The sequence below is a fragment of the Dermacentor silvarum genome, chromosome 10 (genome assembly GCF_013339745.2).
Source record: "Dermacentor silvarum isolate Dsil-2018 chromosome 10, BIME_Dsil_1.4, whole genome shotgun sequence".
In the NCBI taxonomy this organism is placed as follows: domain Eukaryota; kingdom Metazoa; phylum Arthropoda; class Arachnida; order Ixodida; family Ixodidae; genus Dermacentor; species Dermacentor silvarum.
In genome coordinates this window covers 71,328,320-71,400,408 of record NC_051163.1, presented here as the reverse complement: position 1 = coordinate 71,400,408, position 72,089 = coordinate 71,328,320, and the positions used below count along the sequence as shown (strand labels likewise).

The 72,089-nt window shown below is 46.5% G+C and overlaps 1 long non-coding RNA gene across 5 annotated transcripts; it reads left to right on the top strand.

The window, feature by feature from the left end:
• The first annotated feature begins 33,421 nt into the window (after positions 1-33,421).
• Positions 33,422-56,714, top strand: LOC125940650 (uncharacterized). 5 transcript variants are annotated; one of them, XR_007463845.1, is made up of 6 exons: positions 33,422-33,530; positions 33,606-33,738; positions 37,700-37,774; positions 37,833-38,053; positions 42,662-42,805; positions 56,506-56,714. It is a non-coding gene; the product is annotated as an uncharacterized LOC125940650 (long non-coding RNA). The 5 variants fall into 5 exon arrangements; XR_007463848.1 differs by having other exon boundaries at positions 37,697-37,774; XR_007463844.1 differs by having other exon boundaries at positions 37,700-38,053.
• Positions 56,715-72,089: the final 15,375 nt, after the last annotated feature.

The window sequence follows — 72,089 nt, the reverse complement described above, 5'->3', positions numbered from 1 at the left end:
GTAAAGCTTAGCGTGATAAACATGAAGCAGGTCGAAAGCTGTGCCCAGAGCGATAGTTCATCAAGAAGCCATGGCCGTGAACACATTGGAGCGTGTCATCTACCCGTGCTTCTTTCATGTCGGCGCCACGATCGTCCGACCCTATTTTTTTGCTTTCTGAGCATAGCGATGTTAATACAGTGTACTGTGAAAAACCCTATACTCCCAGGCTCATCCCTATGCCAGGGGATCGGGCGTCTCACGGTGTAGAGCGATGTAAGTTTAAGTACATCAAAGGTCAAAGCCACCGGCTCAGAGAACGGCGCAGAGAATGGAGGGGGAGAGGGGGCGGAGGGAATTTCGCGCACGCACACACAGGCACAGGCGCGCCCCTGCCGGCTCAGTCAGATAAAATATAGCCTTGGAGATTTGTTTCTACTCGATCAGAGCCCCTCTGGAGCGTCGATTAGGGCGCCACTTATAGCCCAAGCAAAGTCAAGTCGCAGATATTCAGTAGCCCAAATATAGCCACATAGCCAACTGGTCGAAGTCGACGCCAAAATTTTTTTTCTGTAGCCCAATTTGGCTATATATAGCCAAACCTGGCAACACTGACTACGACATTGACAGCTGCAACACTGAAATAAGGGCGTCGTTTACTTACTTCAATGCATTTGATTTAACCGCTCGCAGCATTAAAAATAAAATGAAGAGCCAATGCTCGTTTTTCGGCAGCCTATCGGTAAACTTTAAGGCTATATTCACCGAATCCTGGCTCTCTGTAATCGATAACCCACCGAAAATACCAGGAGATAATTATCACGGAATTGTGCGGTCCGCTAACCGTGATGGAGGTATTGCTATGCACATCCAAAATTGCATAGCTTGTGATGTTGTTAATGAACTGACTTGTATTACAGCCAATGTAGAGCGTCTAGTAGTAAGACTTACGAAAGTTGTTATTGCAGTAGCTTATAGGCCACCAATTGGACTTAAGTCCGAATTCTTTGAGTTCGTGGACACTTTACTGCCTAGTCTACACTCAATGCGCACAGCCATTTTAGTAATGGGCGATGTGAACATCAATATGCTCAGAGGTGACGCATCCAGTGAACATGTGGGCAAAGAGCGCCAAGGCGATGATAATGGCTTGTCAGTGGTACATGTATAGTGAATACGAGGTGTGGAAAAAACGTTAGATGTGGCATGGCTGTAAAGGGGCCTAAAATGCTCGCTGTAAAATGCGTAAAATATATGGGTAATAAGGTTATAGCAATGCCTAATGAGGTGTGCTATAGACATTGAAAAATGCATCGAGAAAGAATGATACGATATACAAAATATGTCAGACGCAAGGATAGGCAAGCAGCACTATAATAGTCTATTGCCTAAACAGAGCCCTTGAAACAGAAGGGCCCGGAGGCATGTGCTATACAAAACTACGATCACAGCGGCATCCTCTGGAGAGAGGATGCGCTGCGAATTTATTGGGCTAATAACGTGCAGGACCACATCGTTCAAGAAATCGATGACTGATTTGGCATTAAACAGCGGCACTTCAAGAAACATAGCGGTATGTAGAGGGACATGATAGCGGTATGCTAGAGGAAAATATTTCTTCCTCTCTGTTTCGGCTTCCCGACACTCCAGGAGGATGTGGAGGACGGTGAGCCTCTCGCCATATCTACCACAGGTTGGGGGATCGTTCCTATTCAATAGAAAATTGTGAGTACCATATGTGTGTCCTATTCAGAGACGACGGAATAGAACATCAGTTCTTCGTGTTTTCGTAGTGGAGCGCCACAAACACAATTTTGACTTAATCACGTGAAGCTTATTGTTCATTTCATCATCCCACAAGCGTTGCCAGTGGCTTCGCAGTTTTTTTTTTCTTAAGAAAGGCTTCAGTTCTGTGGCAGGGGCCGCAGCGGGAAAATTAAAACCTTGCGATGCTATTGATTTGGCGATTTCGTCGGCAAGCACATTACCCTCGATTCCTCTATGGACGGGAACCCAGCATATTATTGCATGTGTATGAGATAAATAAACGTTGAACAAGAGTGAGTAAAGCTCAATAAAACCAGTATTTTTATGCTTTTGTAAAAATGTTTACGCTTTTACAAGGCTTAACGAGTCTGTGAATATTATTGCTTGGTCTAGTTTTAATTTCTTTATATGTTTCACCGCGGAAAGTACTGCATAGGTGTCTGCAGTGAAGATACTTGTTAGGGGGTTGAATACGTCCTATTTATTAAAAAGTCGCAGGCCTGCGCGGCACACGCAGCACAGTCACATCCTAAGCTGGCTGAGCGGTGCAAGAGTTGCTCCAATTTCGACACCACGTGCAACAGGGTCTTTGCGGCAAAGTGTCTTTGCCTCATTTTCAAGAGAACGATCTGAAGTGTCCGCCCGGCGTCGACGGCGAGCTGCGGCTTGTAATGCTTTCTGCACAGCAGTTTGCTGAGCCCGATGATGCCTGGTTGTAGCCGCGCACGTAGCTCTACGATTCGCTTCTTCAGCAGCGGTTCATACCTTGCGAGGAGACGCCATAATGTGTACCGAAGAGGTATGCAGAATACGCGGCGCACATCTCACATCGGAATCGTGCTGATTGCGTGCCTCGTCTGAATCGCATCTCGTTGTCTGCGCCTGCGCAAGCTGCGTTTGCAGGCACCTTAACTAGATGGCGCCACCATACTGGCGGAGGCTGGGGGCGTCTGTGCCTGCGTGCCGTTCCTTTAAAGGGAATATTAATGCTGCGTGATTGCAAGCGGTTGTGTAGCTCAGTGGTAACGTATCCGACTCACACGCAGCGGGCCTGGGTTCGATCGTGACAGAGAGCGGGTACTTTTTATGCATTTCCGGCGATAGCGGTTACGGCCAAACACCGGCGGCGCCATCATCGCGAACCGTAACGGCTCTTGAAATGAGTCCATAACAGCTTATGCTGTAAAATAGCGGCCAACAGCCGCGTAAGGTACGCCAGCATGTAACTCCGGCGCGTCGGTGTAAAATTCCGAGCACGAGTACTTCGATTGAAGTTCGCGGAAATGCATTGCGATTTCATGCTCAAGAGCGTGCTTTGTGACCTCTACAAAGGATAAATCACATTCTATCACCTGCCACTCCCAGGGCGGTGACAGTTTAGCTGGAGACATAAGGCGATGTTCGAGAAGTGGGACATCCATCTCTTCGTTAAGTTCTCTCACACGCAGCGAGAAAGGCCGCCTCTTAGAGGGTGGATTATGAAAAAGCGTTGCACAGGTCAAATCCTTAACGGTGACAGAACAAGGATATTACCGATTAGAGTGCACTTTGAGAAAATAGGTGAAGCTGATGTATGGTCTCTGCAGATAGAGTGACCACTCATTTGATTCTACGTATAAACTTTCGACAGGGCTTGTTCTGAATGCGCCAGCGGCCAGGCGGATAGCTAAATGGTGGACGAGATCTAGCATATTTTGCGCGATCGGGGCGGGAGAGTGATGTACCAAGGCACCATAATCTAATCGTTACCTCTTGTGAAGATTCATTAAACGCTTCATGTCGCTGCCACAGGATGTGTAAGATAAAATGTGCAGTAAGTTGATTGCTTTTAGGCATTTCACCTTGAAATATTTTATGTGTGGAATGAAAGTAAGTTAAGAGGCAAGTATGATTCCTAGGAACTTGTGTTCTTTGTTCACAGGTATTTGTTGCCCACACATTTCGACAGTGGGATCTGCAACAAGCCCTTTCTTTCTGGTGCAACGACAACAAGAACTTTTTTTTTTGGGGGGGGGGGGGGTGGGGGTTCACTTTGAACTCGTTTTGTAGACCGTCCTTCTCTGAAGCCGCACTGATAAGGATCAAGAGTTTTGTTTGACTCAAGGAAGCGTAAAAGGCGACGGTTTATCATTTTTTCAAAAAGTTTGCAAATACAGCTTGTGAGGGCTATTGGGCGGTAATTCGTTTACCTTGTTTCAGAATCGGAACGAAAAGGGATTCTTTTCATGCAGTAGGAAGGTACCCGGTAGCCCATGTAGCACTGAAAAGTGCGAGTAGCGTTATTTGAGTATCGCTGTGGGTGTGTTTAATCATGTCCTACATGATCATGTCAGGTCCAGGTGCACAGCTCTGACATGCAGTCAAGGAGGCTCTCAACTCAGCGATGTTAAAAGGCTTGTAATACGATTCGTTGTCTCTGCACTTGCAGTCGATAGCGTTGCGTTCTGCTATTTGTTTGTGCTTCAGGAATGCCTCGGAATAATTATTAGAACTACATACGCACTCCAAGTGTTCGCCAAGAACGTCAGCTTGGTCTTCCAAGCTGTTTGCTTCGTCGTTCACTATGGGCAATGGATGGATTTCTTTTCTCTTCAGCCTTCTTAGCCCGTCCCATACTTTCGCCTCTTGAGTATACGAATTTATACCTTAGAGAAACCTCTCCCAGCTTGCCCTCTTAGCCTGTCGTCGCGGCTTTCTTCCCTGGGATTTAAGATGTTTGAATTCTATTCGATTTTCAGCCGTAGGACATTCACGTAGTTCTGCCTAAGCCTTTTTTTGTCTCCTTTCTTGCCTGTCTGCAATCGTCATTCCACCAGGGGACCCGTCTTTTGAATTAAGTGCCACTTGTTTGAGGAATGAATTTATCAGCGGCGTCAATGATAACAGTAAAGTATCATATGGCATGATCTATACTAAAATTATTTATAAAATCTGGTGATCAGTAGGTGGATTCCCTTAAGCATTCCCAGTGAGCTCAGGCCAATTTCCAGCGAGGGACATACGGATGGGAGTCATGTTGGGTTACTAAGTTTAGGGTTACTGGAAAGTAATTTTTAATCACTTTCCATATATTTAATTACACGCCATTCATATCAGGGAAAAGAGAGGCAGACCCAACGAACAGGTCTATTAATGAATATGAAACATGATGGGTATTGTAATATGTTGCTTCCTTGTTATTGAACAGGCACGAACCTGAGTTAGCAAAAAAGTTTTCAGTGAGTCGACCTTTCGCGTCGCATCGCGAGTCTCCCCAAAGAGTGTGACGAGCATTATTATTACCTGTGGTCATGTATGGTTCTGGGAGCTGGTCGATCAGGCTGTAAAATTCCGTTTTACTGAGGGGATAGTTAGGCGGTATTTGAATGGAGCAAATGGTTATGAGCTTGTTAAATAGAATTGTTCGCACAGACACAGCATCGAGGGGCGTCTGAAGGGCAAACTGTTGGCAAGGAACAGACTTGTTTACAGCTATAGCTACACCTCCGGACGAGGCAGAAGCATTGCCACAATCATTGCGGAAAATGGCATGTTGCTTCAGAAACTTCGACTGTGTAGGCTTTAAGTGTGTTTCTTGGACACACAGCAGCTTATGTAGGAGATTATGTAGGAGTTCCGTGAGGTCGAGGTTACGAAGCGGTCCTCTGACGTTCCACTGTAGTATCACACATGTGTGTCCATATTGCAGACGATGTTTGTGCTGTATCGTGTAAAAAGATTAACTTAACCTAGAGAGCCCTTGTCGGGCCCTGTGATCCGAGCCATTTCTTTTTTGGAGCGATCGCGAACTTCTCGCCGCTCCTTAGACGCTCGCGGCGCCGTCTGCCTGATTATGTCCATTGGTTCTTGCGAGGCGCTGGACGCGCACTCTTGCGGGCGGTTTGTTTGACGTGAAGGCCACGTCTCGATGGACGATACCCTTGAGGCCACCGGCCCGGAGGTGACTGGCTCCTTCTGATGTGGCGGCGGAGCAGCGCTATATCTGCAGCAGCCGGGGAGGGGGGGGGGGGGCGGTGGCATCACTGCCAGCTCACTGTGTGTGGACCGGACGGCCGCGGGAAGTCGTTGCGGCGCTGCCCCCTGACGCGCCACTTCGGCAAAGCTGTTCTTTGGCAGGTATGATACCTGCCTGCGTGCCTTTTTGTACGAAATCTTAGATGCGAAGCAGCTTATGGCGGGGGCTTTGTCCGTCCCTCCCACGGTGTCCCACAGCCCCACAGCGCATGCGCGTCCCCTCCCCCTCTCTCTCCTCTCCAACGCTCCCCCCTTTCTCTCTTCTAGGAATCCGGAGCGGCGTACACGACAGGTGGTGCGACAGCTGCATACTCCGCTGGGTGCGCCACGATAGTTCCGCGGTATTAAAATGACGGAGCGCGCGCGCCTCATTCTCTCTCCTGTGCAGCGCCGCGATGAGCGCTCGGGCCGCTGCCGCGAAACCATCTCCCGCTCAAGCTAACCATCTCCCCACTGCTTCGCATCCACACATCGTTCCCTTTAGCGGGAGATGGAGTAATTTTTTTTATTTTACTTAGATTGTGACATATTTTTCATTTTTCCAGGATGGGCAGGACCACGTGTATGCGGCGTGCTCCCCATCACAGTTCTCGCAGTGGAGAGTGTTTTGACATGTTTCAGAGAGGTGTTCAATAGTACTGCATTTCGCACAATTCTGACGGGCTCGGCAGTTCTGTGAACTGTGCCCGAATTGCTGGCACTTAAAACATCCAAGCGGGTCAGTCACGTATGGCCTGACACGGATCTTGACATACCCGGCCACAATGGTCTCGTGTAGCACATTAGACCCAAAGGTAAGAATCACATGTTTAGTTTTAATTTCTTTGGATCGCGCCCATCTTAATTCGTTTTACGTTAACCACGTCCTGTTCTTTGAGTACTTCCAAAAGTGAGCTCCATCATATCATCTTCTGAGGTTACACCACGGATGGTGTTCATGGTACGGTGAGGGGTGACTGTAACTGGGATTCGTCTGAGAGAGAGTTTAGGCAACTTTTCATACTGTTTTTTTATCGCGGAGCTCCAAGAGGAGGTCGCCGCTGGCCAACTTAGTTGCTTTGTAGCCTGGGCCTATAGCTTCTGTCATACATTTAGAAAGGAGAAACGGTGAGATCATCCTCACGGTCTTCTCTGGTCTTTCACTGTTTACTACATGGTAGCGCAGAAAATTCTCTCTTTGGTGGCCAAGAAACTTGAAAACGAATTCGGTGCATCCCCGTTTTTGGGGGCGATCGGGGAGTGGGGGGAGTGAACTTGCCATGCATGTGTTCTTATTTCGGCAGTAACGCCAGCCACCCACCATGGAGCCCAACAAGGGGACGCCACAGAACGTGTAGAACAAGCCCTGCAGACGCCGGCTGTACGTTACGGCTATAACCTAATATGATATAACCTAGACTGGTTACGTCACACACGGCTAACCCATGCTGCTTAGAAATCGGAACTAAAAGGAAGTGAAGAGAAGACAAGAAAATCCAAAGTGAGAAAGAAAGACGAAAATTAGAGAGGGGGATAGGCAAAGGAACTACCTATTTCCCTCGGGTGGGTCAGGCCGGGGGTGCCGTCTACGTGAAGTGGAGGCCAAAGAGGTGTGTTGTCTGCGCCGAGGGGCCGTAAAGGTCTGAGCACCCGGCAGCCTTGGACACGCCTACGCCCTAAGGCCTTTTCACTTGGACACGGCTAAGCCATGCACGGCTACACGCGGGGGGGTTCAACCTTCGTATGCTCGGGTACGTGGTGTCGCAACACACCAAACCCCTGCTGGCGCAGACGCCCCTGCGGGGAGTGAACATTTTCAAACCATCCTTCATACGTTTTCGTGTACAAATCTGGGGCTCTATAACGTAAAATCATTCCAAACTGTTTTGATTCCAATTTCTACAATAAGTCTTCACGATTGGTCAAAACATTTTCAGGCTGCTCCCAACTTCGCCAGTCTTTTACGTGACGTCACGAAAACCGCGATAGCTCCCCATCTGATATAACGTGTACACACTGATTATGCATGATTAAACCCCACAAAAGAAAAATAATCATTCCTGATTCGACGCCTTTTCACCATTAGCCCTCTGCTATCGGCCGACTGTTTTCTGGCTACGCCCACTTCACCTGTCTCACGCGACCTCACAAAACCGCGAGAACTCACCAAGTCAGAGTGACGTGTACGCGAAAAAAAATGAAAATTTTTCTGAATAGCCACAGACTGCCCGGTTGCGAAAGGAATAGGAGATGGCTGCTCGACGATCGCTGAGGCTCTCGCTACTTGCACCTGCCGGTGAGCATGTATTTATTTGCGCATGATAAACCTTTTTGCGTGGCAGTAAAACGTTATCGAGCCCTTTCGGCACGCATACGACGTCGGTCTGCCAACTCTTCCTGGCTGAGGATCCGTTTTAGCGGCATTCTTATCCTCCCGTTGCACGCCGCCGCGATTTTCGACCAGCCACCGCAAGCTAAGTAAAGGCTGTTTCACATGGTGTGATTTTTCAGGGCGATTTTCGCACCGGAAGTGCGATTTCCGTCGCATGCGACGAAAAACGTAGACATCATCACGGACATCATCGCGGACATCAGCCTACGTGCAGGTCTCCTGATACTCAACACCGGAGAGGTCACCTACGGCCGACGAGGTGTGCGCACGGCAATAGTCCTCAGTCTTGCGACTGAACGCTGTGCGTACACCTGGAGAGTTTGTCCAGACACCTGGGGGTCCGATCATTTCCCTGTCATCGTCTCTCATGACGCTGGTCGGGCCCCCCGGAGCAGGGTCTTTTCTATGGTGAACTGGACCCTCTTCAGGAGACACTGCATGGGTTATCCAGCAGATGGCGACTTCCTCCAGCACATAAAGAACAGTGCTTCGGCAGCCACCATAGTGACGCGAGTGCAGCCAGGACGCCCTGTTCCTGACCTCCGGCAGTTGATTCTCCGGGCTTCAAGGAGGAGGGCAGAACGTCGGGCCATCCGCACGGCTGACCAGGAGGACTGAACCATCTAGCGGAGGCTGGACGCAATATGCAGGCGACACGCAAACCAGCGCCGTATGCCGAGCTGGGAGGGGGTCTGCAGCTCTATCTCCTCTGCCACAACCAGCTCAACAGTGTGGCGCATGCTGCGATCACTCCAGCAGGGCCCAAGTCACCGACAGCCAATTATGGCTGTTGCTGTCTCCATTGGGCTGACAGAAACGGCCCTGGCAAACCTCCTGGCCAGTCACTTTACCTCCCGGCCACCTGTCCCGCTCCTCGATCCTGCCAGCATGGTGAGAGGAGCAGCCCCGCACATCGTCCACCACCAGGACTGGATACTGGAGCAAGTGGTGGCACTGTGCAACAAGCCATTCCAACCCCACGAGCTGACCAAGGCCTTCGACCGTTCCAGGCGGCGCAGCGTCCCGGGAGCAGACGGGATAACCTTCCAGATGCTCCACAACCTGGCAAACGCAGAGAGGACTCGGCTCCTGGACTACCTCAACGCCGTCTGGCTGAGTGCAAAGCTCCCGGACTCATGGCTCACTGCCATTGTCGTCCCTATACTAAAGGCACGAAAGCCTTTAGTCACCCCGACGCACGCGTGGCGAGGCGGAATCCCCCGACACGGCTGCCGGACCGGGGACTGACAAGGAGGGAGAGATCCCTCCTGCTACGCTTACGGATTGGCTGCTGCTGGACAGCCGCCCGGAGCTTCCGCCTGGGTATAACTGACTCGCCAGCCTGCACACAGTGCGGGGAAGACGAAACACTGGAGCACCTCCTATGTTTCTGCCCCGCACTCAACCAACACCGAGCCACCATGGTGGCTCAACTACGCCGCATGGGCCTGCCGTCAGCCTCCAGCACGGACCTGCTCTTCCCAGCCTGCAGTTCCAGCAGGGTATTCAAGGTCGTGCTCTGTTACCTTGCCGATTCGATGCTGGCTGACCGACTGTGAGGGCACCCTGCCCGAGACGATGACGACTACCCTCTCCCTCCCCTTATTCCACTTTTCCTACTTTCTATCCCCCCTTCCCCGCCCCTCAGATGCTGAGCCGTGCTCCCTATAAGGGCTGCAGAAACATGCATCTTTTCTCTTTTCCTCAACCTCTACTACTACTACTACTACTACTACTACTACTCCATATAATTGCAATCGCAATAATAAGACGCGAGGGATAGCGAAACGAGAAGTCTACGGGACAGCACCGCTCGGTTACTTCCGGAGGTGTTGACGATTATCGACGCTGGTGTAGCCTCAAGCTGGGCACGGAGAAACAATCGGTCGGCGTTCCCCAGCCGGAGCTGGCCACGGTGCTTGAGATGCTGGGTCGGCCCATCTTCATGCCCTTCCGAAGTGCGCCAACCACTGGATAAAGGAAGGGCCACGATGTGGTTTCTGTGTCGAGGTGGGTCCCTGGAGCACGGTGTAAGAAGAACAGGTGATCCGACGACATGGCGACCGCTGCTGCGCAACGCGTCTCACTAATGGTGGAGTTTCACGTCTGCACCGCTGCACGGCAGCACACGTTAGGAAGCTGAAAAAGCGGGAAATTCGAACGTGTAAATAATGGTAACTGTACGTAAAGCGCGTTTAAAATAATTAAAACAAATTTTTTACTGTTTCTGTGTGCCACTATACTAATTGAAATGCCTCAGGCGCCGAAACAGACGATAATGTCTCCGGCATTGCGGTCGCGTCGCTGGATCTAGCAGACGGCGTTTGACAATGTCTGGAAGCAGTCGCAGAAAAGTAGTGCGGGCAGACGATAAGTTATCTTTTCTTGATATTTTGCAACGTTTGCTTTACCGTTGAGCAATCAGTCACCCTTGTTCGCGGTAAGCGCTTAATAAAGTGTTCCCGTGGTATACTTAATGGAAAAGGACGAATCCGTTTAATCGCAAGAAAGGGAATTAGAGAGATTTGCCGTTTGAGCCGCGACGTTGCCTGGCGAAGGCGAATCTAGCCTGATTATGGGCAAGAAGTGTTTTGTTCCAAACTGCAAGAGTGGATATGAGTCGTGCAAAGACAAAGTATGTATGTTCAGCGTCCCTAAAGAGACGAGTCGACTGCAAGCATGCCGGGATGCCATACAACGTGCAAACCGAGTCCTGCGACCAGGGGACTACGTGTGCGAAAAGCACTTCGACCCAATGTACGTGTCAAAAACATGGACGGAAATGCACAACGGAGTTGTTTTAGCCGGCACGACCCGAAGAGCTTATCTAGCTAGAGATGCGGTGCCGACTCATTTTCCGGCTACTTCATACTACACTTTCAAAAAACTGTGTTCCGTGACAACTGACGCCTACGAAGCGCTCCCGAATGAAAGAGCAATAGGCAGAAAGCACAAGCGGAAAAGAAGAAACAGAAAGCCAAATGTAGTGAATCGCGAGTTACTGGAGCTAGCAACTGACGTGCCAATAGAAGACTACCAGAATAGCGAAGCCAACACAGAACAGACTCCAGCTGACGGCGAGCGCAAATCAAAACCTGAAGGCAGTGAACTACAAGAACCGCAGGCAAAAGTACATGTGACGCAAGAGACAAGAGCTCAAGACACTTCTCGTGTGGAATAGGAAACGTTAGCCATAGCAGCTCAGCAGTCTACAAGACCTTACAAAATTCAGGACTTCAGTGCATCACATGTCGGTAACACCGACAGCATCAACTTCAACACGCTCTTTGAAAATCCGTCTCGCCAGGAATATTTTCACAGCTGAGTATGTATATTCTACATCAATGGACTTCCTTTCTGTTGGTTTGCAAGTTGCTTTCATTTGTTTTTCTGCTGCCTCGTAATTTTGAATAAAAAAAGCTAGAAAAACGATCGGCGTCTCTATCATGAGTATTTTATTAAGGAGCATGCGTATAAGGATATACGCATGCAAGGTGCCGCATCCTTATAAGAAACAAACAGCCTTTAAATTGGTGCTTTATGGACCCAATACTATGCACCGAGCCTCTATGGGAAACGCGCAAACTAAATTTTCGTTTGAGTCTACAGAACAATGGTAGCACAGTTCACCGCATTACGCGAAAGCGCTTATATATACACTCAGGAGGACATTGTACGCGGTACTCCCCAACGCACTGTTTTCGCATGACAAATGAAAACAGGGACGCAGCGTTTAGTGACGACAGATAGCAACTCGTCATCGAAACGTAACTTGCAAAATGAATTGTCAGCTGTTCCAACAACAATGCGGACTGTTAGCGCCGCTTTGAGCGAAATATATGCTTTTGATTTAAAAATGCAGCAAGCCTAGCGACACTCTCAAATAACTCTTTAAGCTTTCGGGAAATTAAGATGATAACCTCAATATGAGAGCGTTAACACTAGCAGGCGCTCTGAAAAACGCAGGCTGAAACAGCTGAAACGCGCGCGCTCAGGGTATGTTTGCCCCCGGCCCCCGACGCCCAGCCTCCTAGTCGCGTGCGCCACCTAGCGGCATCCCAACATTAGTGAGACACGCCGCGCGCTTCCGTCGGATCACCTGTTCTTCTTACACCGTGGCCTGGAGCGATCATGAGCTGGGAACCTGGAATGATGATTATGATGATGATGATGAACCTCTATGAGGGCTCGTACCCAATGAGTGGGATTCCACCCCGCCCTCTTCTGCCTCGCTTCCACGCTGGCCACGTTCTTCCGCATATGCTGTCACCCGCACTTTCCTCGCTCAGATCGGCGCGCGCAACGCCACTTCAACGCCGTCTTCTTCTTTGTGCTCATAAACATGGCTCGGTGGCTGTGCAATTTCGTTTTGTTGCGATAGCACTTTATATGGACACTCCAAAGCGGATTTCTGCCGTGGGCGTCGTCGTTGCTGTCGCCATGAGGATCCGTATGACGTCAACCGTGATGAAATCTTCGCCGCGCTCCGGACGCTGTATGTGGGAGTGAAAGGGCGCGAGGGACGCGCGTTCACGGGGAGCGAACGCACGTCGGAGAGCAAACGCGCGTTCTCCCCCGTGCTCCCTGAAGGGCTGCAGAAGTAAGCGTCTCATTCCTCCTTTACAATCACCGCATATGTAGAGCAAACGCGACTTCTTCCGTCGCCCGAAAGGCCGTAGGGGGACGGGAGTGAGGGAGGGAGGGGAGGCGATGCTTAGCTGCGGCATTAATGCATATTTATATAAAAACGTTGCGAGGCGAGAAGGTGGGTAAGATTTCCGACGCTGCTCGACGAGTGTCCCATTCTCTTATCGTCGAAAACCTCCGAGCCACCCCCAGAGGCACCGGCAACAGTCGCGTTTGGTGCGAACGCCGGCAAAACTTCGATGGCGTCGACAACAGTTCTGTGCGTTGCTGGTGCTGCTGCATGACCAAGTTTATACAGCTGATAAAACTACCATCCTTACTCCGTATAGCTCTCTACTAATTTGCTATCGCAATTGAACGATTGGCAATGGGACGATTGGATCAAATCTGTTCAGTTTCAGAGAGAAAGGTAATTTATAGCGACACTAGGAAGCAGGATTTCAATTTAGGGTTGGAAAATTCATCCTAATATTTGCGAAATTTATACGGTTAAAAAGCGGGAGGTGCACTCTTAGAAATCCTTAACCTCGCTCCACAAAAATATATAGTCTAATTTTCAAAACTACATTGATAGGGCATTCCTAGCGGAACAATTTTTAAACTTCAGTTAACAAACTTCAGGACATATTTAGAACGTTTACAAGTTTGTTTTTTTTAAGTTATACTCTCCATTGAGCGTTATTGTTGGAGGGCAATGTATTACACACAAATGTTTTATCTTGAAATTCCTGAATAGGTGCACTTTATTTTTTAATTCTGCAAGTGCGTTAAAAGAATACAGGGAAGGAGAGCGCTAACATCCAACGACAATTTTGGAAATTAGCGCCGTGACTTTCCCCACATTTTTTCACGCACTTGCGCTATCCAAACGCTTTACTATGGCATACCAACTTGCTCAAGTTGCCACGAGTATGGGCACTTTACAGAATCCCGATGCCGCTTATGATTGCGGAGTTACGGGCTTCAAAATCTGCTTCTCGTTCGCAGCAAGACAGCATAAATATCAGCATAAATTGAGAGTCCGCGTGCTGCGGCAAGTTTTGTTTTAGACTGATGCAATTGTAACCGTGATGCAATTATGCCTTTTTAAAATTAGATTTTTTCTTGTGTTGCTCCATAACACTGCCCTACAGTGTTACAGATAGGTTCGTTTCTCGGTTTGTCCTTGTGTATGGCTGCTCACCCAGTTAAGTACGTTCCTGTGACAGCGCTACAAAACGCGCAAAAAGTCGACCGAACCAAGTGCTATTGACTTAAATTTTGTTGAGGGTAACATAATACAAACACCCTTTAATTGCAGGTTAGTGCCACCAGTCCGACATAAAGACATAAACCAACAAACCGCTTCACCTTGAAAATCGTGACACATCTGGAGATACCCTGTTCTTCACAGAGCATGTCTCTCGTGAGCATTAGCTCGTGCAAGAGTGAGTGAGTGAGTGGAATAACTTTATTGAGGTCCAGAGAAGACGCAGGGGACACCCCGCGCCACCCGGCTAGTCCCACGTAGGGACCTGCAAGCCGAGCTTGACGGCCCGATCGCGGGCACTCTGGACGGCCAGGGTTTGGTCGTTGAGTTCGGGGCTGCCCAAAAGCGCAGCCCACCTATCCTCGCTGAAGGCGGAGCCGATGGCTTCACACTCCCACATGTCATGGTTAAATGTTGCCGTTAGTCCACAGGCAGGGCAGTCCGCACTGGGATACCTTTCAGGGTATATAGCGTGAATAGCCGCAAGGTTAGGATACGCACGAGCTTGTAAAAGTCGAAGGGTCACCGCCCGCGCCCTGCATAAGGCAGGATGTGGGAGGGGTAATACCCGTCTTGACAGATAATAACGCTTAGTGATCTCATTATACGTCATCAATGGTTCCCCGCGGGGTAGGGGAACTGCGGAGGCGGCGCGGTCAGTGAGTTCTCGCGCGGCCTCGTGCGCGCTCTCGTTAGGGTTAGAGGGAGAGCCCTCAATCGACCCCAAGTGAGCGGGAAACCAAATGAGAGAATGCGGAGAAATACTTTTCAAGCTTTGGATAATGCGAAGGGCCTGAGGGGAGACCATCCCGGTTTGGTAGGCCTTAATGGCCGCCTTAGAATCGCTATATATTACCTCTCTGCGACCATCGAGCACAGCCAGCGCGATTGCAACCTGTTTGGCTACAAATGGCTTCGAAGTGCGTACTGTAGCGCAGCAAGTGATCTTGGAATTCGAGTCGACGATGGAGACTGCGAACGCCTCTTGTTGGACATATGCCGCGGCATCCACGAAGCTTGCCTCAATGTGGTTGTTACGTACATGTTCGAGTAGAGCTCTACCCCTGGCCCGACGTCTGCCGACGTTGTGTGCGGGGTGCATATTGCGGGGAATGGGCGCGATGTGTAGTTGAGATCTGATGTTGCTGGGAATGCGCACGGCGTCGGGGAAATGGTCGACAGGGTAGAGGTCCATCTCATCGAGTATCTTGCGGCCCGCCGGGGTGCCGGATAGCCTGAGCAGCTGTGAACGCTATTGCGCCTCTATTATTTCTTCGAGCGTGTTGTGCACTCCGAGCTTTAATTCGGTGTGAGTGCTCACAGGTAAGCCGAGGGAAAGCTTGAAGACCTTTCTGAAGAGGGAATTTAACTTGTTACTCTCTGCAACATGCCAATTATGCATGGCTGCCGAGTATGAAAGGTGGCAGAGCACAAAAGCATGTATAATGCGGATGAGATGGTCCGCCTTAATTCCCCGGTGCCTGTTGGCGATCCTCCGGATGAGGCCGAGAGCACTCTCCGTTTTGGCGATGATCCTTCTGAGTGCGGCACCATTGGCACCGTTAGACTCGATATACATCCCCAATATTCAGAGCGAGTCCACTCTGGGCACCGGGGACCCGTCACCAGTGAAAAGCCGTATTTCGCTTTCGGACGCTGGTTTCCAATCACGATGGCCACCACCTCTGGGTCTTTTCTTGTAGAGAAGTAGCTCAGACTTGGATGGAGAACATCTGAGCCAAGTGGGGCGTAGGAAGCGCTCGGTTGCATCGATGGCGCTCTGCATGGCGTCCTCAACTTGGCCGTCACTCCCGCCAGCGCACCACATGGTGATGTCATCTGCGTAGATGGTATGGTTGATTCCTTGAATCTTGGCGAGCTCCTTGGAAAGCCCGATCATTACGATGTTGAATAATGTTGGCGAGATGACTGAGCCCTGAGGCGTGCCGCGTGAACCGAGGGTGATTTCTTGCGAGAGGTATCTTTTGATCTTGAGCTTGGCAGTTCTCTGGCTAAGGAATGATCGGACGAAATCGTAGACCCTCTTTCCAAGCCCGAGGCCGGTAATAGTCTGGAGAATGAATTCGTGTGAGATATTGTCGAAAGCCTTCTCCAGGTCTATTCCAAGGATTGCTCTGGTATCTCTCGTGCTCCGGTCGATGATCTGATGCTTTATCAGCTTCATGGCGTCCTGTGTCGAGAGGCCGGCTCTGAAACCAATCATATTGTGGGTGTATATGTCATTAGTCTCGAGGTGCACCGTGAGCCGGCTGAGCAGGCATGCTCTGCGACTTTACCTACACAGGACGTCAAGGAAATTGGTCTGATTGTCGATTCCTGGTGCCTTACCGGGTTTGGGGATGAGGACCGTGCAAGCCGTCTTCCACTGTGTGGGGACATGTCCACTGCGCCAGACTTCATTAATCCTTTCGGTGAGGAAGTCGATCGACTCATCATCGAGATTCTTGAGCATCTTATTAGTGATGCCATCTGGGCAAGGGCCGGATTTGCTGTTCAGGGAGAAGAGGACCTGTCAGATCTCAACCGTAGTGAAATCCTGCTCGAACTCCGGCACATCACACCCCGTGCAGTCTGGGAACTGGGTGGGGGCAGAGCTATCGGCGACTGGTAGATACTTCTTTATGAGCCTATCGACAATCAACTCGTCCGGGGTAGAGTCTGAAACGAGGTGGATGGCTTGCGCAAGGGATCGTCTCTGGCTGGACCTGGTGCTGCCCTCATCGAGAAGGTGTTTGAGCAGACCCCAGCTGTTGCCGGATCTGAGCTGGCCGTCGACGGATTCGCAGAGCTCCTCCCATTGTTGTTTACACAGGTTCTGGCAGTGCTCTTCGATCTCCCTGTTGACCTCGGAAACCTTCTTGCGGAGCCTCCTGTTATGCTTCTGTCCCTTCCATCTCGTAAGGAGGGCTTGCTTGGCTTCCAGCAGGTGGGCCAACCTGTTATCCATCTTGTCAACGTCGAGGTCAGTTACGACCTCCTTGGTCGTCGCTGCGGCATCATCCCTGATCCCTTTGCACCAACTTTCTAAATCTGTCACGGCCGTCGGTGCACGCTCCGCTCTGATATTGCGGAAAACGTCCCAGTCGATCATCTTGAATTTCCGCGTCCTACAGCGGGCAACCGTGAAGGAGACCTCGATGACGTAGTGGTCACTTCCGAGGTCTAGAGCCGTGTTTACCGACTTCACTTCCCCGACGTTCTTGACAAAAGAGAGGTCTGGGGTAGTGTCCCGGCATGCGGAGTTGCCTCTCCTTGTGGGGAAATCCTTATCGGTGATGAGTGTCAAGTCCGCTTCCATCGCATTCTGCCACAGGTCGCGTCCCTTGGGCGTGTCATAGGTGTACCCCACACCCTGTGTGGGGCGTTGAAATCCCCGACTACGACAAGGGGGTGCCCACCGGCCAGGCTGACGGCCCTCTTGAGGAGAAACTCCGCTCTAGCTCTGCGGTAGCTTGGACTGCAGTATACGTTAAGGATAAAGAGGCTGTTTCTACTGAGGCCCCTTCTGGGTGGGTCCATGAGGATTTGGGTCATGACATACTCGATACCATCACTAACTGTGCCGAGGTCGCGCGAGAGGCAATTGTACCTTTTGTTGACGAGGGTAGCAACTCCCCTACCTCCTGAATGTGATGACAATACCAGATAACCCGCGAGTTTGATGGGTGTACTAGATACAACTTCCTGAATAGCGATGATTTTGGGTTTACTTGCGAGGGTTCATAAATATTGCTGCAGAAGTGGCTTCTTGTTGGGAAACCCTCCGCAGTTCCATTGCCAGATGCTAAAGTTCTCGTCCGGACTATCCATGTTTAGGCTGAGGGGAGGGTTGAGCGGATAACGCTGCCCTCAGAATCGCGCCTTCCATTGGTGGTGCTAGAACATTGCGTTGTACTGCATTAAAAAATTAAATTGTGGGGTTTTACGTGCCAAAACCAGTTCTGATTATGAGGCACGCCGTAGTGGGGGACTCCGGAAATTTTGACCACCTGGGGTTCTTTAACGTGCACCTAAATTTAAGTACACGGGTGTTTTCGCATTTCGCCCCCATCGAAATGCGGCCGCCGTGGCCGGGATTCAATCCCGCGACCTCGTGCTCAGCAGCCCAACACCATAGCCACTGAGCAACCGCGGCGGGTGCGTTGTACTGCAACCTGCGAAGGAGCCGGCCTGGCATCGACCTCTTCCAATTTGCTGATGCGCTCACCGAGTGCACCTAATCCCATTTTGGGGTGCGCTATAGCTGCCTGGACCTTTTCTAAGCTAGCCTGCATGCTGGCGACGGCATTATTGAGTTCCGAGAGTAATTTTATAGTCTCATCTTCCTGTCTGTTCTCTACCGCTCGACGCTTGGGTGCGCTAGACCCGTGGGATGCCTCGGACGTACATGGCGACCGGGACAGGGACGGAGGCGGGTTGCGCCGGGGAGGGTGAAAGCGCGAGCTTCCTAATCTCCGCCATCTCCGCAGCTAGCCTGCTCATTTCTTGCTTAACCCGCGCGTTTTCTTTCCTCAACTGCTCGTTATCTCGGCGCAACTTCTCGAGCTCGTGCGCGTGGTGCGAATCGCGACGCAGGTCGTCGCCTCTGGGGGCTTCACGTCCGCCTCGGGCCATGTCGGCCCAGGAGAGCGGTGGCTTCTTGCTTCTAAGGGAGGTGGGCGTGCGGGACCGGGACCTGATCTGCCCCGACGTGTCGTGCCCCGGCTTGGAGCTGGAGCGAGGCCGAGAACCGGAGCGTCCCCGGGAACAGGCGCGTCCTCTGGACCTGGAGCGGGAGACGGAGCGTCCCCTGGAAGTGGAGCGGCCCCTAGATCCGGAACAGCCTCTCGAGCGGCTCCTGGAACGGGAGCGTCCTCTACGCTGAGCACCCAGGGTGGACGAAGCCTGGAACTCGTCCGCGGTTTCGGCACCGGCCATCTTAGCGCGCTCACTGCGACGACGACGCACGACGTATGGGATCTTGAACCTTTGAGCACATTCCTTACCAGCCGTGAGATGTTGGCCACCACAGAGTTTACACTGAAGGGTACACTGATGCTGCTCATCGGGGCTAGGGGCACCACAGCCACGACAAATCGCGTCACCGGGAGTGGGACACACGTCGGCGCGATGACCGAGGCGGCCGCACGTATAGCACACGTCGATTTGCTTGCGTTAGAGCGAGCACTGCTGGTTTGAGCACACTGGTTTGAGATAACTTCGGCACGAAACAAAGCGTTGTTTAGACTCAAACAGATCCAGGAATAACAGAAAAGGCTGTGAGTTCAAAATACAGCATAGAAGCATTTTACTAGAAAAATGCAGATGAAAATACTCCTAATAACACCGCCGCAATACAGCTAATCAACAACCTCGATCAAAAGACCAAGGCACTACTGACGAATGCCATATAGCAAGTGGTTAGAACGAAACATGGCGTGAAAGCAAGATGAAGCTCATTTGGAAAGGCAAAGACGGTAAGGACAACACGAGTTCGTGCAGGCCATTCAACTTCGGTGATATATCGAATGTAAATACAAGCCAAAAAGATAGAATGGTCCAAGTGTGCGGAGAAAGATGATGTACTGGGGGAACTACAGAGTGGGTTCAGACCAGGCAGACATTTAGAGGATAACAAGTTTCTACTAACTCAGTGCATGGATATTTCACTAGCAAAGAATAGACCTTTATGTTTCTAGATAATATAGGAGCCTAAGATAACGTCGGCAGGGAATTGTTATGGTAGATATTAACCCTTTCAGCCCTGGCGTCGTCAAATGACGACATGACTTAGAATCGGAATTTTTAGCATGAAAAAAGAATCGAAACTGCTTGTATTTTTCCCGCATCGTACTATTCAAAGTGCTGGTGCAATCGCCATGGTTAGTCACGTGACTCTACGCAGCCGTGTCGAACGAGGAAGAAGAAATGACAAAAACAAACATGGCAGACGCGCCGTCAGGTACATGCACTTTTTTTCTTTTATAATTAATAAACCCCTGCGTAGTTTACGTTGCAGTTTTTTTTATAGTGTCTAAACAGATTGCAGAGGACGCATGTACTTGAATAAGCGTCATTGCATGGTGATATTACTTCAAAGAAGATGTTTTTTCCGTGTGCGGTTTTGACGACAGCAGGGCTTTGTGGTTGTATATGGCGTTCCGTCGGCTTGCCATTGCGTCCGATTTCATTGGTTTTTTTTTTCTTTTTTTCGGGCACGCCTATACCGTTGTAAGAGGTACGTGAGGGCGATGACGTGGCCGGTATCATGGTCGTGTCGAGTGCATTGTGCTAGTACTCGCACGAAAGAGGCCGGGGACGGTGCAGTAGCGCATCGGGTGGTCGACGAGACGGTATCGGGGCAAGTCGACGGAGGAAGGCTTGTCTGATGGTGGCTGACGGGCACAGGACGAGATATGGGTAGCGCTGGCGGTGGGAACGCAGGCAGTAATTCATGCACCGTGCGGTCAGCCACTGGAAGATGGTAGTATGACGGCTGTACGAGCCGTGCCGTCGTTCCTACTCAGAAGGGCGAAGGCGGCGAGCCGAGCGGCGGCTGCGACGACCAGCGTGGCAAGCTTCTGGAACGACACTGCGCGTGGCGAGCTTGCGCCTCGAGCACGCGCTGCGCTTTCTTATTTTTCACTTCTGTGACAGCCAGCGCCAAGGCACCGGCTGAGAGCGCCGACCAAAACGCCCAGCGTTGCGGCGTCGGTGGGCGCTACACCGTGTATACCGACAGATTCATTCTATTCCCGCCAGAACTTGCGTTCTAGACCTCTGGAAGAATGCACGGTTGCAATTTTCCGTGAACTTGATAATGCAAACTTGTCTGATGTGGAGGGAGAAATCGACGGATCTTCAGACAGCGGTGGTGAGTTTGAGCAGCCTGAGCCAGATATTTCACGTTATCAATGCCTCAGTTGTGAACGCATGGTTGGAGTATAGAAGTGATGCAGCTGCATGAGGACTGATACCTGGAAAACAACTGGACTTACTGGACTTCACCCTCCCTATTACTGAAGCACTTGCACGAGCCGACAGCCGGCCAAAGGTGCAAAAGCGAGGAAGGCCGTCACTCTCCCCTCTGGTGACTTCGAAAAAAGCAAGATATGCTGAAATTAGGTCTGTACAAGACGTCAGGTTTGATCAGGTGGGACACTGGCCTCTTCACACCGACAGCAGGAAACAGCGTTGTAAGCTTGAGGGATGCACAGGACAAACCCGTATCATGTGCGAAAAGTGTAACGTGCACCTGTGTCTTGCCAAGGCTCGAAACTGCTTCAGAGGCTTCCACATGAGCAATTAGTGAAGTTTGTGTTTCCAATGATTGTGTTTTCCACTTCTGAATAAACTATCCTTTCACTGCGTTTCGCAACCACTGAGCCCTGATGTGCGGTTTTGACGACATGACTGTAAATCGGCAAATAATAACACAAATCACTTATTTTTTGCTCAGGCATGTTTATAGAGTCCTTGTGGTGTAAAATATATGCAAGAAATAGAAAATCCAGGGCTGGAAGGGTTAAAGGAGCCTACAATAATGAAGGCAGGGAATTGTTATGGGACATTCCCAAGCACGCATGAATTACGATTTCGTGGAGCTGCTGAATGAGCTATACCGAGACATCCAAGTACAAATTGTATGGGAAGGCTGAAAATGTAATGAAGTGGTGGAAAGTCACCAAGGACTGAAGTAAGGATGGCCTGTGTCTCCTTTGTTGTTCAGGTGTTGATAGCATAGAAAGACGACTAGAAAACAGTGACTTAGGGTTTGATATATTCTACAAGCGTAATTGACAAAAGGTGCAACAGAAGATGTTCTGACTGATGTATGTGGACGACATAGTGCTACTAGCGGAACTTACAAGAGATTTACAGACACTTGTAATTATCAGTGGCACTCTGGCAATCTTTCGCCTTAAAGTCGTCTTAGGGATACAGAAGAGACCCTGTGAACATTTTTTAAATCATCCTGGTATGAGCATATTTCATGTTTGCTTGGTATGTTTGCCGCCAGCCAAGCGTTTCCTCTTTGTTTTACAGTGCCTTCCTTTGAGACGAAGGATGAAGCGCCTAGTTTTCTGACGCAACCCGGTGAAGCCGCTAAAGTGCTGGAGGCACCCACCCAGCGTCTCGAGCACAGTGCACAAGCTCCGGCTGGGGAACGCCGAGCGGTTGCTCCACCACGTCCAGCGTGAGGCTACACCGATGTTGGATTATCGCCGCCGGGACGACACTACGCGAGCGTCGATAATCGTCAACACCACCGGAAGAAACCCATCATCGCTGTATCTCATCTTTTGTTTCTCATCATTTTTTTTTTGTATCTCATCTTATCAAACGGTGAAACGCTTCCACAATAACACTTAAGTGTTGGCTGAAACTTCTCGTAAACGGCTATTTTCCCTTCTTATTTAGTCGTCTTGGTGTGAACTCATTTCTTGTTCGCTTGGCACCCGGGCAGCCTAGTGTTCCCCCTTTGTTTTACTATGACTTCTTGTGACAAGAAGCATGAAGCGTCTAGTTTTCGGACGGCAACCCGGTGAAGCCTATATAGGAGGCAAAATTGGAAAATACACCGCTTAGAAATATATGTCCAATTTAATTGTATGTACGACTAGTGTGCGTAATATCAGTAGCAACGCAGCGATAACTCTAGGTCTTCAGTTTAGCACAGAAAAATCTGCAATTCAGCAGCAAGTCATACCCATAGTCAAGCAATAGAAGTAGTACGGCGAATACATAAACGAAGGAAAGACTTGCTCAAACATCCGCCAGGTGTATCTGTAAATAAAGAGAAAGCGTAATGCAGCAATAATGTAACATAAAGAGGATGTTGTGAGTGCAGTCTGGAAATGAGTAATGGTGCAAGCAATAACGTTCGGGCAGTTGCCACTCTGTGTTAAAAATCTGGTATCTTGTCGGGGTTGGAAGTTATCCGAAGATGGGTAGGCTGGTTGGCTTTGGGAGCCCACAGTTAAACAACAACTGAGGCAGTGGACGGGTGACATGGGTTGGGAACTTGGGATCCCTTTTGAAGTCCGAAAGGCGCAGAGCAAAATTGGTATTGAAGAAAGAATCATGTTCATGGTTCAAAATAACTGAGTGGCTGAAGTGAGCAAGTATGTGTACTTGAAAAGTGTGGGCGAAAGAGGTCGAAAGCGAAAGAGGTCGAGAAAGTTGGCAACCAAGTACGGGATAATTAAAGCTGTAAATAGACAACCAGGTGTCATCAGAAAGAAAATTAGAGAAATAGAGACAGTGAATTGGATACAAAGAATGGAAACAAAAATTACAATGGATATTTACAAGAATGAGAAGAAAGAAATTAGACGGGAAAATCTGTACGATGAGACATAGGGGAGTGCTTTGCTATTTGTGGCTAGAGCTGGCTGCCTAAGAATAAAAACACACCGGAGCAAATATTCGCAAAATTATAAGGCTTGTCTATGCTGCAACGAAAATCCGGGGACCACTAAGCACATCGTAACCGAATGAGAAAGGATTCAACCAGTGAGGTCCTTATGTAATGTACGCCTTGCAGACGCGTTGGGATTTATAGTGGACTTAGCATAAACCGGTGAGCAGTCAAGGTAAGCAAGAGGCCTTTTCAGTATTCGCCCCGAGATCTGTGAGCGGCGCCCTCAGCGTGTGGCGTCAAGGGGGGAGGGGCTCGGCTTACGCGCTGCGCGTGCACTGGCGGCGTGAAAGCAGCTTGATGCTGGCGACCACCCTACTCTGCTCTGGTCTTTGAAAAGTGAGTCTGCAGGTTTTTTTACCACTATGTACGGAATGTGTCGGGACACTCTTCCCTGCGGAATCTAGCCGAGTAGTCGTCACCACGCTCAGTGTGGATTGCTCCGGGCGTCGTCTGCTGGTCATCAGTCTGTATACGTGCGTGCACGGCGTCGCTTCGCGACATTGCTGTTCCCGTTTTCACAGTGCATTCACAACGATTTGTCGGCCCTTTCTTGACAATGAACTGCGGCATCTGACCTTCAGCTACGGTGCCTGCGCTGTAATAGCGTGTTTGTCTGTTCAGCGCGTGCTGCGTGTTCGGTCGCCCACTCCGTTTGCCACAGTCATTCCGATTTTTTTGCTGGCCAACGCGTTAAGCATATAATGGAAGAAGTTTGATGCCATTCTCAAAAAATTAGGCGGTCACTGCGGTACGTTAATGCATGCACTGCTTTAGCGGCACTGCAGCAAAACGTGGGCTGGAACGTCTGACACAAGACGTATAAAATTTGTGATCAGCGCCACTGGGCGATCCGTTTGAGCGCTTATATTGCAGATACATTTAACATACAAGGTTTGTTGTCCTCATAGTGCTGGTAATAATACAACTAACACTATAAAAATACAGATGGTAATTGGAGAGCGCCGTGCTACGCGAAAACGCAGTCAGAGCGCGAGAAAACGCATGAAAATGAAGCTTTTTCAAGCCGGATTGTAACAGACGACAAATGCCAGTCCCCTCTCTGACATCACGAGTACCCATTCTAGCCACAGCATCAAGGGGGTGGCGTTCGCAGCGCCGCCGTCGGTAGCGCACGAGGCCAATTGGTGAAAAAAAGTGCAGGGAAGCGATTCATACAACCCGAACTGGTACAGCATATGTAGCGGTACAAGGTAGATAGAGAAGTTTACATGAGGAAAATGATATAAGAGATGTAACCTGCTTGATTAAATCAAGCAGGTTAGGTGACTATTTGTTACCGACCTGTTTAAAAGGGGACGCCAATAAATCATAATCACCAATTGCCGCAAGTAGTTGGAGTATTTTACTGTGAGTGACTATGGAGATATAGACTTGCGCTTTAAACAGCTGTGAACACAAAATTCTGCGTGAAGCTTGTTAAGACTGTCACCCAGAGGTATCAGCGTCTTCGTGACTCTTACGGCAAGGATGCATTATCGTCGGTGCGAGAGCCATTCACCGCTTCTCCTGTCCTCCGTGCCGTAGTGCTATGAAAAAAAAAAAAGTGATAGACACCTTCGAAAGCGATTTTCATTGCCACATGGGAAATGCGCTTTAACCCTTTCAGGCCCAAATTAATTCTGTTTAATGTAAAAAATTGGTCTTTACAATTTGAGATGTGAATGACTGTGGTAGTTAAATTTTAAATTTGTGCTTACACTTTTAAATCAAAACTTATTTAATGATTCCAAATGGAATCAGTGGGACTTGCTGGACTTGAAATGCGTCGTTTCAAGCAATACGTGAAAAGCCTATTTTAGATGAAACTCTTTGAAGCAATTCTTTTCTTTGTTGAGGCAGAGGTGTGTGCCACATGTCTCGCACCAAATGCGGGAGTAAGAGCACATTCTTCTCTATTTTTTTTTTTTGTAGTTTGCGCGATGACTTCTTTTTCGTCGGAAGAATCAATGTCACCTTGATGGATCAGCACAAGCTTCGGGACTTCTTTCTTTTTCCCATAAAACTCGCATGTGCTGATTGTCGCGATCTGTTCCGAAAGAAAATGTTTCCGTATTACGGAGGGATTTCCCCCCAAAAGTTTGTATGCACTGGATAAGCTCATATCAGCAGCATAAAATCACAAAAAGCAGAGCAAGGCTCCACCAACAATGCAGGCTCCTGACGCGATAATGATCCATCAGGTAACACGCGCCCAAAACATGACCAAGTATGGCATGTAAACGCCGTTTGAGCGCGAACAAACACGCGATTTAGTCAGTGAGGTAACGTCAATCGAAAATGTATAGCGTGAGTAGTCGGGGCCGCTACGCCCCAATCATTCCATTTGGAATCATCAAGACTCGCAAAGTTCTCCGGTACCAGCAAATGCTTTTCGCCGAATAAGTTTACTGCGAAGGGATAGCATAACACCTAATAGTCAAATTCCAAATGTTCGAGACAAAAATGAAATAATTGTCGTACCTCTGCACGGTGAAAAAATTTGGGGATCTCAGCGAATGGCGGGAACAGTGCAAGCGATTTGTTATTTTTCGTTCAGAGGTGGCAGCACTTCGTTGAGTCTACCAGCTTGCCAGCATATGGGCAAAATATGAGTTGTACCGTTAGAACAACCTTTTTTTTACCCGGGGTTGCCCACTGAGCTACAAAATTGATGATACCATTTGCTATCACTGGGCCTGAAAGGGTTGATTTGGTTTGGTCGTGGCCCACCGCCCGCGACCTTTCCTCTCCTCCCGCCTCTTCCAACTCCCCACATTCTTCTGATCGCCCCTAGCCGACCTCCTCAACACGCTCCCTGTGGTCTCTTTACATACGATCGACGTAGTTTACAAGTATGCAATGTCTCCGGGATGAGCCGCCATTAGTCTGCGAGAACCTGACCGTGCACACGCGCCAGAACCTGCGCAGAAAGCCAATAAAAGCTTCGTTAAAGGAATTATGCTTTTCAAGGGGCGTATATTTGTTGCAGCGACAATATGTTTTTACCCTATGTGCAGCTACTTCATTTTCGGTAAATGACGCAGTCATGTTGCGCAGTAATAGGGGTCATCACACGCGTTAAGCAGTTGAGCCATACCCTTCTTACAAAGAAATGGAGAATCTTGCACGAGCTGACTCTAATGCGCCATCGCTGCAGCCGGGAGCGCGCCGTGGCAAATCGGGTGCTGCTGCGCTAAAATCCAAGGTGTTACGAGCGGGAAGGATGCCCTCACTTCCTCGAAATGATATCAAGATTGTGATTAGGCCGCGAGGTGGACTGGATATCTCCAAGATTGGCGCCGTTACGGTAGCTGACGCAATACTCGCCGCCGCTGGCATCAGCCAGGAAGATCTATGCCAAGATACTCTATGCCCCAATCTGCAGCAAAATATTATGGTTGCCAGTACTCCCAAGCGTGAGAATGCGAGCCGCTACGTCCGGATGAGCACCCAGTGCTCATCCGGACGTAGCGGCTTCGACACCAGTTTCGAGATATTAATTCCAACTTTCTGGAGAAATGCATTGGCGTTCCAGGTACTTTTGTGCTTCAATGCATCAAACCACGTTTTGTTAAGAAACTAACTGGAACGCCAATGCATTTCTCCAGAAAGTTGGAATTAATATCTCGAAACTGGTGTCATCCCGAGAATTTGTTCCAAGTGGATCCGCCTTGTGAGCTCCACGGCTACGATTTGTAAATTGCAATATGGTCCATCAGGTAATTAGTTAAAACGTAATTAGTGACTTCTTGCTATTTAGTCGATTGTGCATTTCAATTTCTTGTGCATGTAATGTCCACCTTCTAGAGTAGACCAACTCATCAACTAGAATGGTGCTATCTGCCACAGGCAACCATTAAAAATTTTGAAAGTGTTCGCTGAAACACCCAGTATATGGAGAGGTTCCAGAAGCTCATCGAGCCGCAGGCAGCCGCCTCGCCACAAAGAAAATTAAATCCTCCTGCCTATCACTCATCCTGTCGTAATATTCGTCGGAACTACTCAACGCAGCCAGCTGTACGTTCTTCATTGTTTCAAAGAATAACTTTACAGAACGAAGATATACCTTATGCTACCAGCAATCCACGAATTAGCCAGTTCGGCGTTCAAACAATGGGTGTATAATTAGTCTCGCTGCAACAAATATACCAGCCTTCAAGAGTATAATTCCTTTTGAAAGCTTTTTTTTGTATTTCTGCCCTGATTCTAGCGCGCCTGCTAGGTCAGTCTCTCGCCGAATACTTACGGTTTATCCCGGAGGCATTGCAGAATTGTAAACCACGTCGATTGCATATAAAGAAACTATAGGGAGTGTGTTGAAGAGGTCGGCTAGGAACGATCAGAAGAATGTGGTGAAGAGGCAGTCAGGGGAAGCGAGAAAATGTTGCGCGCTGTCGCTACAACTGAACTGAATCGGAGTGGATTGCACAGAGGGAATGAAAATCATTATGAACGGTTCGTACCATTTCTTTTGATAGCACTACGGCCCGGTTTACTGCAGAAGCCGTGAAAGGCTAGCAGCGCCAGCGATGACGTCGACAGCTCGAAGCCGGGCTCTGTAGCCAAGTAGCCAGCTGGGCGCTCAAACAATGGGCGCATAAATGTTATAGCTGCAACAAATATATGCGGCTTCGAGAGCATAACTTCATTCGTAGAAGCTTTTTTGGTTCATTCAGCACAGACTTTCGTGCGTCTGCTCGGTTATTTTGTCGCCGAATAATTGAGGCTTATCCCGGAGACATTATTTATTCGTAAACTTCGTCGAAAGCATATGAAGAGAATATAGGGTGTTTGTTCAGGAGGACGGCTAGCAGCGATCACAAGAATGTGGTAAAGAGGGAGTGAGGGGAGCTGAGGAAAGGTTGGGCGCTGTAGCTAGAACAGACCTAATTTAAAGTGGATTGCACAAGTGGTAATGAAAGTCATTGCGGTTGGTTTCTACCATTTTTTTTCTCATAGCACTACGGCACGGAGCACAGCAGAAGTGGTCACGGGCAATGTGCGCGTGCGGTGACGCCGGGCTCTGATGCCTATTCCTGTCACCTTTTCGTCACTTCTATAGCCTGCCCGAAACTATTGACAGATGTTCAAGTGCCATCCGCGCGCTAGATTGTAACAGTGACGTCCGATGGCTTTTTACTTTATTTGACAGTTCATTTTTCTTTCTCTGTCTCTCAAGGCTGGAGACAGAAACGCAAGGCGGAGGCAAGACAAAAGTGACGACATGAGGCTGACGTTTTGCAGCAAGTATTGCGAACGCACATCCTCTACTTTGCATTTAATTTCACTTGATTTTCCTAAGGGTGCCATATCGGGGAGGTGATAACACAAAGCGATAACAAAAGCGAGGTTATAGCACAACTCTCCCCGTCCTTAAAGAGGGAAATAACAGTTTATTCATTCAATCATTCATTTGACAATGATGAACACGCTTTGTAAGACATCACCAGTCGATTGAGTGGTGATAGGTGCGATGCTGTACAGAAGGCCCTATTAGTCGGTTGCGGTACGTGAATTTAACGATAACGAAAAACTGACAAACGGGCATGAGGGCGCGGGACGTACATTGCAGTTGCTGAAATGTATGATTTGTTGTTAAGGATGCCGCACGAAAACCTATAAAATAACCACAGGCTCACAATACAACGACTACAAGAACTAGTTTATCAGTGACATTCTAACTGTATCGAAGTTGCGCTGATGCCTTAGAAGTACAATGGAAGGATAAACCTAGCAGTTAGATTCTGCAGCGCTTCAGTGACGCTTATGAGGTATTTTTAGTTAGGGTCCCAGAGAGTTGGTTAATGAGTATTTTAGCTCGTCGCTGAAACGGTTCTTTAACAAAGCAACATGCGATGTGGGGTGTTACACAAATGTGATTATATGCGATATATGCGGTAATTATATGCGAGGACCAGTCGGTATCGGAATGGACCATCGCTGCCACGTACTTTTAAGAGTTAGCGGCTTCAAGGGGGATATCAGCGACGGAAACAAAATGAGAGGCTCATGACGATTGCCATGTTGAGCCTTCTGCGACCATCGCGTCCTGCACTCGCCAACCCAGGCGGCCGAGACAAGCGACAGAGCTTAATCACAGACCGCAGCATCTAAGACTTCAGACGACTGCAAAGAGATTTCATTTATAAGCGAGGAAGAAAGATCGACCTGAGCTGCGGAGCTTTAGTCTGCTACTCAGCACTTGGAAGAGGAAAAAGGAGTGATAGTATTGGGATGGGTGATGATGATGTATAGAGGAGTGAATCTCTATGTACAATAAACGACCCGAAGTTTTTGCGCGAGCGTACGTGTGTCAGAGAGCTAAATGAACGTAAAAAAGCTATTTCCATTCAATATATGCCGATGCCGCGCACGTTAAGAGATCTTTTACCTGAAGACAAATATAGGAGGAACGGCGAGTCTCGACAGGAGACTTGCAGTGGATTCCGGCGACAAATGCGCCAAACAATCGTCAGCCAATGTGGCGGACCCAGCGGCAACACCGCGATGACATACTCTAATACCTTCAGACGCTCTCAACCTCCCCGTCTTTCCGTCTATTCCTCCTTCTTCAGAAGCTGTCGCGTGAGAATGCGTGTGCCTACATGTCTTTGCTACTGTGGCAGAAAACTACGTGGGGTGAGGAAATTAGGAAATTTGCAGGTGAAAAAAAGACAGGAATAATTAGAGATCACAGGGTGAGACCTTTTTCCTGCAGTGGGCATAAAACTAGGCTGACAACGATGATGATTACGTAACAACCCATAATGTGTCATCTAAAATAGCATGGTGTCTATAACCAGCCGTGCACAGCCCTTCAAAGAAATTTCCAGAAAAAATAAACGAAAGTTCCTATGTTTCAAAAAACCTTTAGTCACAGTGCATAAAATCTGAAAGTGTACCAAGAAGCTAACGAGTAAACTTTACGTTATTAATTGCCACGGGCAGGATGGTGTGTTAAACTGGGAGTTAGAATATGAGAAACATAATACTGTATATGGCGCGATGTAGGGGAGGCTAGCTATGGAACTGCATGAAACATACAGCAAAAACGAATTTATTTTAGTGTACTTCTGTGGAAATTCAATGTACTCAGAAGTACTCTTCGAGTGCAAGTAAAGTATTTCGTTCTGACACACGATTGCATTGCAGAATAGATTGCGATGACGATATTTTCATTGTTATCATGTGGAAATAGCCCAGAAACTGTTCTGCGTAACTTGAGGTAAAGTGCGAAAGAGCACGCAGGTCGACAGAAGGAAACAAAGACACAGTGCTACTAACAAGTGATCGTTTACTGCACATGGTTAATACATATATACGATTGTACAACGGGAAGAAAGCCGAGGAACACAGCCACCGTCGCAGCATAGATTACTTTTCGGCATAATCATCCATCACAGGCCACTACCGCAATAGGTACTGGATTTGTTTTTTCGACAGTAAAACAGATAGGCAGCTGACATAATTATTGCTTCTGTATTCATTACGAACACCTCGCCAATCTTCCTAGTCACTTGATCCGTGTTTCTGGATATCACTTTTGATCTATCAAACAGGGTTTACAGACACGGTGCATGCAGTGTGCAGCTATATAGATTACCGGTCTTTGCCAGCTTGCCAACATTGTTACAATGCTCCCGTAAGCGATCATTGAGGCATCTTCCCGTCTATGCAATATCGTCCTTCCCGCAGGAGAAAAGAACACAGGTCAGCAGGCTTCGTTAGCACGTGGAATTTCCTATCCAGATGTAATAAAGGCGACAGTTTTTCTTTCGAAGAACTTATATTTTAAGTTTGTAAGGGAAGTGGGAATTAACGGGGGTTGGAGAATAGTCAAACGCGATTACATTCGTACTACATTAATGCTATAGCGTTTGGCTGGCTCCCCGCTGCCTTGTACACCTCACGCTGCTCGATAGTTGTGATGGCATCCACGTTACTCCGACTCTTCTAGATAATTCCTGATGGTCAAGGTGTTTTTATTAGGCATAGATATCTAACGAAGAATTGTATTTCTCATCGCGATATTATTCTACAAGCGCAGTTATTTTATACAACGCCTTGTTAGAGCATGATGATCGACGATAGAAGGAGCCCTATCATGCGGTGTAAGGAGTGCGAGCATTTTCGCCGATGGAAGAAAACGGTTTGTCTCGATAGGCGAGACAAAAGGGGCAAACTTATCTTTATGATGTGTGTGCTAGGGCCGCGGCTAGGCCGACCAGCGCCGAAAAAGGATGAGCGAGTGAAGCGGTTCGGGAAGTTAGAACAGGAACTCAAAAGCGAGCAAAGGGAACTGGTTGCGGTAGACTATCAGCTAAACAGAGTAGAAATGATGCTGAGGCTCCCCATTCCACAGAGCAATGGTGGAAACTTCGACGCGAGCACTGCCCGGGAACGGGCGTGGGTGCGAAGTGGAGAAAGGTTAGGATGTCGACACGTATTGATGGTCACGAAGAAGCGACCAGTGACATGCCGGTCGCGGCAGTCGAGACCAAAGCCAAGGGTGAGGCTTGCGCAGGGAGACGGAGGGAACATCTCCGAGTTTCCTTGTCTTTTTGGCGGATTCCAATAAGAAGCCTGCGCACGCTCGGTTCCGTCTGCTGACTTTCAAAAGAGTGATATACGCCACGTGCCTTCCTCAAACTCTTAACATCCACATTTCTTCCATTACTTGAATAAACTTGAGTGGTGTTGAACGGTGCAAGGAATTTAAATAACATATGTATTGATCGCCTACGTAAAAATGTCATGCTTCATCAGAAATAACTGAAGCCACGGCTGCTCCATGGTCCTCGCTGATTAAAGGTGTGGCCTAGTGCGGGCACTAACATGCGGCACTCTAGGTACTAAGTTAAGTGTTCATATGCGGCGTTCAAGAGGTCGCCTTAGTGCCACACGTGTACTTCACATTGCGGCTCTTTATGTCTTGCAAGAAGTCTAACCCCAATTGTATAAGTTAATGTATTACCAAACGTGCTACAGGTTTTGCAGCCTGCTGAACTTTGCGTTTGAATGCCAAAACAGGCAATAAAGAAAAAAAGGCGCAGCCGTCGCATCAGGGAAGCGTGCTCGTCTCGCATCCCAGAGGCCCGGGTTCGATTCCCAACCAGACCTCAATGTAGAAAAATTTTCATTTGAAAGCCACTTATTTACTTTGTTTACAGCAACTTCCCTGAGAAATAAGACGCCAATCGTAGCATCTTTTGCGGCGTCTGGATTTTTCGTCACGGCGCAGTTTCGCCATGGTCACCGCCAACGAAAACACCTAAGGCTTTCGCCTTAAGTAATAATGCGTCACCGATATGGGAATCCGACTTCTTTGTCGAGCTCAGCAGCCCCGTTCCCCAGCCTCTAGGCCACGATCAGACAATTTCCACTTGATCGAGCAAGCCAGTTCTTTGAAACACACGGCACGTGACCACTTCCTCGTCTTCTTCCCTCCTGACATCTACCGCTTTGAGGCGCTGTATTAGACTGCGCATGCTCCACCCCCCCCCCCCCCCCCGTTACACCTCACACCCCTCTGTGCCATCTTTTGTTGGCGGCGCTACCAGAAAGTACGGCGATTTCGCATTTTTCCAAAGCCAGGCTCCCAGACCAATGCCTCCTAAGAGAAGGAGGCATTGCCCAGACAAGCGCGGGACGCTCAATTTACGGCAAAACGACGACACCAAGTAGACGCAGCATTGCGCTTCGCTTCATTGACATTGCAGGTGAGCGAGGACAGCGTCCTAGCGGTACGCGCAGTGGACAAAAGATTTCGCTGCTTAAGCTTGCCACGAACTCGAATTCCAGCCGCTCCCTTTTGTTTAAATTTTTGCAGAAGCGGGGCTATACAGCGTGTGTAAGTCTATACCTGCTCGCCATAGATTTCCCCACCCGAATGAAAGAGAGCCAACCAAAACACTTCAGACACCAGACAGCTCTCGTGCGATATCACTCGCGTCCCAGAAAGGGGCGTCCACGATGAACGCGCCGCGCGCCTAGAATCTCGGTCGCGCTCAGCCATTTGCTTCGTGAGGACCTACGTGCGACAACGTGACAGCGTTCCTGAGGCAGCTCGTGCACTTCGGGTGCGTTCGAAGCTTCTCTAGTGTGTCCGATGTGGGCGTGTGACTAACAATTACCTGTTGCTTGTACCGGCGCAGGTCTCGTCACGCTGCTCTTGGTTAACCGTCAAGTTCACCGGAACAAACCACCTCGGTGACAGTCCTCTGGGAAGCCTAATCTGTGCGCCACGAAGTGCGTCTGTTTCGCAGCCGAGGATCCACATCAGCGCACGTGAGTGAATGGTGACTGCGGATCTACCGTGCATCTTAGTTTAGGGTTTCATTAGAAGCTTTGTTTGCACTTTTACAGTGGCTGGCCACGTGTATCTCACAGACAAATCTGCGCCAATCTCGCGAATGGTGTAGTACGTTAAAGAACCCCAGGTGGTCGAAATTTCCGGAGTCCCCCACTACGGCGTGCCTCATAATCACATCGTGGTTTTGGCACTTACAACCCCAGAATTTAATTTCTTTAACGGTCTAGTGGAGTACGTGACCACGCATGATGCGTCTCAGTGCAAGGGATTTATTACGCCTTTTACAGAGCGCCAATGCTCACACCAGGGTAAACATGGGTGTCGGCGGGGAATTTATGGTGATTTATTACAGTCGCTTAGGTGAAGCATGTTTATCTAAGTTATTTGCCTCTTTCTCCGTATTTGGCGTCGCTGTGTAGAAAAGAATCAGCGAGGAGTTCTCGACGTAGCGATTTTGTGCGAACATCACCTTTGGTGTAGCTAGCCCCAAGGATTTTGGAGAGAAAGAGTTAGTGTATATCACGGTGTAAAAAAGGAAGGTGATCCGACGGCGGTGCGAGGCGCGGCCCCTTAGTGTGACTCTATGCACGCCGCTGCCGCCAGGGGCAGCACCTGTTCTGGAGGCCACTTTTTCACTCGCTGTGCTGTCGCATTTAAGGGCACGCGCGGCAGAAGTGCTTTATTTCGATGAATATATGTTGTTCGCCTGCTTAAAACGACTCTACTTGGTTGGAGGAGCGTCCCTTTATATTTCTGCCGACATTCCGATTGACTCCGACGCGGCGAGCAGCGGTAAGCGCAGCGCGCCGTCTGCCCGAGCAGACGACGCGTCTCTCTCGTGTTCGAAATGACGGTATTTTGACTGTAAGTGGCATGAAACCTTCTACCTACTCAGGATTTGGCGTCTAAATAACGAAAAATTGCATATCTTTGGGTATGGGTGTTTAAATGCTGACGGAGGTCGTAAATTATCCACTGTTGCGCCGCTTCTCCAAGGCCTCCTGAACACGGGCTGCCCCTAGCGGCGGCGCTCACTTCCGGTCACACGAAGTGGCCGCTCTCTCGCCCCAGCGCGGGCGCGCCGTCGGAACACCTATCTTCTTACACCGTGGTGTATATTATTCTAATGCTTGTTTAGCCACCTAGTCTTTCTTTCTATTGTCTGTTTTCTGCTCTGGGTGTCTCGAGTTGTTCAAGATGAAAGCATACCAGCTACCAGAGTTATTCACAGTAGAGTAGTACAATTTAGGCACGCGTTAAAGCACCCCATATAGTCGAAAATAATCCACGTAGCCACACTAACGCGTGCCTTGTAATGAAATTGCAATTTTGCTCCACAATGCCGAAGATTTTTTTCTCTTTATTAGGTTCTGCATCGAGATAATAATAATAATAATAATGATAATAATAATAATAACAATACTTTAATCTGCAAAGTTACGAAGAAAGCAGTGTATATGTCAGGCCTGCCAAAGCTACATAGGGCTTGAGCGGCAGTGCCTGGCAGGCAGTGGAACCAAACAGTTATTGCAATTGACGTGCTTTTCAAAAGGAAGCGAGTCGTTCCCCGGGGGCGACTAGTCACTTTGCCTGAGCCCTTTTTTACCTTTTATTTGGTGTGAGCGCGCAAGGCACTTCGAGACAATTTATTAAAATATTAAGGAACATAATAGTCTCGTAATCTCTTGTCATATCTTGTACAACGCCTGGGTACGTGGGAAAGATTCTTAGGCCGCAGACAACGTGCGGGAACGTGCTTTACCTTGAAAATACTACTTTCTCAGAAATGCCAGCACAACAGTTTCCTGTAGTAGTTGATGAAAGTCCGGCATAAATATGGTTTTGAAAACGTCACTTTTGTCATTAAAGATTAAATCACAGCTGATGTTCGTTAGGATAGAACGGAGAATAGAGTTGACCCTAGTCTGCCAGGTAATTGCGCAATTACCATGCAGTGTTATGTTGTACCTTAATACACAATAACAAAAGGCATGTACAACAACTTTTCGAACAGAAAGGGGCATATAATACCTCAAACTGTATAGCACACAAGATACTGCACGAAGTCGTTTGCATACGTAATCTAAGTGGGAGTTCCAGTAAAGATCACTATCGAAGTACAAACCGAGCTATTTTACAGAAGTCACGTAATCTAAAGGTTTACACAGACATGGAGAACAATTTGAATTGTGTAGCACAAACTGATTATCGATGTCTTGTTTTTTTTTCAGACGATTGTGAAAACAAATAAGTTTTGTCTTTGACGTATTAATATTAAGTTAGAGAACCGGTTCATAGCCTTATCGCCATTGCTTGAGAGGAAGTAATAGCGTGGATAAAGTTTGTTGATTGAACTATAATGACAGTCACATCTGCCGTTAATTGGATACAATCCAACAGGCACCATACGAAGTTTCCGTAAAGCAGTACAGTGAATAAGAAGAACCAGTACCGAAATTTCTTGCAGCCATAAAGCTGTCATCTAACCAAGGTGACGGTGAAAACGCGCATTAAGACATCAACGCTGGCGATAGTCAACTTAATGAATATGAAAGACCAGCAACGCAGTGCGCGTCTTCACCTCAAAGCCAAATTCAGGGTGTCGGTGAAAAGGCGTAGTAAGACCAGCGGCATTTGATACTTTTTCTTATGGTCACGAAACTTCCCCGAAAGTTTCATATAGGGACAGAAGGTGGTGGTGCCAGCGGCGCTGGCATGCGCAGAAGGTTTTTTTCCTGTTCTTTATGACACGCAGGACATTAGTCAATATAAGAATAAGAGCTTGGTAGCTCAACCTACCGCCCCGTTCCAAAGGAGACGCTCATAGCATCTATGCATTCAACCATCCATTTGGGGCAAAGTTAAATTTTGACGAAGGGAAAAAAAGTAAGATGTATACAAAAGATACTTGGGTGAAAATCATGTATAGCATACCTGATAAACTCAAACGGCTAGGGGACTATTTGTCACCACCACGTTTGATTTTATCAGGTATGTTATGCGTGCTTTTCATTCAAGCATGAGAATATTTCGAATTCAAGCATGTGACGCTGCTACGGTGAACTGTGTCCTAGCGGTGACCCCCGTGAACTTACAAAGACCCGTGGACAGGTAGCCGCCACGGAATGGGCTGCGGCTCCGGGACTGGCTTAGTTGCTGGAACAGACTGTGATCACGTGACTGGCAGCAACCCCTGGACCTAAAACCACCCCATAAACTGAGAGTGCCCTCTGGTCAGCCGGTGGTTAGGTGACCGGCGGAAGACCAGATGGCGGCTCATGAAGCGCTTGCGCTGTCATTATTGTCGCCGTTGAGTTTTCCCATTGGGCCTCTGCGTCTTAAAGTGTATCTTGTATCCCATTGGCGAAGGTAGTGGCCTTGCCGTGGAGCTTGCACATCTGTACCGTCGCACTTCGAGCAAACGTTTGTCAGCAGTACAAGAAAATTACATGCTTGGTGCCAACTGTCTTTTTATGACGTGTCGCATAATTGTACTGCAAATTGGGCACTTTTGCTAAAAAGTAGCCTCCAAAGCTTGTCGAATCGCACTACTACCGACAAATTGTCCACCGAGGCCTCATTTGCAAGAAAAATTCTCTTCAATAATTGAATTTATTACAATAATTACCCGCTTACTTACCAATTGCACGGCCCATTAATATATCAGAAAGTAGAAGGGAATTGGCGCGAACCTTAAGTTTAATGTTTCAACATTTGAACACCGCCTTGTAAACTGACGTATTTGGTCTCCAATTATCCTTTGAACTTACGTGGTTTAGTAGGCGGCACTGCGAAGCACGGCTCACTGTGCAACCCGTTCGTGGCGTAAAAGGGAGGCGTAAAGTGAAGCTGTCGTCGCATTTTTCCCTTTACGCGAATTTATTCTTATTGATGCGGTGTGCAGCTCCCGATTGCATGCAATATTCTCTTCAGCAGCTGGGGCGAGACGGGCGGACTGACAGTGCTTACTTGGCCGGTGGTGACTCTGGAATGGCAGCGACCCACGGAAAGGTAGCAACCTCTCGATTGGCTGCTGCTCCGGGAGTGGACGCGGTAGCCCCCGAATTAGTTGCAGGGCCTGGTCCTCACTGGGCTGCACACCCGGGATTGGCTGTGGTCTTGGCACTGTCTGGGACCTTGAGACTGGCAGGAACCTCTGGACAGACAGCGACCCCTTGAGAGCGAGCCACCCCCTGACGGATGAGGCTCTGGTACGGCGGAGGTCAGAAAACTGGCGTCGACACCAAAGGGGCCAATGGCGCCTCCTGGAGCAGCTGTTTGTTGTTGAAGGTGCGTGTTTTCATTCAGATTGTACTCGTTATAACGCCGATTGCAATGCTCTCTTCAACGTGTAGTGGTTTCACTTATCACGTTCACGATCAGTGTTACCATACTTTTTGAAGTGCATTTCTAAAGCGAAATAAGAAATTGGCAAAATTTGCGTTTAATTTTGCGGATGCTTTAGGTAACACAAATTTTAGGCAACACAGGCGTTTTCGAACACTATATTATATGCGAGCACGGGCATGTCAAATAACTTTTATCGGAACGCACCACATTTCTTTAAGGTCCGTGTGAGTAGGGCCTAATGAGTAAATTTACCAGTGGTGCAGTGGGCTTTTTCTTTAGTATTGCTCAAATTTACTACAGCTGAAATTTGGCATATACACTCATATTGTGAGGTTACAAATTCAGCATGTTTCAAAAGAACGTAAGATATCAGATTTGCTTCGCAGGCAAATGCCCTTGATCCCACGTTATCAGTGAAAGTTGCCAAGTTCTCGGCGCTCCTTGAAGGATAGCGAAATTCTGCTAGACACACAATTTCTGATGATTACGAGACCTTCTTGCAGGTACCTTGGTCTACATGAAGGCTCTTCGCAGTATTGATTTGTCCAAAACACATGTGATACAGAAATAGTGTGTTCAGGCTTCGCGTGAAGGAGTACGCCATCCTACAGTTTTTTTTAATCTTGTGCTTAAGCTGCAGCCTTTCCAATATCATAATAAAGAGAGTAAATGTCCACCATCTAACGCTATTTAGTGAATGTGCATTATCCGGAGTGTTAAGGCCAACTTGAATAGGTTTCGAAAAAACAGAAACTTGCATTTTGTGAGCACACCCTCAGGGCAACCATTTCTGCATAAAAATCAGAGTCCACGCGTCCCACTGCAAATTTCGGCCGCTTGCTTGCATGGGCTTCCTGATAAAGAAATTGCATTATAGAAGGCAATTCTGAAAGAAACTTTCTATCCTAGAAGTCGCTAACATGTCGCCATTTGTTCTGTCCCGTCGTTGCAAAAGTCGGCAGGGGCTAAGTTGACAAATTTGTCGCTAAACAGACAAGTAGCTAAATCTAGCGACAAAATCACTAAAATAATAATTCTCCTACGTTAGCAGAAAAACTGCCTGTCAGGCGTTTCGCATCATCGTCCTGGTCCTCCTTGTACCATGAGACAGTCATGTGGGGGATCATTATCAAGTGAAAATATTCCAACATTACAAGGCAAATGCAATGTTGAGGACGGCAGGTAAAAAGCCCTTTGGAGGTTCGACTGGTCCTGTATTCTATACACTTGGCACAGCAGTGGTAAAAAAACACAAAACTGGGTTTAAAAAGCCCATAAACAAAGCAATGTAAGGTTTCCAAATCAGTTTTAAGAGATAAGCGATATGGAAAAATTTTTGAGGGAAGAATGTGTTACAACATTTTACAACTAATCCCTAAGTATAAGAACGTAGAATAGCCTTTAATTTGGGAGCGTTTCCTTTTCCAACATCAGTGTCTATACCTATTAAAAATTTAATAACCTCGGTAAAATATTTTCAAACATGTTTGCTATAATTAGTCCTATGTCTTAAACATTTCATGTTTCTGTGCGGCGGCCGTTGTGGCAGGTACATTGTGATTCAGGTTGGTGATTTCCACTAACGTAAAATGATCTTTCTTTATGCTGAAGCAATACTCCCTTAAGAGTATCTGTAAAATTCATGAATTTTCCTTATGTTGTACCTATCGAAGACAGGTGTGGTGTATTCAGTTTTGGATTAATTGGAAATGATACGTAGCGTCCTTTTCAGCATGACCAGCACATTGTTAAAGTCTGATTTCGTAACCCATACTAAATGACCGTACTTGATCTGCAAGGCAAGCAAAGCATTATAAAGCAGTATGATAACAGAAGTGGGGGAATGATTATCTATTGCGGCTTAGCATACCAACTGTGATGCTGCGCTTCTGGAGAATTGAGTCTATGTGGTCATTCCATTGCAAGTTCCTGGAGAAGGTTACACCAAGAAATTTAATTGTATTCACAACCTCAATATTCATAGAATCGAACATTATATTGTGATAATGTGGAATTTCTTTACCTTACGTTGTGATGAGTACCCGTCTATTATAGACACATTATGTTTTAAAGTTTAGAGCTCGGAATTTCCGTATATTGTGTTCGGTGTGGGTGTTTACCTGAGCGTTTGTGAATCACACAACTGCGCCATTCGTGGTGCGATGCAATTAGTGTGTTTAGTAAGTTTGGTTGCAAGTTTTGATAGATATGAAATACAAAACGAGATGAAATGATGTAGTTATGCTTTTTATCGATCACAGAAGATTCCGCGCTTGTCAATGCAGCCAGGAAATTGGATGATGCTATTGTTAACTCTACTACATCTTCCCATTTGTGTACTTGGTGCTTCGGTCTTTCAAGTGTTAAAAGACAACTTTGGTTAGGAGATTTTGCAGCTGGTTATGGGCCACTCGATATGTACGCATTCTCGGCTAATACACATTATTGGATGTGGAAGTGTGAATGTGCCTGAATTGACAAACACAATACGCGTATGACGAAAGAAATGAAGTTGGCAACGAAACAATTATGCAGAATGTCCACTGCCGCTAAGTAAGCGTATGGATTGTGCCACTTGCTTATCTCCATGCGGCCAGGTGTCATTACAAATTTTATCAAACTTGATCCGACCAGCAAAAACCCTTATCAACTCTGATCGGTGCTTATCAACCTTATTTAACTCGATGCGATCCTTCTGAATGAACCCCTAGGTTTCTATCGAACTTATCGTACCTGATTCGACCTTTATGAACCCTTCGTCGTTGTTATCAACCTTATCGCAAGTAATCGGGCCCTCATCAACCCTTTTTGGTAGTTATCGACCTTATCGTACTTAATTCGACAGTTATCAACGCTTAGAGGTGGTTACCAAGCTTATCGTAATTATTCGGACCCTTATGAGTCATTATCCGTCCTTATCAGTCTTCTCGAGCTTGATCCGGTCCTTATCAGCTCTTCTCAGACCTTCTCAGAACTCATCGGACCATTATAGCCCTTATCACTTTTTAGCGCGTTAGCCATCTGCGTCGAACTATTATCAGTGGTCATGAGACCTATATAACCCGTCATCACTCCTTATTATCTTTATCCAATCATTGACTGCTTACCTGTCAGTGATGAGCCTTGCGAAACTATTCGAAACACTGCGAATAATATATGCGATGTAGAGGTGCTTTTGCTGACGTCATTCGTATGAGCCTTGCGAAACTATTCGAAACACTGCGAATAATATATGCGATGTAGAGGTGCTTTTGCTGACGTCATTCGTGTACCACATGCTAACCTGAGTGTTTTTGTTACTTTAATATTTTAGTTAAAACCACACAACAGCAGTCTCCCTTGCACTGGTACAGTAATGTTTCAGTGTAATTGGTGAAGAGCGTTTACGTTGGAGAAGAGCGCCGTTAGAATGCATTTGAGAAAGAGCAAACATCAATACCCTTCAAAAAATGAAGTTTTTAAATGGATTCAGACGATTTCAAGAGTCAGATAAAGCGGATATCACCAGAAGGATTTGAGTGCTAGCGTTACCATTTGACCGTCTGTGGAAGGAAAGCAGCTAGTGACGAGATCAGCAGGTGGAGATCAGCAGAAGAAGGTTAGAGTATTGGTTAAGAGAAAGTGGCCGAGATGGGTAAGTCATCGTAATAGGCAAGGATAACTTCACGGGATCAAGTAAACGTAGACACAATGGTAATACATTATATTGACACGTACGCATATCACACAGGTTACTTCCATAGTTGTCACCTCAATGACACGAAGGTTCTGTCAGTATGGATAAGATCGTCAGTGTCGCTCTACACCCGGAAAAAAGGAACTGGAACATTATATAGTGAGCAAGACATGCTTTTGTGGCGATGTTTTGTCTGCATCGCCATTTTATATAAAAGCAAGAATAACGAAGCTGTCGGGGGTCAGGTGCGTAGTGAGGTGCCTTGAATATGGAGAACGTGGAGGCGGCCGAGGCCAGAGCATTTACTGTGCGCCCCATGGGGCCTTGGTCTAACTTTATCAAGTTGAAATGTGGAAGACGTAGGAGAATGGTGATAAACATGCTCGGGGACAGATCCGGTATGCTTGGATAGCATCAGAGTAAGCCCCCACAACTAGCAGTACATGCGGCCGCGACGCTCCTCTATGGGGTTCTATGTAGCGTCATTCGAAGGGTCAGTGTCTTGGCCGGCGTGATGAGGTTCGCATTATGAAGGCGCATAGAAGGGTATGGGGGAGGGAGCAGTGCTTTGAGGTTTGCGCCACGTTACTTTCGGTGCTCAGACTGCTGCGCGCTCGGGCAATACGTTTCATGCCACGGTATGGGGGTGCACGGTGTAGAGGTTTCACGAGCTAGGTTACGAGCTTCCTCAGTAACCGGGACTCCTGGTGGCCAGGCTCCTGCACAAGCTGGACATGTAGGCATGAGGGGGTCTGCATGTGGGATGTTAATGTCACTCGTAGGTTGGGTGGCACAGTGCTTAATTCGAAAGCCCGACGGAAACTTTTGGTATCGCTGCAAAAAGTAATTGTGTGTTTGCTTTGATAACGCAGGCAAGTAGCTTGCCTTGGCTAGGACGTCAGCGTCAGTGGGGGTTGAGTCTGCTTCGTGATGACGCACGATGTTGACACCTGGGCCCACAACTGCCGTGGTGGTTCTGTGCGTGGTGTGAGTAGCATCGACCTAATATGTCTCAGGTGAGGGAGTTTGGTGGTTCTCAGCTCTGGCTTGACGGCGTCCATTGTTATATTTCGGATTTTTATTCCATGTTACGGGAAATAACCAAGTCTTGGAGCTGGTAGTGGAAGATTTAGAGGAATAGCAGGGAGGCTACTGGTGTCATAGCCCCGTTCACGGAGGATTTCGTGGCCTTAATGAAATGAGGCGAGATGTTGTTTGCCCTGGAGGTGCGCTTGCAGCTTATCGTAGAGCGTGCTATGGAGTGCAGCCACTCGAAGGTAAGTGGTCATGGCAGAGCTGGGTACTCTCATTTCAATGCGGCGGAACTTTCGAAGTGCTACTTCGAGGAGGCGGCATTCTGTACTTCTGATGGTGACGTAAGGGAGGCCGCATATGATGCGTGAATAGATGGCACCTTTCACTATTTTGTTGAGTTCTAGTTCATGAAGACCTGAACACCTTTTGGTGATAGCATTGATCATGTAGGGGACCTGACTGATTTGTGTTAGTGTGCGCCAAAGTTGTTCGCAGTTGGCACCGCCTTGTTGCTACATAAATCCGACAAGAATGACTTTACGGGGGAGATAAGTATTGACCGCCAAATTGCCAAATTAAGCTCGATCAGGCGCCGATAGGCTTCGCCTTTGCTGGTGTGGGGATTAATTAGGGAGTGTAATGTACTCCCATTCTTCCTGAGAGCATGTAACTCCAAATGTGCGAGTTTATGAATCAATGACATCCAGAGCAGCTTGTACGGACTTCACCCGGACTTGGTGTAACGCACCAAAGCGAGATGTCATTGGCATATATGGTATGTGTTTCGAAGAAGGAATAGGCGTTTTATAGGTTTCATAGTGAGACTAAAAAACATTGGAGAAAAGACACAGCTTGGAAGGTTCCTCACTAGACGCGATAGACTTCGGACGACTGGCTGTCCTGTTCTATGAAGCGAATGGCACGGTCTCTGAGAAAGTCACTGACGTACGAGATTATGCGCATACCAGACTTCTGTAGACGACGTTTTTGAGGGTGGGGTGGGTGCACGTCGTCGAAATGATGAACGTCGTCGAAAGACTTCTTCACGTCGACACCGACAATTGTGCGGAGTTGGGCACTAATTGCATGGGTATAAACCCTTTCGTAAATAAGCAGTGCAACGTTCTGAGTGCGAACGTGCTTCCGGAAGTTGATCAGGGAGATTGATTGAAAAAACAGCAAATTTGATTCAGAGAACACAAGAAAAGAAACAATAATTAAAATAGGAACATATATTTCAGAAATGAAAATGTACATTAAGTCAGAGCGTGGCAGCTTGCAAATATTGCCCCAGCTGGATTCTTTAGGGTAAAGCCGTAGAGAAGCAAATATTCTCAACAACGAGATGCCTGGCTACTGCAGGAAGAACTCTGGAAACAAAACAGCTGATTGTAACAAGATGAAAACACATCCAGCCAGAACAAAAACAAATTAACACTCCATTGAGTATCTCTATGAGATTTGAATGCAAAGCTTTCTGACTTCCTAATTGGTTACGCCCATGATACGTGATGTCAGACATTGCCACATCTCCTTCACAACATTACCTTAATCCACCTTGCTCTAACTTGTACCTACCTTAATCCACTTTAATCCACCTTAGTCTACCTTGCTCTAATTTGTACTAACCTCAATCCCCTTGAATTCACCTTACTTCGCTTTAATCCACCATGATTCACCTTGTTCTGATTTGAATCAACCTCAATCTACATTATTCCACTTTAATCCATCCTACTCCATCTTGTTCTAATTTGTACCAACGTTAATCTACCTTCTTCGTTAGTTACTTAACAGCGCAACACAAAACACGGACAATAGGAAGGAAAAAACGACAACGCGGCGCTTGCTCTCAACTGACATTTTCTTGAAGAATGGTATAACATATACAGGTGCGAAAATCAAATAATCATGACATGCGCGAGACACAGAGATACGTCAAGTCAGCTATGATGAACTTGCACATAATCAAGATGAGAAATGTAACGAAACTCCTTGCCGTGAAGAACGATAGACGGTTCGCTGATACATGTCTTGTCCCTAATCTGTAATCTGTAAGCCTCAGAGATTTCTCTTGTCAATAGGCTCGCGTGTTTAAAGGTGACATTAGTTTTCTTTAAAAAAAATGGGGCGACAACCGCACGGCTTGCAAAGTACCGGAAAATGAATTAGAACAACCTCTTGAAGAGACAGCTCATGCTCCCCGAGTCGAACATTCACACATTGTTTCGTTTGTCCCACCTACTCTCTAACACAAGATAACAGAATGACATACACAACTTGCTCGGCTGATGTGATGCACCTGTTCAAATGATTGACAGTGCACTTTCGCTTAACTTGCTTATACTTCTGCATATTGTCAATTATCGGGCATGTATATGCGACCTATTTTATGTCTCGCAGAAAAACAGACATCGATGCCGTACCTGGAACCAACGTTTTTATCCCATGCGGAAATTTGTATACATACGGTACTACTTCGCTTTTTTTTTCTTTTTTTCTCTGACTCAGTTTTACCACCTTTGTCATTTATACTCTTGACACCACGAACCATAGTTTCACGCACAGATGAAATGATCACTTCAGGGTAACCAGCATCCAGTAAACGGTTGACCTGATACAAACATCCTTGTACATATGGAAACACGACTTCGTAGGTACAGCGTTTGGGAAAGTCTTCGCTATAGCCCATTTTACAACATTAGAATGACTGGATTTATAGATCAAAATGGGCTTCACCGACCTGCGATCATATTTATAGCACACACAACTTGTACCAAAAGTTAATCTTAGGTTTAGAAGCTGCAGTTGATGACTTTTAGAGACTTCGAAAGTAAGATCAAGACCATTGCCATGCTGCCTGAATACCGTCATAATTTTGTCAACACCCTCGGGGTGAATGTCACTATTGATAAGTATAAAGGAATCAACATATCGGAAAACCCCACATGAAAGCTTTTCAAGGTGCATCTCTAGTTGCCTGTCAATATAACCTAGAACTATGTCACTGATGATAGGAGCCACACATGACCCAATGCATACCCCCGATTTTGGCACATAAAGACCCCCTCGCCACAAAACAAAGGTAAACATAAAGTAACAAGACAGAATTTCAAGAAAAGCTTGTATTGAAATACCGCAACCATTATTGAAGGCTTCTTCATTATTGCAATACACTGTGGAGTCTCAAACGCCCTTCATAACCTGGGCATGTGGAAGGAAGTAATATAAGTTTTCCACATCTACACTGAAGGCACAACAAATGTCCACCGAACTCCCTTTCAGGTACTTGCAGAGTGTGTCAGAATTGGCTATATTGAAAAAGTCAACTATTTTAAACGCACAAGATTCTTCTGCAGAAAACGCAACACAATCAACAGCCACCTGCCTTTTTACGAGACTATAGCCCGGAAAGGCATGTCAACCTAGTGAGATTGTAAAAACACATTTTTCGCTTTCCTTACGCTAGCTGTTATAGGTGGCAAATTTATTTCTTCAAACAAAGATAGTGCTTGCTGCTTAACTTTCACAGCTTCAGCTTTTAGAGCTTTAAAAATTTTCACAACTGCTATCTCAGACTTTTGCGAATACAAAGCAGAATTCATAACAACGAAGTACCCTTCTTTGTCAGTTACTAACACATGCAATTTGTTTTCACAACGAAAATTAACAAGGAGCCTAAGCACGTCCTTGCCACCCCGCCATCTTTCCGTCCCGGCAATGGCATCTACACACTCTGAAACACACCTTGAACCTTCGTCGTCTTTGGCACATGTTGAGACCGGCCTTGGTGTGGCCACCTTCTTGAAGGGGTTCAGGTGAGGCTCGAAGCAGTACTTCGGGCTGACACCCGAGACCTGCTTGTATTCCGCCGGAATGTGCGTCGTCGTCAGGTTAAGCACATGGCCGTGGACATGTTTTCCTTTCTTCTTCACCAGCAGCGTAGGACGAACGCTGCGCCAAAGGAATTCGCTGGTGAAATTAGCTATGTTGCACCACTGCCAGTGAACGTGGGGTACCCTCTAGATGACTTGCATGCGCGATTCGAAGCAAGCCCTTATGAGTTCTAACTTGTCGCCACCAGTCGGACTTGAGAAATTTGCACAACCTTCGTGAATGACCAAGCGAACGCTTCTGCCGCCGACTGCACAGATGCCTTGTCTGACGTGCCCAGATGCAACCCTGACCTTACACACACACATGGAAATCATGGCGGCCAAACAGGCTGGGTTATCAAGGTGTGAGCTGACACAAAGAGCCCTGAGTACTAGTATTATACTGCATCAAGACGGCAAATTGGCCCACTTGGTTAGGATTCATCGTAACGTTGGTAACAGCACAACACAAGACACGGAAAATTGGAAGAAAAAAAATGACAACGCGGCACTGACTGTCAACTGATTGTTTACTGAACAATCGTCTAACATATACAGGTTATAGACTCGCGTTGTCTAATTCGCGAACGGAATTATATATGGCTACCTGGAATATGGTGGCCGCCCACCTTCGGGAAGGAACAGTTTGGTCTTATATAAAGTTTATTCACTGAATCAGTGGAACTCTTGTTATTGACCCCGCATGAAAGTCCTAGAAAGTGCCAACCTTCCTGTCACTCTGTAAATTGTCGGGGCACTCAAAACTTGCAAATTTTGAGCATTTAAGAAGAAGGCATAACGTATTTTCTAGGGTTAATTTGAGCAAATCAGAATATTTTACACAAGAAACGAGAAAATTATCGGCTTGAGGTTCGCCGGAGGAGAAACTGTCTGGTCAGAGAACCAGACCAGCTCTTTGTCGGTGAAACCTTCGAAATGGAAATCGACGGCGTAGCCTAGTAACTGCGACTTCGAGTGTTCGTGTTTGACAGAGTTTACGGTTTTCCTTATGCGACAAGTGTTGAAAATCTCAGGAGTTTATGAAATACGGGGCCTAAAATTCGCACAGTACCATTTCTCTCCAAAAGCTTGTTCTTATGAAGAAAGGTAATGCCGGTAGTACTTGAATTTTTCGTTGTTGTTGTTGTTGTTGCCTAAAAACATGGCTCGTACCCACAGGGGGATTGGCAACATTAGATTTGAAATGTGCGTCTAACAAAACAAAGTGGGAGAAAGGCACATTTAATACAAAGCAATATTCAACTCAATGCCAACAAAAAATTTGAGAGGGCATATTCATAAACTTAGGGGAAAAAATAAAGTGAAGTGTCCCACGGTCGGTACCCTAGCAGTGAAGCCTTCCTGACGCTTCAGTAAACTTGTGGATAGCAGAAATCATTGACCCATGGCTTGTGCCTAATTGACACGCACTAAAGGACTAAATGTTTGGTGTAGTAAGCGCTAAACCAAGCTTACTTTTAGGATATATGAGGAACATTCTGCGGAGGGAGGAGAAGCGGCGGCAAGAAAGAAAGAAATGGTCCATAGTTTCTGGTTCATTATAAAAAGAACAAAGGTTAGTAATGGACAAACCAGATCTATGAAGGTAAAAATTTAGGCGGGGAACTCTACAACGGAAGCTTGATAATGTCACCTCGCATTGTCGTGAAAGGCATTTGCTCGTGTTCCACCGGAAATTTAGATGTCGAAAATCCTCTGCAGAAAGTAGGGATGATTTAGTACAATTTAGAAATAAAAAGCGTTTAAATCTAGCACCTGTTATAAAAGCGAAATCAGGACAGGACCATAAGACAGGACCATTTAGTGACAATGATGCGAGCGAGTCAGATGATTCATTTAAAGAAATTCCACTATGACCGGGGACCCATACAAAGCGGACTTCAGACAAATTGTCTGGAAGAAGAGTCGAAAATATTCTCAGTAGGTGTGAATGATTTGTAGAAGTTAAATTTGTACAAACCGACAGCGCATCGGTAACAATTATTTACTTTCGATGTCTGGGTACCCAATTTTCCAATGGCTAGAGAGAGAGAGAATAAACATCTTTAATGTCTAAATGCAGCTTTGGAGAGGCGTCCTCATTCCAGAATGCCTTGAGCTCGGGCCGCGTCTTGGGCCCTCGCAATCAGCCGTTGCTGATCTTCGAGGTCGGAGCTGGCCAAGGCTCTCTCACAAAGCTCGTTCTAGCCATTCTAATGGCTAGAATGATGGCCAGAAATTCTGCAAGAAATATTGGGGTGTTATCTGCTAGACGAAGAGCAAAAGACCAGTTAAGCTGATATGAAAAGATGCCCACTCCGGCCTTCTCTGCATTTTGTGTAGTGTCCGTAGAAATAACCCAGTGAGACTGAAATTGATTAAGATGATCTTGAAGGAGACCTTCAAGTATGCGTGACGGAAGAAGTTAAGCGTCTTTTGGAAAAATATCATCAAAAATCAAGTGCACCTTTAACGAATCAGTTTTTTGGAGAAATCAGGCACGGTAGGCGAACATGAAGTTTTGATAACAGCGTCTGAACAAAAACAACTTGAGGTTGTCGATAACGCCGCCAATGTGTTCGGAAAAATAAATCAGGATAATTGATGAAAACGGATTGCAAACGGAATAGGGATGTATAGTAAAGCTTTAGAAAAGTCACGACAGTAAGTTGCTTAAACCTGGACTCAAGCGGGAAAATTCCCGCCTCCAGATAAAGCACATCATTAGCCACAAAACTTGGCAACCCAAGACAAAGACGTAGCGCTTGCCTTTCTAGCAGTATTAAAGGTCTTAGCTTGTATGCTGCACATCCTGAAAAAAGAACACAGGCGAATTCGAGAATAGGGCGGACGTAGAGTTTGTACATCATCAGCAACGCAGCCGTACGCATACCCGTCTTTTTATTACTGAAACGGCGCAAGAATGCCATTGCACGTTCTCCTTTCCTAGCATTTGTTTCGATTTGCTGTTGCCAGTATCGTGTACCATCATAGGCTATCCCCAAGTACTTCATAGCTGCCACTTGCGGTATTGGCTCATTTCGATAATGAATAGAAATGAAAACGGGATTTGATAGTGGAAATACAATTAACGCGCATTTCTTAACGTTAAGGGAAAATGACAGTCCGCCCAGCCAAATCTCGAGTGCAGAGAAATAAGATTGTAAAATTTGGTGCAACGTATTGATATCCCGTGATGAGGAGAAAAATGCAATGTCATCAGCATAGAGGTAGAGTTGCACCTCCTGATGAGTTGGGACAGAAGATAACAAAATATTAAACAAAAGCGGAGAGAGAACTGATCCCTGTGGTACGCCTCTCGTCTGTTTATACGTACGCGATGTCACCCCATCCTTGAAACAAAAGAATTTTCTGTCAGAAAGGAAATCTTCTATCCAGGCCACTATATAGTCTGGAACAGCACAGCTCACTAATCTAGAAATTAAAATTCCATGCTCGACACTGTCATATGCTTTTTTAATATCTAAAGTTACTAAAGCTGATACGTTTCCTGATAATCCTGCGAGTCGAATGCGGCTTTCTAAATCAACGTGAGCTGACCATATTGAACAATGAGGCCTAAATCCTATTTGCCTCAAGCACAGAATACCCTTGGAAGGAGTGAATTCATTGAGCCAGACATGGATTACTTTTTCTGTTATTTTGACTAGGTTCTATGTAAGTGAAATGGGCCGAATGTTGTCCAAGACATATCCGAGGTTTTGATTTTTTAGTAAAAGTATAACTTTTGCAATTTTCCAGGAGTCCGGGATCCACGTATATTGAAGGGAACTGTTAACTATATTCAAAAGCTCATTACGGAAAGAGTTAAATAATAATTTAATCATTGCTGTTGTGATACGGTCAGGTCCAGGAGCCGATTGATGAGCAGTTAAAATGACATCGGATAATTCTGTCATGGTGACTTCTACAAACCCGTATGTCGAACTATGAAGCCTTCTAGGTCTAGGACACAGCGAAGAAAAACGCGCTTCAAGACCTTTCGCGATATCATCTAGTAAATCTGCCGCTTCTTTGGGGGATAGTACATCGGAATGTGACCATACGGACTGCTGGAAAGATTTTGCGCTCCGTAGAAACCTAAAAAGCGCAGATCTTCTTTCTGAATTTGATAAAGATGAATGCGGTCCGTTTTTTTTTGTTCCTCTTTAGCTTTTGCAGCAGTTCTTTTAAATACAGCTGCATAGAATTTATAGTCAAGCCAATTTTTCGGTGAATGATTATGTTTGAGACTTTTCCATGCTGCTTTTCTGCGCCTATAAGCTCGTGTACATGCTACATTCCACCAAGCTGAGTTTGACGGTGAGCTCCCAGACATCACCGTAAACTCAGCGGACTGAATCGGAGAATGTAAAAGCGATACCACCGAGTCAGCCCTCCGTTGTTCATCACTAGGGGTTAACGATGATACCCCTGCATTTATAGCTGACATAAGTTTTATAATTAATGAGCCGTTTTTGAGTACAATAGAAACCTGACCTGAAAGCATAATTTCAAATGTAATGGGTAAATGATCGCTACTTGTTCCATTATCAAAGGTGTCCCACGATGAAATAGCCATCTGAGCGGAAGAGAAAGTCAGGTCTAATGCAGATGAGAATCGCCCACGTAGAAAAGTAATTTGACCTTAATTGTGACATTGAAAATTCTTATCATTGATCCAATTCCACAGCCTCTTTCCACAAACATCCGTTTTCGTTCCCCAAGATGTATGATGGGAATTAAAGTCTCCTGCAAGGAGCATTGCATGTGAACAATTTCGGCACAATGAGTCGAGGTGATCAGTGCACTTTACTCCACTCGGGAAGTACACATTAGCCACTGTAAACGCAGCGCAACCAGGCAGTAAAAATCTAAACCTAAAATTTCACAGTCTGAACATACATGTTCAAAAGTTATTGCCTTGTCGTACATTTTTGAGGAAACTAGCACTAGTAGCCCACCGCCTCTACCTGGGCGATGTAAACGAAATGTTCGAAAATTATTAATAGTAAATCGTCGATGTGATGAAAGCCATGATTCTTGAAGTAAAATAATATCTGGAATTAGATCATGAACTAGATAAAGAAGGTCAACGTAACCGGAGGAAATAGAGCGGCAATTCTATTGAAGGACTCTTACTGATGCTATTGTGATCCTAGTATGGATGATTCCACGGCAGAACGCAACGCATCCTGCTCGTGGTGTTCAATGTTTTTTTTTTCCTTTTTTCGCCTTAGATTTAGGAGAATCAGTTGGAGACAGTGGGGAACTCTTACGTCTACTGCTGATGGTTCCAAGCCTCATGTGCCCAAAAGAGGTGCAGGGCAGCGCAGTCGGTGATAGCGGAGAAGCCACGGAGGTATCAGACTGAACCTCTGCCTGTCTGTCCAAGTTTGTTTCTTTTGAATATTGAGCAGAACTAGTAGCCGAATTGGGGGCAGTAACAGTAGAGTGCGATTGAAGGAGGCTGTTGAATTTAGCAGTCAGCATTACGGTAATACCTTCGGCAAACGTGTTGAAAAGTCGCTCCATCACTCTTGGCATTGCCTTCTCAATAGCGGCGGCTACGGCGGCCGAAACCGTGGCTTCTAGGGATGTGGACTGACGGGATGCAGCAGCTGCGTATGCAACATCACGCTCTTTAATTTCTGCTATTGCTTCCGCACGAGAACAGTGACGTTTCTCTGCAATCTCAAGCACCTGAACCTCCCACCCTCGGCCAGGACAGTTATTATCCGTATCAATATGTGCTCCATCGCACAAGCAGCACCTTGGCTCATCTACGTCACATGCTGATGCGGAATGAGAGCCGCCACAGCTGCAGCATCTCACAGAAGATCTGCAAGCATTCGCGCTGTGTCCATATCTCCAGCAGTTTCGGCACTGCAGGGGTCTAGGTGTCAATGTCTCCACACTGAATAATCATGGCCATGCCTTCACCTCAGACGGGCGCGTTAAGCCGGCGAACGAGACAATAATATTCTCGGTAGGAACGTGGTTATCACCCACTGACCTATTGCATCTGTAGACAGAAACCGCACCAGCCGGAGAGAGCATCTTTAATAAGGCCTCAGGAGTAATATAAGTGGGAACCCCACGAACAATGCCTTTCACGCATGCAAGATGCGGTGGCAGGAATGCAAGAACCGCAATGTTAGCGAATCTCGAGCAGTTAAGTAGTCATTGAGGCATTGAACGTTAGACGACTTACATAGAATGTCAGTCTTGCCAAACCGCCTCACCTCCGAGATGTCAATGAAATGTTCCGTTATGGCACGCAGTTCCTCCTGGAAGATTTCCGCTTCAGTCAATCGAATGGATCCACCATCCGTGGGAACGAGCGCCACGGGCAAGGTATTCACTCCGTTCCGAAGGAAACACTCCAGACGCACCGACTCAGTGGGACGGCCAGCCGACCAGGGCGAGCCCTGGCCGGGACCAGAGACCGGCATTCACGGTCCCTGGAGAGGAAAGGAAAAAAAAGAAACAACCTTTAGAATGAACACAGTACTGAAATCAGTTAAAATCTGACCAATCCCCTCTCGGTCACGTCAGCGATCGAGGAGCCAGCGATCAGGACCGCGATCAGGATGCGGCTTGGGGAACGTCATCAAGATGCAGAGACCGATGACTCCATTTCGTCGCCTTGTCCTTCTTTCGACTGCTTCCTAGAGCCTAGATGAAGTAATGACATTTGTTGTTGTTGTTGTTGCCTCAAAACATGGCTCGCACCCACGAGGGGGATTGGCCACACTGGATAAAATAAAACATGCACCTAACAACGAACAAAATGGTAAAGGTGAATAACCAAAATTAAGATTTGGGCAACTCCTTAACACAGATTTTAAGATGTCCTATACATAAATTAACTAAATAAAAATTAAGAGAAAACTAACTACAAAAATAAACATAAAATAACATGTCCCACGGTTGGTGCCCTAGCAGCGCAACCTTCCGGATGCTTCAATAAATTTGTGAACAGCAGTGATCATAGAACCCTGACTTGTGCCTAATTGACAGGCCCCAAAAGACAGAATGTTTGGCGTTGTAAGTGCCAAACCCAGATTACTGCTTGGAAATAACAGAAACATTCTACGGAGGGAGGAGAAGCGGTGGCAAGAAAGAAAAAAATGGTCAATAGTCTCCGGTTGATTACAAAACGAGCAGAGGTCAGTGATTGATAAACCGTATCTATGAAGAGAAAAATTTAGGCGGGGAACTCTGCAGCGGAAAGTTGACAGCGTCACCTCACATTGGCGTGAAAGGCACTTGCTCGTGTTCCACCGAAATTTTAAATGTTGAAAATCGTCTGAAGAAAGTACGGGCGAGTCATGGCAACTCAGCAATAAAAGGCGTTTAAATCTAGCTCCTGTTATAAAAGAGAAATCAGGAAGAACATTTATGACCGGACCATTCAGTGATGTCTAAGCGAGCGAGTCAGCTGATTCATTTAAAAAGATTCCACTATGTCCGGGGACCCAGACAAAGCGGACTTCGGATAAATTTTCTGGGGCAAGAGTCGAAAATATACTCAGTAGGTGTGACTGATTATTGGAAGTTAAATGTGTACAGACCGAAAGCGCATCTGTAACAACTATTACCCTAGAATTCTGTGGACCCAATTTTCGGATAGCAAGAATAACTGCCAGAAATTCAGCAAGAAATATTGGAGTGTAATCAGCGAGACGGAGAGCAGAAGACCAGTTGAGTTGATTCGAAAAAATGCCAACACCAGCCTTCTCTAAATTTTGTGATGCGTCCGTAGAAATAACCAAATGAGACGGAAATTGACTAAGATGGTCTTGAAGGAGACCTTCAAGTATGCGCGCAGGAAGAAGTTTTGCGTGTTTTGGAAAAATATCATCAAAAGTGAGTTTTATTTTGAGTGAATTAGATTTTGGAGAAATCAGGCGCGGTAGGCTAACTTGAAGTTTTGATAACAGCGATTGAACAAAAATAACTTGTGGCTGTCGGTAATGACATTTCGTGTCGCTATATGCGAATATACAAGCTTCTTCCTCTTTCATGTGAGTCATGCGAGCTTTATGCAAACATATAAACAACTACATGCGGGATTACAGGTCCACTGCTATTATGAATTCAGCAATGGGAGCGGAATAACACAAGCGTAGGCCTGAAACTGCGTTTCTTTGTCAGTATGAATCCATGAATTCGAAACCTTGAATCCAACATTTCTATTAGGAGTAATTCGGTCAATCAGCATTCTTGATTGACCGAGTTACTTTGCTTGGTCTCAGCTCGTGTTCGGCCGCCTCGCATGAGCAAGAAAGAAGAAGCGGTGGGATAGGCGTGCCGACGTGTCCCGCGCAGCAGCCGCGTTCGAAGCTCGTGAACCGGCCAACGGCCCATTCGACAGCCCTCGAGGTAAGCGAGCGGACGCACCTTGCCATCCTCCGCCTTTCTCTTGGATAATTTCGATCCCTATAGCACCCTGTACCAGGCCGCACCGCCTGGCGCCAGCATTGCGTTACGGTGTAGGGACAGAGGCCCCGGGCAATCGTTCCGATAGGCTGGTTTTTATTCTTTTGCACTCGTTTATGGCATTTTCGGCTGGTTATTCCGGAGCGTTCTAGACTTCTCTAGCGAACCACCGTGTCTTCGGCCGGTTCAACAAGAGCCTTGCGTTCTGCTGGTTCTTCACGGTCGCTCACCTCTCACGCCGAGCGCTCTGAGGCACTCCGAGCCCTCTGGTCCGAGCAGTCTCCGAGATTGAAAGCGCACGGCCGCTGGATGTGGAAAGCGTTTCCCGCCACGTCATCGCAGTGCAGGGTCGCCGCTGTTGGCGACGGCTCACCGTAAGCGTTGCATGCTGGCATCTCGAGACCGCCGTTTTTCGCGGCAGCGCCGGGAGCTTTAACTATGGCATTACAGGCCAAATCGGATGGTCTCGCATCTGGTATTGCCCCCCCCCCCCACCCCCCAGAGCGTGTTATACGCTTGGTTTGCGTGCTTGTCCTCGGCCTCTGAGTGCGAAGACCAATATGTGCGCGCCTCTAGGGTTTTGAGGATGGAAGCGACCAGTCGAAGAAGCCACTAGACTCGGCACTATCACTGGCGACTCGCTCGGCGTCGGACTATCCGAATTAATGACCGTGTTTTCTAGCGATTGATTTCAGCCGTCACTTTTTTTTCGCACTTCGCTTTTGGCTCGAACATTTTCCAACCGTAGTGACTCCGCTGTTAGTGCTGCAAATTTATTCTTGGCTTAATTTTCAGCTGACAAAAAAGGCGAAATAAGGCCGTAGCTTTTTTTAAGCAAATTTAAATTCTGGACATTTTCGTGCGGCAAAAAATACTTGATTCTAAAATTACTTAAACCTACAAATTTTATGCCCCTAATGAGGAGAGTTTAGAAACGTACGTGTCGGCATGCGCGCCAAACGGTACTGTCTGTTTTGCGCAAGCCTATCTGTAGCAATTTACCGTGCAGCAACTACAAAAAAAAACGAGTCTAATATGTTAGGGACTAACCTGTTCGTAAGCACTACTTATGTTATTTTACTATCGCTGCAATATTCTTAAGAACCTATCGCCGTGCTCAATACCTTTCAGTTAGAACTTTGTTTACAGGAGAGTTCATTTACATATCCTCGGTGCAGTGTAGCAGGGTAGATATAGCACGCAGACCTCTGCCTACCTTCAAATAGGTTCTCTCTCACTACATATCCGGTGCTTTGCAGAGCAATTACACGTGACGTATTGTCGTTGAATGTTGCCGATCATGCTTAAATAGTTGCACTATACAGAGACGTTGCCCATGTAATTTTACTCTAATTCTCACCCAGCTCTACTTGCTCCACCTCTGCGCGCTCGCCGTTCTCAACCCCTGCCACAGCCAAGACCTGACAGTAGCCGACACCTTCGAGCTGACACCTTCGAGCCGACACGTCCTCTCGCAATCCGAAAGCCTGCAACCCCGAGGAGGCCCTGCACTACCAGCCTCACCGCCAACCCTGTACAACCAACGAGTCAACCTCGAGAGAGAGAGACATCTGATTGGGTAAGTGGTGCAGCAGGTTTCTCTTGACTGTAACGCGTTTACTTGTACTTGTGTGTGCGTAAAGGCCTTTGACATCTGCGATTTTCAACATAGTTTCAACATAGTGAAAAATGCAGCTTAATAAGCTCGATGCGCAGGCAAGTTTGTTTTCATCAGTTGAAATTCCAAACTATCGCTTATGTACAGGGTGTTCAAACTATCATGCATCAGCATTTAAAAATATGCAAATGTCACGTAACCAGACAGAACTTAGGGGCTGTTGTTTGCCGTTGCTTGGGGATTCTGAGATAATTTTCTGCATTTCGCCTAATTAAATAATGATCCTATTTAATGAACCCCATAAACATTTTAATTTGATGAAAAGCGTCAATGAGAAAATTGTAGACCAACATGAAAACTCCCGATACAGCTTTCTGTTGCTGAATACGTGCTCCATAAAAGTGATTTTCCGAACGAGCGAGAAGCCCGCGAGTACACGCAAAATTGCCATGCGACTGGCCGCTCGAGCCACTTTGCGTGTATTCACGGGCTTCTTTCACGCTCGGAAAAACTAATTTAGCACGTACGGAGCAACAGAAAGTTGTATCGGGAGTTTTTCGTGTTTCACTCAAATTTTCTCATTTCAACTTTTCGTCTAATGAAAATATATAACCAAGTCGATTAATTAAGGTCTCGCGCTCTCTGATACCGAAATTCGTCGTGCCACACTTCCACGCGTAATCGCATGTTTCGATATCCAGAAGTTTATATGTCTTGTACGGAGAGCTTGCTTCAATTTTCTAATTACATTAAGCCCGCTTAAGGTCGCCCGTCATCCCATGCTCGCCGGTGGGTACGGCATGTCTCCGAAGGAACTGCCACTTTATTTCAAAGTTGCTATTGAATAATTATCACTTAATGAAATTCGTGGCGTTCCCCTAGATTGCACAGCCTGTGGAAAGAAGGTGCAATATCGGTTAAAAGAAAAGCACGGAAGAGATTCATACGACCACATCTCTACTCATAGGTAGCGGTGCAAGGTGGATTTCGAAGGAAGAAAAATGATTATACTCTTAATACGTTTCATAGGGGATGCCATTCAATCATCAGCAGCAGCTGCTGCGCCAGAGATGAGCTATGCCTCATAAATCGCTCGTTTAGGCGGTGGAAGTACCGTTTGTCGTAACGTTGCTTCGATACGAATGGAATTATCGACAATGTCCATCTTCAAATGGGTTCTGCCGTAACACTTGGAAAGACTACGAGTAAACGGTTCGAAAAATAATTGCAGTATGATCGAAAAATAATAGTGATAAAATTTTTTTAGTTTTAATTCAATCACCATTATTTTTCGATCATTTTGCAATTATTTTTCGAACCGTTTACTCGTAGTGTTTCCAAGCGTCACGGCAGAACCCATTTGAAGATGGACATGTCGATAATTCGATTCGTATCGAAGCAACGTTACGACAAACGGTACTTCCACCACCGAAACGAGCGATTTATGAGGCGTAGCCTAGCTCATCTCTGGCGCCGCTGCGGCTGCTGCTGCGGCTGATGATGACGATTTAATGGCATACCCTTTGAAACGGGGCGGTGAGAAATAGGTGACCCATAAAATAGCGAGGGATTGTGGGATGGGCCATCTACAAGCTGCTTCCGGTTCAATCGAGTCAGCGCAGCCGCCGTCACCGCTTCGCCGTTGAATTCCACTGATGCGTTTGTTGTCCGTTCTTTCTGGGGTTTTACGTGCCAAAACCAGTTCTGATTATGAGGCACGCCGTAGTGTAGGACTCCGGATTAATTTTGACCACCTAGGGTTCTTTAACATGCACTACAACGCAAGCACACGGGCGTTTTCGCATTTCGCCTACATTGAAATGCGGCCCCCGCGGTCGGGATTCGATCCCGCGAGCTCGTGTTCAGCAGCACAACGCCTTAGCTGACTGAGATACTTGCGCTTGCAGTCCGGCTTTGTCCCACTCGAAGATTACCCGGTTGCAGGTGCCTAGCAAAACCATCGTCGGCTCTACGTTCAGCCGTTGGCTGCTCAAGTTCAAGCGTTAAAGTTGAACGCATGTAACTACTGCCTTGCAGCAACCCTTGCTGAGTCAGCTGTGCACAAGCATCACAGGAATGGCTGCCACTTCCAAAACTGTAACAAGGCAGAGACCATCCCTGAACAAAAAGAAAATGTACAGTGCCACTTATCAGGCGGCGATTAGCTGTGTAAGTGCCGACACGGAATGATTCCCCAAGATATTTATTTCTCTAACATATTGACTCAGGCAAACAGAACTATCTCAGTACTCGCATGCACATATAGAGGTATTATGTAACGACGTATTACGGCGCGAATTTAAGCGGGACACAGCGAGATACATACAAAATACTTGTAGCCAACTAGCCCTCCTTAGCTCCTTCAGCACAGTAGAGATAATGCGCAGCCGTACGGCGATACGGCCATCTTTGAAAAAAAAATCGAGAATGTCTAACTACGTACCACTTCAAATGAACCTCGCGTTTCGGCCAAGAAATGCCCTTGACAGCGCGCAAAGTTATCATTTTCAGCGCTCGCTGCGCCGTTATACCGACGACATCGGTTTCTATAGCTACGATCACAGAACAGCATGCACCGCTGTAGCAATCGCCTCAGCACCCGATTTTCTAGGTAATGCTTCTATACGCTTGATACATTACCGGATAACGATAACTTTTATTGTACTATATGGACACTTCAAGCGGATTTCTGCCGTTGGCGTCGCCGTCGCCGTCGCTGTGAGGTTCCGTATAGATAAAATCTTCGCCGCGCGCCGTATGCCCGAGCGGAAGCGTGCGGGGACGCGCGCTCTCACGGAGAGCGAATGCACTCAAATCTCCCACGCGCAAGCAAAGAAGCGGGAAGCCAGAGCCGAGGGAGCGGGGGGGGGGGGGGAGGGTGCACTTCTACTCTGCCAACGACCGCGCTCGTCGCTCGCCCTCACCGTCTCTTATCTCCACACGGCTCTGACCTTTCTATGCGCTGTGCATTCGCCGCTCAGTTTCCGTTGCAGCGATAGACAACACGTACCTTCGCCCACTGCGGCGTATGCGCTTGCTGCCAGCGTTTTAGCAGTCGTTGTCTGCAGTCATTCAGTGTGATCTATTCATGTTTGTTTGTGCGCGCTCACACCACAGTTAGTAATAGTCGGGTCACATTTTCCAACGCACTCTACACACGCAATGCTGCCCGGATCGGCAGTGCTGCGCTACAGGTGTGTCCCTTCGCACGCGCGCTGCCCACGGGAAGCGCTTCTCATCAACACCACCGTTTCACACGCGCCTTCTCGTGGTCATCGAGTCTCTCTTCATGTCGGTCTACTTACGCCGCAGCACACCTGCTTACTTAATCAGCTCATGTTTACTACAATTCATATTGCTACCAAAGCCGCTCACCTTACTTCGTATGACATTGCTGTGTTGCTATCGCATTCATTGCTTCACCCTTAGGGTGAAACTGACATTTTTCACCTGTCTGACTGACCCACAGGCAGAGCAGTCAGTGACGGTGCGTGAAAGCAATGGCAAATGTCGTAGAGCTAAACCTGGCAGAAACAAAAAATGCCGCCGAAACGAAAACCAGAATTTTTTATGAATAAAAGCGTATCCTTGCCTTGGCTCGTCATCGTCGCGCCCAGAGTGCACTGAAACCTAGAAATCAGCTGCATGAATGGTACGACATTGCTGGTCGACAAAGCGGACGGAAAGCTTCGCACGAATGACATTTGAAACCGCGTAGAAAAACACGAGCGCCGGGCATGCCGCCGATGCCGCCGCGACGTCCGTCGAACCGGAAGCTGCTAGCAGACGGCCCGCCCCACAATTCCCTGCGATTGCTCGAATTACGGGTCACCTATAATATACACCTCCTTACTCATATATTTCTTTTCTTTTTTTGCCTTCGAAATCTAACTTGTACCGCTACCTAGACTGACTGTAGAGATCTGGCAGCATCAATCTCTTCCTCTTCACATGTCGGGTTGCTTAGCGGAGCAAAGTACCGGATATGTAATACGTAGGATGAATAACCGGTGGACCAGTAGAGTTGCAGAATGGATACCACGAGAAAGGAAGCGCTGTCGAGGATGGCAGAAAACTAGGTGGTATTTTGACAAAAATGTAGAGTGTGAATGCCTGATGCAAAGAACAGAGGCAATGCTTGTCGCGTTAGACTAATAATAGACAAAGCATGGTTTTCTTGTTCTTTGATTTCTGTTATCGAGAATACGATGGATTTGTTCATTAAGTACAGGGAATGAAAGCCACGTATTTAGAGTATAGCCATCTAGAAGTTTCCCTAGTTATATCGTAATATAGGAGCCATTGTTCAAGAGATAGGACATCTTTTGCTTCGGTGTATTATTTATTCGATGTTCATGGATCACCAGTCAGCCTCTGGAGTCTGTAAGGAGTATGTTTATCCAGCTCAATTACTCACAGGGGAACCTGATCATGAGAAGAAAATTTACAGAACAGTGAAATTTGGTTGGACAATCATTGAATTCTACCGGCACTAACATATGGGGCGGAAACCTGGAGGTTAACAAAGAATCTCGAGAACAAGTTAAGGACCGCACAAAGAGCGATGGAACGAAAAATGTTAGGCCTAACGTTAAGAGACAGGAAGAGAGTGGTGTGGATCAGAGATCAAACGGGGATAGCCGATATTTCACTTGACATTAAGAGAACAAATGGAGCTTGGCAGGCCATGTAATGCCTAAGATGAATAAACGTTGGACTAATAGTTGCATAATGGATACCAAGCGAAGGTAAGCGCAGTCGAGGACGGCCGAAAACTGGGTGGAGTAATTGGGTGGGGAAATTTGCAGGCGCAAGTTGGAATCAATTGGCGCAGGACAGCGGTAATGTTGATCGCAGGGAGGGTCCTCAGTCTTGCAGTGGACATAAATACAGGCTGATGATGACGATGATGATGCGTTAGAAATATTTCTTACTCATTTGCCGTTATTAGTAAGAAAGTTAAGTCAAGGTTTAGCTTTATTTGGTGTGTACTAATAGGTGCTTCACACTATGGTAACTAGAAATCTGCAGGAGTAATTTTGATCAAATTCCACTGAGGTAATAAGGTAAGCGTGTGTGGATTCCGATGTGCCACGTGTTTAGTTTATTTTCGTCGTAATAATGTTTTGCAGTCGCGAGAGCGGAAGGTACATTATATAAGTAGTTCGAATAGGATTGTTACACGTAGTAATACGGTCAATATTGATTGATCATAAAGAGATTAGTGGTAACACTAATATAGACGATGTAACGCAGGGCTGTTAAGTGCATTAACACGTGACTAAAGTTGCATTTTTAAGTGATCAGATCCATGAGCTAGTTATACCAATTAGGAACAGCGTAAGGTTCACATTACAGACTATCCGTACCTCCTCAGTTTTTTATTTCCCTTTAGATGACTCCATTACCTGCCGCCGGATAGGTGCTATAAGAATTGAATGAGTACATATCGTGTATATAAAACAAAAGGCAGAACAGGAGATCGAATCTCGCGCTGCACTAGACTGTACCACATAAAGAGATATGGCCATTAGTGTGGCTTTGAGTAAAAGTGGAAGTTACAGCAACAACCATGTTTGAGTAACGTAGTAAAAATATTAGAGTAGGAGGTCGCAGAGTTCTGAAAAAAACTCCCACGGGTATCTCCTATGATTACACAAATAGGGTTATTGCACAAAAACAAAAAAGTACGGACATGTGAACAGTAAGAATACTAATTAGGTAAGCTGATTATCTATAACGAAAGTGGATACAAAGGGTAATGGTAATGCTAATTATTGAAAAACTTGAAAAATAATCAAAAGCGTGTGAACTAGCAGAGAACTTGACACAAGCGACGAAACTGCATTCATAATCAATAATATTCCTTACAACAAAATAGATGGACATATTGACAGGTAGTTAGGAAATTCACATGAGTTGGTTAATTCCTAAATGAAATACTTATTGCTGCGCGTGGAGAATGCATGAACGTTGTGGGATGATTTTATTTCGAGAGATGAGTTTCGTATTGCTATGCCAGAGAAGAGGGTTGTGAACCTGAAGTAATTTCCCCTTACTGCAGGCCAAATATTATTGCGCAGAGAAAACCGGGTGTTGTTGTTGTTAGTAATGTGTTCTGAATCAATAAATTTAATGTAGATGTCATATTTGATGAACCTATATGCAGTTATAGGTAGTTTCTGACGGAGTAATTGTCTTAACGGGAAAATGTTACATTTAGGAAACAGTGACCAACGGGACAAACTAAATGGGCTGAAAGCCATTAGTCCCATAGCTTGTTCCGAAGTGGCTGCAGACGTTCAGTATGCGTGAACAATGTATTCGCCCACGACGAGACACAATACGAAAGGTGGCAAAAAAGTGCTAACTTGGGCCGTTTGGTAGAGGCCTGAAGAAGACGAGCCGCAGCGCAAACAGTGCGTGACCGAGACATACGAAGCGCAGTCAACCAATATTTCATTGCGTACGCGGCAATATAAAGGTTGTTTCAGTGAACACTTCGAATTTTTTCAAGGTTGCCTGTGGCAACTTGCACAATTCTAGTTCGTGAGCTCGTCTACTCGAAGATGCTGACATTACTTGCAGAAAAAATTTTAATGCATTATCAACTAATTAACAAAACAATAATTAGTTTTCTAACTAATTAACTTCTGGCCCATGTTTCAATTTACAAATTCTAGCCGTGGAGTTCGCAAGGCGAATCCACTAGGAGCAAATTCATTACAAAACGTCGTTTTATGCATTGAAGCACGAAAGTAACAGGAACGCGTATGCATTTCTCCGCAAAAGTTCGGGAATTCGTATCTCGAAACTCATCCTGAAAACCACCAGGGCGTCAAAGTTAATCCGGCGTCTCCCACTTCGACGTGCCTCATAATCAGGTGGGCGTTTTGTCGTGTAAAAACCGCAGAATTGTTGTTTTTGTTGTACGTCTCAGTCACGCCCTGTTTGCGCTATTACTCGTTTTCTGAATCGAATTGAATTCTGGGGTTTTACGGGCCAAAACCACAATTTGATTATCAGGCACGCCATAGTTGTGGACTCTGGAATAATTTTGGCCACCAGGGGATCTTTAACGTACTTCACATGGGCGTTTTTACATTTCACCCCCATCGAAATGCGGCCGCCGCGGCTGGGATTCGATCCCGCGACCTCGTTCTTAGCACCGCACCACCATAGCCACTAAACACCGCGGCGGGGTAATCATTTGGTCAGAGCAACGATTGCTATGAATATAAGCAAAATACAAAGACCATACGATGTGAGGTGGAAAGTTTGTTCTTGTGCCGATGATAATGTGTATTCCAACTGCATTCTTTTTCACAAGTGATTGGGCGTCTCCATTGGATTTTAAATAAAGCAAACTTTGACCAGCGCACAGAAAACGAGACGAAAGACGAGAAACACGAAGAAACACACACGTTTGTTCCTCGACATTTGCCTCGATTTTTTTTCGTGCTGGTCAAAGCATGCTTCAAGATTATGAACCAACTAACTCGCGCCAAAGTCATGTCGTGAAACTTTAGTTGCGTATCTAAAATAGCGCAAAGAAGCCGCTCTTCGTTCCAAACCTTTGTGCTGTAATCGCAAATGTCAACAGAAGGCAGGACGACGATCGAAATTCGCGGGGAAGAGATTGCTGTTTTAGCGGGAAAAATGTGTATGATTATCTTGGTACCATAAAGCAAAATTATTTAGGTCGGTGTGAAGTTTATACTGGAGCGTGGCAACTTATTTTACTGGATGTAAAGTTGGTCGTGTTATCCGCATAAACTATGCTCTTTGTCTTGGCAACAGCAGTGGATAGGTCGTTAATAAACATTAAAAATAAAAGGGGGCTGGGAATTCATCCCTGTGGGACTCTTACGTTAATTAGCTTCGATGATGAGAGATGACCGTTATCCTGTAGCATTCGAGAACGGTTAATAAAGAACTTTCTCATGAAGTTTAGAGAACCAGATATGCCGAGGGATACGCGTTTAAGAAGTAGTATGCGATAGCTTATGGTGTCGATGGCCTTCGTCAGATTGATACAGATCCCACAATAGATATGTCAATAGCTTGCTCAATTTCTTCAGTTGAAGTAGTGAGCGCCAGTTCAGTTGTATAACCTTGGCGAAATCCGAATTGCTCGGGAAAAAAAACGTTCAATTTCTTCAATTAGCGGATTAATCAAGTGTGGAAAATCTTTTCACTTGGTAGTCTGATCACCTATCTTGAAAACAGGAATAGTTATACAAGCTTTGAGGCAGCTCGGAAACGCCCCTGCAGCGAACAATTTGCAAATAATTAGCACTAAAACTGATATTTCATCCGAAATTAGTTTTGCTTTACATGGATCAATGTGGGATAAGCCAGCGGTTGTAGTCTCTAAAGATGTCATGACCTGATTAGCTTCAGCTGCATTTATTTATTTATTTATTTATTTATTTATTTATTTCAAAATACATTCCCGGCTTCAAGAGGAGCATTGAGTAAGGGGGGGGGGGGGCATCACTGCAAGAATACACGTGAATACCGATAGCCGCAACCACGAGTAGAAATCGTTACAAAACGGGGTTGGTTACAAATGCAGATGATTAATCATCCCTAGCATTTTCCGGAACTTATTATTGATTGGTCTATTACCGATTAGCTATTCATTGGTTATCGATTGGCCATCGATGACTGACTAAGCTTAAGCAGTCCCAACCATGCACAGCTTCGCTAGTTCACAGGGGTATGTGCCATTGTGCTTGGACCCTTTCTGCACTACGGCTAGGATCGGCCCACATTTTTTCCGACGCATCACGGACTTACGGCCGGCTTAAACAGCTCCGCTCCTACGTTTGTTTTCGTCCGTTAGGGAGCACACGAAAGCAGTAACGTGCACACATCGACGAACATTCTCTTTGCTGGTCATTGCGGTTTGTGCGGATGGGAGCAGCAATTTCAAGAAGCTAGCTTATCTTTTAAAGGAATAACGAAAGACCGGTAAGAGATCTTATTGAGGTTGATATGATTGATAAACAGACATAACGTATATCAGTAAGTTGTTGCACCACAATTTCTCCAAGTTCCTGGTCGAGCGATTTGCGCATAAATACGGTGTCGCAAAATATATAATGTCAAGATTGCAATATCTTTATTACGCGTTGTTTGTAAACCTATTTGTTGATGGTAATTATATCCTGTTAGCTCGGTTTAGGACAGGCCGTCACCTAATGCTTATTTAGGTAATGTGTCTATCTCCTGAATGAGAAGCATTTTATTTCATTTTCATTTCATTTATTTCTGAAAGTGCCCAAGAACAGCTCTAGGCCTTAGTATTGGTGCACTTGTGCTGAAAATATCAACATCGTAAAGCAATGTATTTGGTTGTGTCACAAGACGTGTTATAGCGTCAGAGGTGCAAGAGGAGTTAACGTAGAAAATGCTGGGATTACGCAAGTTTGGGCGGGGCACGCAAAAATTTACAGCCGACAGTAACCGTGGACACTAAAAGTGGTTATGAATTATTTTATACAAGATTAAGTAAGCGCGATATTTTTGCCTTATTTCTAGGGGTGTAATATTAAAAATGCGCAGTACACGCTCATAGGCACAAAAATTCACTGCGTCCCAGAAATCGATAGTACAGGATACAAATTAAACGTCGCTGAACACATTAAATTTTTGCCACATTGGTCAAATTAGTAGTTCTATACAATCGAAACTAAACTCTTAACTTGGTGCGGACAAACGAAGAATACAAGAGAACGCAGTTGACATTCGTAAACTTTTTGTCATTCTCGATATCAGACATAACTTTCTGTAGGATGCATTAACAATGCTTCAAACATGTTGTTCCAAAGTTATTTGGAAGTCAACCAATATTCCTAAGTCGCGAGTACAACTCGCTATTTTCAAAGGAATGTTATCAAGTGAGTATTTGTATGATAAAGTAGTCAATTTACGACTAAAGGAAACAAGTGTCTTAGTTGGGTTAATACGCAAAACGATAGAAACACACCACTCCGCTACAGAATTCCCGTCTTCCTGCAATATTTCACAATCCTGCGCTGTTTCTATATCACGGTAAAGCTCAATATCATCAGCGTACAAAAGGAGACGCGAATGACTCAAACAATCAAGATTATTAACTAAGATATTGAAAAATATCGGCCTAAGATAGACCCTTGCGGAACACCGGAAGTTGATTCATAAGGCAAAGATTATTTAGCACCAACGCGAACATAATTCAACTGAGTGGGGAGGTAGTCTTTAATCAGTGTGCACAGGCTGGCACTAACGCCGTAACTCGGGAGTTTATGGATAAGAAGGTCGTGAGAAAAATAATATGCTTTTGCCGAGTCATGCTCATGATTATGAGTTCTACCGTTATCCTTTAGTGTTTCCTTTACTTATTTGGTGCCGACGTCCAAACCCATTTTAGTGGTTTTAATCTTTTTTTGCTGAGTCATTGTCATTTTTGTTGGGTGATGCTCATGGGTATGACTTGTACCATTATCTATTAGTGTTTTCTTCACTTAGTACCCATGTCCGAACACATTTCATTGGTTTTGAGCGTTAATGTTTTTTCGCTGGGTCATTGTCATTTTAGGCGGCTGTTTTATGACCTACATGACACGCATGTCATGATATTCATTTCATGATCTGCCATTTATGTTTGCCATACACTGTTGTGATACTGTGCCAATTTTGGTATCTACCAAGTTAACGAAACGACCATGAGAGCACCAAGACGTAGGCAGTTGTTTCATGACCTACATGACACACGTCATGATATTCATATCAAGACCTATCATTTGCGTTTGTCATACTCTTGTCATAGCATACCAACTTTGGTAAGTACCAAGGTAACGATACGACCATGAGAGCACCGAGACGTAGATCGCTAGATAGATAGATAGATACTGTAAAACTGGCAAATGTTCGCCAAGAAATGCTTCGCATTAAACCTGAAATGTTTAAATGGTCATTGAAGCTATACTGCCAGTCGCCAGTGCTAGGAGCATCCGCTGTATTCAAGAAAGCCAAGAAAACATGTTCACCGAATGCATTGGCGATATTGTCGCAGTTTCTAAGAATGCCACGAGAAGGATGATTTATGACAATAATTTTGGCCCGCTCAGAACCCTAATGTTTTGCATAGGTCCAGAAACGTTTGGAATCGCATTTAACGTGCTCTACGACGAGCTTAATGTGTGCATCACTGTCTCTACGCATTAGGCGTTTCACCTCGCTTCGCAAGGCACTAAATTTTTCCTACCAACCCGTTGATTGCTTTCATGAACTTCCTATGGTACCTTAGGTTTTTAACGAAGTAAACAGCGCAATTCCTTAGAAGACCACTTAGGATAGCGTGCAGGGCGAAATGCCTTGCAGAGAATGAAAGCTTCCAAAGCACATTAACATAAGCATGCTAACTGCTTTGTTGACATCTGTGGCACGGTACAATTCAAACCAGTCGGCATCGTTCAAATAATGGTAAAAAAAAATAATGGTACAAAAGATAATGGTACAAGTCATACCCATGAGCATCACCCAACAAAAATGACAATGACTCAGCAAAAAAGATTAAAACCACTAAAATGGGTTCGGACGTGGGCACCAAATAAGTAAAGGAAACACTAAAGGATAACGGTAGAAGTCACAATCATGAGCATGACTCGAGAAAAAATGACAATGACTCAAAAATTCTGCAAAAGTAACGATTAACACTCAAAAACCACTGAGATGAGCTTCCAAAGCACATTAACATAAGCATGCTAACTGCTTCGTTGACATCTGTGGCACGGTACAATTCAGACCAGTCGGCATCATTCAAATAATGGTAAAGACCTAGATAGTAACCGTTCACTCAAAAACCACTGAAATGGGCTTCCAAAGCACATTAACATAAGCATGCTAACTGCTTCGTTGACATCTGTGGCACGGTACAATTCAGACCAGTCGGCATCATTCAAATAATGGTAAAGACCTAGATAGCCACCGTTCGGAAAAACAAATGAGCGAACAGGTTCGCTCGACACATGAATCGCCTCTAGAAAAACTGCTAATTCGAAGGGAACATGGTCAACAGGCACTAAACAGCTAACAGTAACAGAAAACTCAGTTCGCCTTTCCCCCTCCGCAAGTGCAGGTTAGCCAACCGGGCCCGTCCTTGGTTAACCTCCCTACCTTTCTCTCTTCGTTTCTCTCTCTCTCTCTCTCAGTAACACAGAAATTAGCCAGAATCAGATCTAAAACATTTCCAGCGGCATTTCGGACCTTGTTAAATAAATTGCGTTAATCCAAGAAATTCAATAAAGAACAGTCATCACAGCGAGGGGATAATAAAGATACGGATGTCGCGCATGACGAATCCCAAACAATAGACGGAACATTGAAATCGCGAGCTATGAGGATATTATATTTTGCTACATCAATAACTCCAACTAAGTCATTCATATGCTCAGAAAACTGCACGTTACTTATGTTAGGAGGGAAGTAGGCTGCGAAGACCAAAAAATGTGTCGCTGTAAACAGGAATTTCAACCGACACAGTTTCCGGTATAATCTCAAGGTCTGCACGACTTAAAACGCTGAGATTGTTCCGCCCGGCAATTAGCACACCGCCGCCGTATTTAAGTATTACTTTTCCTGAAATGCCTTCGCATTTTGCATTGCTGTCTTTTTGATAAGGCCCGGTTTAGTTTGACGCCAAGATCGTAGCTGTTTGCCTCCTTGAATATTTTGCGAACAAGGTGTGGCCTATATATATATATATATATATATATATATATATATATATATATATACGACGTGGTTCCACGGTCACAGTGCGCTCGCGAAGACAACGGCCAACCGCACTTGGTTTGAAATTTAAGCTGTTTCTGCGGTGCGTAGCGATGTAATGCATATCAGACACGACAGTTAGCGCTCGTTGTATGCACTGCGCGTCCCCGCTCACGATGGCCAGACCTGCATGGTGAGAGGCGCTGCTGTTCCCCTCTCATGGAGGCTACTACACTACCAAAAGTTCATCAAGACGGCATAGAAATGACTCCGAACTTTTCGTACTGTAGTAGCCTCCATGGGAGGGGCACAGCAGCAGCGCTATATATATATAGCGAGAGAGAGAGAAAGACTGCATAGAAACGGCGATGACCTTTTGGTAGTGTAGTAGCCTCCACGAGAGGGGCACAGCAGCAGCGCCTCTCACCATGCATATATATAAAGAGAGACGGCATAGAAATGACGATGAACCTTTGGTTGTGTAGTAGCCTCCACGAGAGGGGCACAGCAGCAGCAGCGCCTATAACCATGCAGGTCTGGCCATCGTGAGCGGTGAAGCGCAGTGCATACAACGCACGCTAACGGTCGTGTCTGATAAGTATTACATCGCTACGCGCCGCAGAAACAGCCTAAATTTCAAACCAAGTGCGGTTTGCCGTTCTCTACGCGAGCGCGGCGCTCCCAAACCTAGTGGTGACGTATATGCGGAAGTGCGCCTATACATACATGTCCGTGCTGTGACGTCGCTCATAGTGACACGTGACTTCAAAAAGTATTCAAGGCAACGTCTGTTCTTTGTGTAATCTGTTGCTGCAATATATGATTAAGTTTAGAGAAATAATAAAGTACACCAACCGAATGTCGGCGGGTTTGATTTACTTCGTACCGTAGCTAGAGATGCTAATTTCCGTTTCGTGTGCTTGTTCCCACGTCGTTAAATCATGCGCGCAGACAACGAATCTGTCGTGTTCTGCCGTGTTCCAGCGCACAATCAAGCTTTTGATTCGCTTGTGTCTGTTCGTGTAGCACGGACTTATCAGGTGTTCTCGTGCACAGCGCGCTAAATCGTGCGCTGTGCACGATTTACGTAATTGTACCAAACGGTAGAAGTCACAATCATGAGCATGACTCGAGAAAAAATGACAATGACTCAAAAATTCTGCAAAAGTAACGATTAACACTCAAAAACCACTGAGATGAGCTTCCAAAGCACATTAACATAAGCATGCTAACTGCTTCGTTGACATCTGTGGCACGGTACAATTCAGACCAGTCGGCATCATTCAAATAATGGTAAAGACCTAGATAGCAACCGTTCACTCAAAAACCACTACGTGACACGTTTGTTGCGCCGCGCAGCAACAAACGGAAGAAAGCAAAAAAAAAAAAAGGCTGGGCCTGTGACGTAACTAAATTGACCTGAAGCAGCATGGTGTTGGCGCGGACAGCAAACATGACCACACCACACTCGATGGCCGCGGACACTCCCTCTCAATACGCTGGCCTGAGGACGCGCGGCTGCAGCAGTGAGCCTATTGACTGACCTTCGTGCTGTCGATCGATTTAACGCAAACTGAGCGGCTAGATCACAGCGCGCACAAGGCTACCAGCCGTCGACGCGCCTAGACTGTGCCCCTAACGCGGCTCGCTCTCAATATACGGGCGCGCGACCGCGCGTAGCCGCGACATATGCAGCTGTATACAGCAGGCGTCGAACACCAACCTTCCCTCCCTCCGTTGGGTACCTCGTGCACTACGGAGCATGATGCGCTTCCTCCAAGCTTTCCTCCCTTTCGCACGGGCGCCTTTCTGGCTAAACTGAGACTTTTCTTTCAAACATTAACACTTATATTCCGAAAACCTTTGAGCATTTGGTACAATTACGTAACTGCAGAAATGTGGTCTGCCGAAGCGTACATCATTAAAAGACAAAACAAAGTAATTCATTCACTAATAACTTCAAAATTACCATATAGTACACCGAATGCATGGGAATCCCTGAATGCGCTGCCAGAACCACGAACAGGGGCTTCCATTGCAGTTCCTGCCTGGCTGTGACGTAGTCTGGGGCACTCAATAAGGTGTCATGCCATACGGAACAAGAAAGCGGTCCGTATACTAAAGCGACTGCGCATACAATAGGAAGGCTGCGCAAAGCTCCAATTGGCGTCATCTTCTGGGAATAATGAAGTGCACGGCACTTCATTATTCTCGTCGAGCCGCCCGTCTATGCCAGAGGTAGTTTCGATGGCGAAGCACGCTTCGCGGAGCCGCCCGGTGTAATCAATTAAATTGAACGAATAATTTGGCGGCAAGTGTTTTAAAAACAATCCTAAAACTATAACTTGTATTTATGTATTTGGCGACGTAATTCGGGAAACCTTGCAGGCTTTCTTTTTTTAAATGTGTTCCAAATAAGAAAAACACGATGTACTTCTGGCACTGTTTTGACGAACACCGATTGCTTTTATGTCTAGTGATCGAATTTAAATCAACTTGTTAGGCATAAAAGTTCTTAAAATTGAAGAGAATGGTGGCCTGTGCCGGGGACTTGTTAACAGATGACAT